The sequence below is a fragment of the Cebidichthys violaceus genome, unplaced genomic scaffold (assembly GCF_023349555.1).
Source record: "Cebidichthys violaceus isolate CVI_PGR_0920_01 unplaced genomic scaffold, fCebVio1.0.p SCAF_111, whole genome shotgun sequence".
NCBI lineage: Eukaryota > Metazoa > Chordata > Actinopteri > Perciformes > Stichaeidae > Cebidichthys > Cebidichthys violaceus.
Genome location: NW_027176276.1, coordinates 151,703 through 211,874, shown reverse-complemented (window position 1 = coordinate 211,874; position 60,172 = coordinate 151,703). Strand labels below are relative to the sequence as shown.

At 41.8% G+C, this 60,172-nt stretch overlaps 3 protein-coding genes and 3 gene segments (V, D, J or C); 5 read left to right on the top strand and 1 right to left on the bottom strand.

Moving 5' to 3' along the window:
* Positions 1–3,196: 3,196 nt before the first annotated feature.
* On the bottom strand, positions 3,197–30,246 carry LOC137868449 (zinc finger protein 91-like). Its single transcript, XM_068705235.1, is given in 8 exon segments — positions 3,197–4,980; positions 6,891–7,134; positions 12,679–12,911; positions 14,010–15,341; positions 20,403–20,600; positions 23,658–24,734; positions 28,383–29,156; positions 29,643–30,246. Coding segments are annotated over 7 exon segments (5,061 nt in total). The 5' UTR covers positions 29,089–29,156; positions 29,643–30,246; the 3' UTR covers positions 3,197–3,709.
* Positions 30,247–34,616: 4,370 nt separating this feature from the next.
* On the top strand, positions 34,617–35,982 carry LOC137868447 (Ig kappa-b4 chain C region-like). The segment is given in 2 exon segments: positions 34,617–34,672; positions 35,482–35,982. Coding segments are annotated over 2 exon segments (363 nt in total).
* Positions 35,983–39,610: 3,628 nt separating this feature from the next.
* On the top strand, positions 39,611–40,125 carry LOC137868446 (Ig kappa-b4 chain C region-like). The segment is given in 1 exon segment: positions 39,611–40,125. A coding segment is annotated over 1 exon segment (258 nt).
* A 2,131-nt stretch (positions 40,126–42,256) lies between these two features.
* Positions 42,257–44,259, top strand: LOC137868448 (Ig kappa-b4 chain C region-like; the record flags this gene model as incomplete). The annotated part of the segment is given in 2 exon segments: positions 42,257–42,335; positions 43,114–44,259. Coding segments are annotated over 2 exon segments (411 nt in total), but the record flags the coding sequence as incomplete, so codon positions are not given.
* A 1,750-nt stretch (positions 44,260–46,009) lies between these two features.
* Positions 46,010–48,871, top strand: LOC137868457 (zinc finger protein 436-like). The gene is made up of 2 exons (XM_068705245.1): positions 46,010–46,466; positions 46,747–48,871. Exons 1-2 carry the CDS (start codon positions 46,196–46,198, stop codon positions 47,574–47,576), a joined length of 1,101 nt encoding a protein of 366 aa, XP_068561346.1. The 5' UTR covers positions 46,010–46,195; the 3' UTR covers positions 47,577–48,871.
* Positions 48,872–49,101: 230 nt separating this feature from the next.
* LOC137868456 (gastrula zinc finger protein XlCGF57.1-like) lies at positions 49,102–52,195 on the top strand. Its single transcript, XM_068705244.1, has 2 exons — positions 49,102–49,516; positions 50,384–52,195. Exons 1-2 carry the CDS (start codon positions 49,288–49,290, stop codon positions 51,655–51,657), a joined length of 1,503 nt encoding a protein of 500 aa, XP_068561345.1. The 5' UTR covers positions 49,102–49,287; the 3' UTR covers positions 51,658–52,195.
* Positions 52,196–60,172: the final 7,977 nt, after the last annotated feature.

Sequence of the window (60,172 nt, the reverse complement as noted above, 5' to 3'; positions counted from 1 at the left end):
TCTCCAACCGCTACACGATCCTGTCGGATAATATTCCACCCAGCTCAAACTCCCGCCGCATCTGCATCTATTCCACCTGTGGTCAGCGTTGATTGGACTCGCCGCTCCGCCACCGGGAAGGACCGCCATATGTTGCTAAAGGAGGCTGTAATCAGATGCTCATCGGCGTGGACAGAGGTAACTCAACGTCCACTCGTCCTCTCCAATGTGGGGTCAAATGACACAACACACCGGGAGTCTGCCGTTTGATGTTGTAAAGTACTGTGGAAAGTCTGTTTTTATATCAGGGCCTATCCCCACACTTGGTCGTGGAGCTGAATGTTTTAGCAGAGTCCTCAGCCTCCATACCTGCCTCCAATCTGCCAGCAGGACTCACAGCATTGGTTTTATTAACAATTTGAACCTGTTCTGGGATCGTGCCTCTTGTTTCAAAGAGACGGGATCCGTCCAAACAAGAGGGGCAGCCACATGCTATCGGCTAACCTGCAGCATACACTGCAGCAGTTATTCACATGACTTCTAACATGTCACACAAACACCCAGCAGACGGACCCCTCTTCCTCTCCATCACAACCACAGCACACTGATGCACATGAGAGCTCCCCCTACAGCTCCTTCTTGGTAGCAAATGCAAAGTCAACTATTTCATCCTGTACTACTGCACCCCGTTCACCTCTCATAAACAGGACGGAGAAACCCATTCCTGTAACCATCATCACTTCCCATCACAGACGCCAAACCCCTCTGGTGCTAACCAGCACAATTTACTTACAGTTTATTGTTACGCAACAATCACCAAGCAGAATTCCTTCCATGTGTAACAAACTCAACAATAAACCGTTTCTGATTCAGATTTTATCTCGCTGAGGTTTTCCATGAGCTGCCTTCTTTCTCCCACATATTCCTGACAGTGTGCCACATGTTTCACTCTCGCCCATTGTCGTCCAATTTGCCTGTATTATGTTTTCCTGCTTTAAGTAGTGTACTTTACTTTTATACAAGTATAAAATGAATACCTACAATTGTATATGTGACGTTATCAAGGTAACGTGATGTCTCTTTCGTATTTACACCATTTCAAGCCCTCACAGCCTCTCACACTCAAAAATGTACCAGGTGAGTCCGTTAAGTTCCTGAGGGTTCAGGGTTTAAGGTCTTAGGAGGATCATTGGGATTGGTTCTATATCGACCGCTATAGATTTCATAATAATTGTCTTTCTTCTTCGTAGCAAGAAATAAATACATAAATTAAAACTAATAAATTATTGTTAAATTATTTTCATTACTTTTGTTGATTCTTAATTAGCTAGAATGACATTCCAACACTTGAAGTTACAGCGAAGAAGTCACCTGAAGATGTTTATTTCAATATTGCTGTCATTTTGTTCTCCAGTCTCTCTTTGTGCACTTTTTAAACCTTCAGTCTGAATCATACTTATGGCAATACAATAAAACATGGTCCAATATACACAGTGTTCACACCAGAATGTCCATTCAGGAGTCTCGTTGTAACACTCTCCTCTTTCTGATTTTGTCCTCAAAGCCTGTAATCCAAACTATTTTCTTTAAAAAAAAAATATAAAAATAAAGGTTGTTCTTTTGGAACTTTTGTCTTTTCCCACAATTAAAAAGTAAGCAACCAAATAAGCCAAACAACAGTGGAAAGAAAAAAAAACCTTATTACAAGTAAAAGTACTGCATTCAAAATCTTACATAAGCAAATTACAGAAGTATTAACAAAATATATGTTAATATATGGTATATAAGTCTCAGTGGAACGAATTCTGCACTGTGACACAAGTGGAAGTATTTATTTGGCATGACTAGAGCTAAGAGCTAAACTAACGAGCAATAAACAGCAAATAAATAACAGCTGCAGCTTAGTTACCAACACTGTGGCAAATATTGAAGTACAACATTGAACTGCAGTTATTACGGTGAAAACATTGGCTGAACTTTTCAACTGTTTGTGAGTCATCATGAAAACAATTAGAACGGATTACTTGAAGAGTTGTTACAATAGTTCTTCTCGTAAATCAAAGACAGAAAAGTCTGGAAACAAAAGATGAAATATTCACGTCCTAAAACAAAGTTCCAGCTCATCAAAACAAGGAACTTGAACTGAAATATTTGCTGAATATGCAAGATTCTCCTTCCATCAGACAAAATCACTATATCTCAAAAGAGATGAGGTCAGTAGAGGGTGATGTTGAATAAGAAAGAAGGGTGTAGACCAGGGGTCACTAATAGACGGGCCGCGGTCCTGACCCAGATGCCGTTGTATTTGGACCCTGGACCTATAACCGATAGATAATTGAGAATTATAAAATTTGGACGGAGCGCTTCTATTTAAACTGGCGCATCTTTTCCAGCCTTTACGGCACTTTGTTCAGCGGTGCAGGAAACACACCGACCAATGCGTTGTAAATCACATCACTTGATGCAGCTCAGCCAATCAAATATGGGTATTCTCACACGTTTCCTGACTCGAGTGAGATTTACACACGTCGAGGAGACGAGAAAAAAGAATAAAGAGTAGGAGAGCAAACGTACCCACTCACATCTGAAATGAAGACACAGAAAATAAACCTAAGAGCCCAATATATCAGAATCCTGACATTAATTCATGACCAACTATGATGTTAACAGAGAGGATAGAGCTGAAACAAGTGAAATGAGAAAAACATTTATGTATTTACATGTATTATTTATAATCCATCCAGTTAAATTTGAAAACTGAGAATAATAATTGTTAAAATATAATTGATGTGTACTTTCTTTATTTGATTTGACAGTTGTTGACGACACAGAGACGTTGTTACTACTACTTGGCTTCTTGAATATATATATATATATATATATATATATATATATATATATATATATATATATATATATATATATATATCTCTATCTATAGATATATATATATATATATATCTATAGATATATATATATATATATCTATAGATATATATATATATATATATATATCTATAGATAGATATATATATATATATCTATATATAGATATATATATATATATATATCTATAGATATATATATCTATATCTATATAGAGATATATATATATAGATATATATATATATATAGATATATATATATATATATATATAGAGATATATATAGATATATATAGAGATATATAGATATATATAGAGATATATATAGATAGAGAGAGAGAGAGAGAGAGAGAGAGAGAGCACTAAATAGCGCAAGTTAGATATTATTGTAATGTTCCGGACCTTTTGAAATTTTAATTGAATACCCCTGGTGTAGACAATTAACCACTATTATTTTTTACAATTCAGTCAAACTTCAGTAGTGGAACAAAATTGCAGTTTGTACAGTAGAACAAAATTAAAGAAGTAATGAATTTAAATGAGAGAAAAAATGTTACTTACGAGAAGGAAAGTTAAATATTTGCCTCAGTTTCATCACCAATGATAATTCAGCTCAAACCATAGTACTGTATAGGGGACAATAAATACTTTGAGCATTTAAAACAATATTGATTAATAAATACATGACATGAGAAAATGTAGAGACAAATAACGACAGGATTTAAATTGATGTGTAAATTCATCTTAGCTGAATAAATTGATTTTGGAGTCTGACAGTTTTTAAGCATGTCTCATGTATTTCTAGTACTCTCACCAATACACTTGAGTTTTGAAATACCAGAGAATCATTTATCGTAAACAGTTTCCCCCGTATGGGCAGTCATGTGATACTTCATGTTTGTCTTTCGTGCAAATGTTTTACCACAAACTGAACAACAAAATGGTTTCTCCCCTGTATGGATAGTCATGTGATATTCCAGGTTTCCCTTTCGTGAAAATGTTTTACCACAAATTGAACAAATAAATGGTTTCCCCCCTGTGTGGACAATAATGTGTTTTGTCAGGTTTCCCTTTAGTGAAAATGTTTTACCGCAAACTGAACAACTAAATGGTTTCTCCCCTGTGTGGACAGTCATGTGATTATTCAGGTAACTCTTGTGTGGTAATGTTTTACCACAAACTGGACAACTAAATGGTTTCTCCCCTGTGTGGACAGTCATGTGTCGTGTCAGGTTGCCCTTTAGTGAAAATGTTTTACCACACACTGAACAACTAAATGGTTTATCCGCTGTGTGGACAGTCATGTGATTTGTCAGGGTTCCCTTATGTGCAAATGTTTTACTACAAACTGAACAACTGAATGGTTTCTCCCCTGTGTGGACAGCCATGTGACAGTTCAGGTTTCTGTTTTGTGAAAATGTTTTCCTACAAACTGAACATTGAAATTGTTTCACTCGTGTTTTGGATTCAATGTGTTTGTCCAGATGTCTCTTGTTATCAAAGCTTCCAGCACATTCAGAGGAGCTGATTGATGTTTTTCCAGTATTACAGTCCATATCACTTACAGGTACCTCATTGTTTTGCAGAGGGTATAAATCTGACTGAGGTTTCTTAGTCTCCTCCCAATCTCTACTGTCATCAGTCTCACATTCAGAGGAAGGTGACGTCTCTTCAGCAGCTGGTTGTAGAGGGTTTAAATCTGACTGAGGTTCCTTAGTCTCCTCCCAATCTCTACTGTCATCAGTCTCGCATTCAGAGGATGGTGACATCTCATCAGCAGCTGGTTGTAGAGGGTTTAAATCTGACTGAGGTTCCTTAGTCTCCTCCCAATCTCTACTGTCATCAGTCTCACATTCAGAGGAAGGGGACGTCTCTTCAGCAGCTGGTTGTAAAGGACTATCTGGATCTGATCTAGCTTCCTCTCCATCAGTTTCTGTTTTCAAATGCTCTGCCTCTCTGTTCTCCTCAGCTTTTCTTTGATGAAGCTGTGAGTACTGAGCTTCCTTTTCATCATCTTCACTTTTCACAGGAGTGAATGACAACTTGATATCAGCCTCCTCCAGACCTTGAAGCTGCGCTCCCTCCTGACTGGTGCAGAGTTCAAGCTGCTGGACATCTGTGGAGAATAATGAAATACATTTATTTGTTTTAGTAATCTCATATTAATCTCTCGATTATTGTCATAGAAATTTCATACAAACACTTTTTAAATAATTATATAATAGTCCAAATGAGCTCCACCTCAATCAACGTCAACAGTCAAATCCTGTTTTTTTTATATCTCTGCTTCCTTTTTTCTGCGCTTTTCAGGTTTTTGTTTGTAAGGAGGTGAACAACGTAGGTCATAGTCCTAACTTCACTGGACGAACAACAGACTGCCTTGTTTTTTTGGCTCCTGAAGGAGAGCAGATAACTTCTTTGCCCCGTTCTCTCCCTGTTCACATCGACATTTTGCCAGTCATAAGGAAGAACAATTCTCTTAATTTCTGAGGAAATCTCTCTGCCACACAGAGTTTATTGCCACACAGCTTGGAGCTCCGGAGCCAAGTTTTAACCAAGAACCTCTAAGGACCATGTCGACCAATAAGGAGTCATCTCACAGTAAGAAGCTTTGTGTCTGGGCATGTTAGGTCATAGTGTGTTTATTACCTTGTTTTGTTTGTTTACCATTTTGTTATAACATGTTCTTGTGTGTGTTCATGGACCGCTGAGTTCCGTTAGTGCTGTGAAGAAACTACTGTTGTGTTCCATACTGCTGCAATAGTGTTGTGTTAGATCATCACTGCGAGTGAAGTTGGCAATTGTGACTTAATCAGTTTAAAAGACCAAAACCGCAGACACCAACACAAACACTTCAAGAAATCATGGTGTTCATGTGTTTCTTTTAATGACAGCAGTCAATATAGCAACTGAACAATTATTTGAACTGTACATTGAACTAAACATCAGAACATTTCTTTTTCAATTATCCACAATTTTGTCACTGCAGTGTATCTTTCTGGGCTTCTGGAAGAACATTTCCAAAGCCTCTTGATATTTATTTAGGGTGCATTACTTAGGCTCTTTTCTGTACTTGGACCCGGAGTGTTGTCATCTAAACCACATGGGAGCCTTTAAAAAACGCGTATATTGTTGTCTGCTTTTCAGCTGGCTGACGAGACATATTTTCTGACGTGTGCTCTCTGTCTGCTGGTGGGAGTGTGCTCACCTGTGTGTGTGTGTGTGAGCTCACCCATGTCTGTCTGTGTGTGTGTGTGTGTGTGTGTGTGTGTGTGTGTGTGTGTGTGTGTGTGTGTGTCTGTGTGTACGACAGAGAGCAGAAATGACTTGTAAACGTGCGACCAAGTAGAGACAGAAATGACATGCCGTCTGTAAATAAGTTAAATAAAATAAGACTATTTAGTTTGTTTGATAAAAGAACAAGGTGTAGACCTGTTCTATAGGAAAGGGAACCTTAAATGACTTCTGTTGTGATCTGGAGCTACATAGAAAATACAATTAAACCAAATTAACTCAACCTTCAAGGGGGGGCGGGGGGCCCCCAATATATAATGGTAGGGGAAACACTGTCATCCGACTTTGTCAAAGTAGTTTTTCGCTTAGTGCACTATGTCTCTGAGATGTAGTACAGTAAAAAGTACAATATGTACCTCTGAGAGGTAGTACAGTAAAAAGTACAATATGTACCTCTGAGAGGTAGTACAGTAAAAAGTACAATATGTACCTCTGAGAGGTAGTACAGTAAAAAGTACAATATGTACCTCTGAGAGGTAGTACAGTAAAAAGTACAATATGTACCTCTGAGATGTAGTATAGTAAAATGTACAATATGTACCTCTGAGGTGTAGTATAGTAAAATGTACAATATGTACCTCTGAGGTGTAGTGGAGATGAAGTATAACGCAGCAGAGTTTTGAAATACTTCAGTACAGTCCCTATAACTCCACTTCAGTACATGAGGTGAATACTTCCTTCCTCTCTGGTTTGTCAGCAGTTTAAAGTGATAATAAAACAGAGAGAACCAACCTGCTCTGTGTAACCGAAGCTGAGGGTTGAAAACAGCGTCCAGTAGTTTCCGTTGTCGCTCGTTCTCCTCTTTTGAACGACAAAGTTCCTCCTCGTACTCTGCTATCGTTCTTTCAAACACACCAAATATCTCTTCAGCAGCCGCAGTTAGTCGCTGGTTGACTAAACATCTCAGCATTTGGACTTTAGACATTTTCACTAAACCACTGCTCACTCTGACCTGCGCAGTGTTGCTCGGGTCCGTCTACTTCCTGCTAGCATGCTAACGTCATTAGCTTCCGTGAGACACCAGGAGACAATCCGGACGTTTTCAATGAAGCGAAACAACTCAGAGTCCACTCAGACAGGTTCACGTGGACTTTGTGGGTCGATGAAAAACACAGTTTAGTTTCTATCGAACAGAGACTCCGACTAGCGCTGTGTAGGTCCGTCTCCGTCTATTTCCTGCTAGCACGCTACGCTAGCTTCGTTTAGCATCTGTGGCTAACAGAGATGAGTCTGAGGTCAAACACATGCGGGCTCTGCTGGTTCACTCCGGTTGTACCTGATGAACTGTATGACTAAACGAGTAGGACTCACGGGGGAAACCGGTTTACAACCAGGAGGGAACAAACTCTTCAACCAAACTCTGAATAGCTTCGGTGAATGATTTTCGGTGCTACTTCTTCTTCTTCTTCTTCTTCTTCTTCTTCTTCTTCTTCTGAGTTTATTGGCGGACTACAAACACACGTTTAAGGTTCATGCTGCCACCTACTGTACGGGAGTGTTTAACAACATGACTTTATGACATACAGTTGTGGTCAAAAGTTTACATACACTTGTAAAGAACATAATGTCATGGCTCTCTTGAGTTTCCAGTTATTTCTACAACTCTGATTTTTCTCTGATAGAGTGATTGGAACAGATACTTCTTTGTCACAAAAAACATTCATGAAGTTTGGTTCTTTCATGACTTTATTATGGGTTAACAGAAAAAGTGATCAAATCTGCTGGGTCAAAAATATACATACAGCAACATGAATTAGCAATTTTGGTGACTTAGAAAGTTGTGTCAATGAAATGAGCTTCATAGCATGGCCTCTTAACTTCTTGTGAGTGATTATGAGTGACTACAGCTGGTGACTTCTCTGAGGCCATTTAAATAGGGCTCATTGGATACAAATGCCCACAAACGCTACAATGGGAAAGTCAAAGGAGCTCAGCATGGATCTGAAAAAGCGAATCATTGACTTGAACAAGTCAGGAAAGTCACTTGGAGCCATTTCAAAGCAGCTGCAGGTCCCAAGAGCAACAGTGCAAACTATTGTTTGTAAGTATAAAGTGCATGGCACTGTTTTGTCACTGCCACGATCAGGAAGAAAACGCAAGCTATCACCTGCTGCTGAGAGAAAATTGGTCAGGAGGGTGAAGAGTCAACCGAGAACCACCAAAAAGCAGATCTGCCAAGAATTAGAAGCTGCTGGAACACAGGTGTCAGTGTCCACAGTCAAGCGTGTTTTGCATCTCCATGGACTGAGAGGCTGCCGTGCAAGAAGGAAGCCCTCGCTCCAAAAGCGCCACCTTAAGGCTCGACTGAAGTTTGCTGCTGATCACGTGGACAAAGATAAGACCTTCTGGAGGAAAGTTCTGTGGTCAGACGAAACAAAAATCGAGCTGTTTGGCCACAATGCCCAGCAATATGTTTGGAGGAGAAAAGGTGAGGCCTTTAACCCCAAGAACACCATGCCTACCGTCAAGCACGGTGGTGGTAGTATTATGCTGTGGGGCTGTTTTGCTGCCAATGGAACTGGTGCTTTACAGAGAGTAAATGGGATAATGAAGAAGGAAGATTACCTTCAAATTCTTCAAGATAACCTAAAATCATCAGCCCGAAGGTTGGGTCTTGGGCGCAGTTGGGTGTTCCAACAGGACAATGACCCCAAACACACATCAAAAGTGGTAATGGAATGGCTAAATCAGGCTAGAATTAGGGTTTTAGAATGGCCTTCCCAAAGTCCTGACTTAAAATCCCATTGAGAACATGTGGACAATGCTGAAGAAGTCCATGTCAGAAAGCCATCAAATTTAACTGAACTGCACCAATTCTGTCAAGAGGAGTGGTCAAAGATTCAACGAGAAGCTTGCCAGAAGCTTGTGGATGGCTACCAAAAGCGCCTAATTGAAGTGAAAATGGCCAAGGGACATGTAACCAAATATTAGCACTGCTGTATGTATATTTTTGACCCAGCAGATTTGATCACTTTTTCTGTTAACCCATAATAAAGTCATGAAAGAACCAAACTTCATGAATGTTTTTTGTGACAAAGAAGTATCTGTTCCAATCACTCTATCAGAGAAAAATCAGAGTTGTAGAAATAACTGGAAACTCAAGAGAGCCATGACATTATGTTCTTTACAAGTGTATGTAAACTTTTGACCACAACTGTATGTCATTTAAACACAATCCTTGTATTATTATAAATACAAACATATTGTTAAAGTTACTTATTTTGAGTCTTGTGTTCTGAACAACTCAACAACTGTGCAGCCATGTCCACCTAAAGGATGTATTCTTCTATATCAGGGGTATTCAATTCAAATTCCAAAAGGTCCCGATTGAGAAAATCTCCTCGGGCAAAAGTCCGTAAAATTACAATAATATCTAACTTGGGCTATTTAGTATATTATATATTATAAGAAGCCTAGTAGTAGTAACAACGTCTCTGTGTCGTCAACAACTGTCAAAGAAATAAAGAAAGTACACATCAATTATAATTTAACAATTATTATTCTCAGTTTTCAAATTTAACTGGATGGATTATAAATAATACATAGAAATACATGAATACATGTTCTTCATTTCAAGTAAAATAAGGGCTTAAAGGGTTTAAAGAATAACTGACATGTGAAAAATGTGCATCTTAAAATAAAGTAAATTTTAGAAAAATTAATTTCACTGAATTGCTCTGCAGCTTTAAATTCAGTTAATTCAGGTGTGAAGTGAAGTAAATCAAAAAAGCCCCATTATTATATTTTTCTCATTTTCTAACAAGAGAAATGTGTGAGCATGGACTTTATCTGTGGTTATTAATAAACCACTTGTTTCAGCTCTATCCTCTCTGTTAACATTATAGTTGGTCAATGAATTCACATGTTAGGATTCTGATCATATTGGGCTCTTAGGTTTATTTTCTGTGTCTTCATTTAAGATGTGAGTGGGTACGTTTGATCTAAAGAGTTGTGCTTTGTCTCGTAGTAACACTTCACATTATTGCTTTTAATAATCGTCACGGTCTCTGAACATATGAGACACACTGGTTTTAAACTGTCCATGTGAAGAATGAACCTATAAGAGTCTGTTCATTGTTGGTTAAAGACTCTGGTCTCTCTGGTCTCTCTGAACACTCTTCTCTCTTTGGAGAACGTCATGTGAAACAACTTCTCTGACTCACGTTATTCTTCTACTCTTCGCTCTCTTTCCTCGTCTCTCCCTGTGTGTGTAAAATCACTCACTCGAGTCAGGAAACGTGTGAGAATACTCATATTTGATTGGCTGAGCTGCATCAAGTGATGTGATTTACAACGCATTGGTCGGTGTGTTTCCTGCACTGCTGAACAAGTGCTGTAAATGCTGGAAAAGCTGCGCTGGTTAAAATAGAAGTGCTCCGTCCAAATTTTATAATTCTCAATTATCTATCGGTTTTAGGTCCAGGGTCCAGATACAACGGCATCTGGGTACGGATCCAGACCGTGGTCCGCCTATAAGTGACCCCTGTTGTATATGCTATTTTTTCTTTAATCAATGTTACACAACCACCTCCTTGATTACCTGCTCGATCATGTATGACTGAGTTGTATCCTGCCATAACAAAATCTAGATGTGGTCTGAGCCATGTTTCTTGAATTTATACGTCTGGTTTATCATTTAAATCCTTTATGACCTTCTTAAATTCCTGTCCATTTGCTATCAAGCTTCTGGCATTCCACTGATAGATGTTAAGTACCATTACTAGTTTAATCATTAGACAAATCATAAGTGTAAAGGGTTCATCATTTCTTGTATTCTGTGCTTGAAACACCAAGGTACTCTTTTGCTGCTTCCACTATTGTTGTGATTCTCTCATTCCTGTCATCTAACCCAATGTAAACCACTTTACATATGAATGCTACAAAGTTTACTTTATCCACTAGCATGGTTCCGTCCTTTATCAAACACAACTATGACTTTTAAATCGTTATTTTTAGATTTCAGCTCTCTGCATTTGACTAGCACTCGCTCTCTCGACTGTTTCATCAGACTCTGCTTCTGAACTGCTTGAATTACTACCATGGCCAGTCGCGTATAGGTGGAACTCATTGACAGCCAATGAAATTGCAGCATTATTAACTCTGTCCAAGGTGTGGTAGTCCTTCGTACATGGGCTTCAGGGACTTCGCTGTCTCATACTGCACCATCACCCATGAAAGGATCATCCAGTTCTCATTCATGACCGCATACGATGACATGGTGCCAGATGAAAAGGTGATCTTCCTTGCAGTTCTAGAGGGAGGAGGCAACGATGGAGGAGGCCCTGTCCTTGGGTGGGAGTGTGTTGGTGCAGGAGGTCCGAAAGGTATGAAGGGGCGAGATTGTGAAGGGCTTTATATGTGATGAGAAGAATCTTGAACTGGATTCTTTGCTGTATGAGGTTTTGAAGGACTGGGGTGATGTGATCTCTGGTGTGGGAGTGGGAGAGCAGACGGGCAGCTGAGCTCTGGATGTATTGTAGTTTGTTGATGATTTTGGTGGATGAGCCGTACAGGATGCTGTTGCAGTAGTCCAGTCAAGAGGTGATGAGAATCGGGAGAGTGACTGGTCAGTTAGTGGGGGATTTACAGACAGAGGGTTGGGGTGGCGGGGCTGGAAGGGGCCAGTTAGTTGTAGATGGTCTCAATTTTTGCTTTGTAGAATGCCAGGAAGGAGTTGCATTTCTCTGCTGTTGAGGAGTGGGAGAGATTGTACATAGGTTTGAGGAGTTTGTTTATTGTGGAGAAGAGGACCTTGGGGTTAACGGAATCGGAGTGGACGATGCCAGAGTAGTAGGTGAAGCGTGCGGTATAGAGAACCAGTTTGTATTGCTGTATGTATTCCTTGTAAGCCAGAGTGTGTACTGTGAAACCATTTTTGGTGGATAATTTGTCAGTGAGACAGAATGACAGGGATGAGGGGCAGATGGACTTGATGTTACAGACAGTGATGGTGCGCGGGTGTTTGTATGTAATATCAAGGTTGTGGTCAGTGATGAATTCATTGATGATTGGGCTTTTGTTGCTTAGTGACCGGGTGTTGAACAGAGCAAGTTTCATGGAGTGTTTTGTGATTGGTTGTGAGGATTTGGGTAGGGTTCTATGGTTGGCTGGATTCACATGCTGTTTGTTATGATGATATAATAAGGGAGTGGGCGTGTGGCTAAAACTGAATAAAAATGTCAATTTGTGGAAAAAAGGTGAGCGGAGGAGCACACACACAATGCCACACAATGCTAACACATGTGCAATACCTCTGAAATTTGATGGCACTCTCCTGGTGTTGGTACTCGTGCAGCAGACAGTCAATCAGGTAGTGAGCAGACACAGAGATCCTGTTCCAGCCATCTGGATCACCGTACTCTCTGAAGGGAGCTGGCTTGGTTTCCTGTCTGATGAACTGAGTGATGGTTCTTTGGTCATACTTTCATGCCTCACCATCCATGATGTTTTGGCAGCTGAGGAGTTAGGCCAGGTGAGCAGGTTCAAATTTCAGGTGCATCATCTCCATGATCTGCTTTGCCATGTCGGTGGGTGAGTTGCCTGTCCGCCTGAGCTCGTCCATGTCCGATTTACAAATGGTCTTCTTGTAGGTCAGTATTGCTGGCAACAGGTTTGTGAACCTCTTTGGGAGTTTGTCCAGCCACACTGGGTTGTCAGCGTACCACCTCTTCCTGCACACTTTGCAGCACAGCCTGGATGACAACAGGTAGTACTGTCCACTGACACCAACAATCACACAAGGTATACCAACACCTGCAGAGGCAACTGGAGGCCGGGCACAACCTTCAATACATGGCAGTGTCATTGTTCCTCAGTCTAGCCATCAAGTTATCATTCTCTGGCTTCCATATGAAAAAGGGATGGAACTGAAAGTACTTTGGGGGAAGGAAGATCAGAGATACTGCCAATTAATTCTCGCTGGGGAGGGCAACGCAACCATGACACCATCTTCATGGGGTTGCGCACAGGAATGGAGCCTGGCCAGAGACCCATCGATACCAGCTCTGTCTTAATCCAGATCCTCTGCTGTTGTGAGTAGTATTTGGTTCTAAATGTGTATCTGGATCTGAGTTCCAAATACATTCTCATTTTATTTAAGTAAATAGTACAAATCTGTAAAAGTATAAGTAGCGTACTAGTGGCCATTTGTCAGAAAAATCTAAATGTAACATGACTCAAAGAGCCACTGACGCACCATAAATATGTGGTATATGCAGGATAAAGAGTACATTAACCATGAAATGTTTCTGGGTTTCTTATGATTTATTTCTGCAAAAACAGGCAAACGAAAGAACTGCAGTAGTTATGGTGAAAACATTGGCTGAAAGTTCCAGCTCATTAAAACAAGGAACTTGAACTGAAATCTTTGCTGAATATGCAAGATTCTCCTTCCATCAGACAAAATCACGATATCTCAAAGAGATGAGAAAGAAGGATGTAGACAATTAACCACTATTATTTTTTACAATTCAGTCAAACTACAGTTGTGGAACAAAATTGCAGTTTGTACAGTAGAACAAAATCATGGAAGTAATTAATTTAAACTGGAGAGAAAACATTGCTGAAGAGAAAGAAGGTTAAATATTTGCCTCAATTTCATCACCTATAATAATTCAGCTCAAACCATAGTACTGTATAGGGGACAAGAAATAATTTTAAAACATTTAAAATATGAATTAATAAATATTTGACAATACATAATACATGAAACTTGAGAAAATATCATAGAGACAAATACCAGCTGAATAAACAGAGTTTGGGGTCTGTTTCAGCCTGACAGTTTTACGAGTTTAAACATGTGTCATATATTTCTGATACTCTCACCAATACAATTAAGAGTTTTGAAATTACAGAGACGAGAGAATCTTTCATCTCAAACTGAACAACTAAATGGTTTCTACCCTCTGTGGAGAGTCATGTGTCGTGTCAGGGTTCCATTTAGTGTAAATGTTATACCACAAACTGAACAACTAAATGGTTTCTCCTGTGTGTGGAATGCCATGTGTTGTGCCAGGTTTCCCTTTTGTGCAAATGCTTTACCACAAACTGAACAACTAAATGGTTTCTCCCCTGTGTGGATAGTCATGTGTTTTGTCAGGTTTCCCTTGTCTGCAAATGTTTTACTACAAACAGAACAACTAAATGGTTTCTCCCCTGTGTGGACAGTCATGTGTTTTGTCAGGTTTCCACTTTGTGCAAATGTTTTAGTACAAACTGAACAACTAAATCGTTTCTCCCCTGTGTGGACAGTAGAGTGTTTTTTAAGAACACTATGGAATGCAAATGTTTTGCCACAAACTGAACATTGAAATGGATTCACTTGTGTTTTGGATTCAGTGTGTTTCTTCAGATGTCTCTTGTTGTCAAAGCTTCCAGCACATTCAGAGGAGCTGATTGATGTTTTTCCAGTATTACAGTCCATATCACTTACAGGTACCTCATTGTTTTGCAGAGGGTATAAATCTGACTGAGGTTTCTTAGTCTCCTCCCAATCTCTACTGTCATCAGTCTCACATTCAGAGGAAGGTGACGTCTCTTCAGCAGCTGGTTGTAGAGGGTTTAAATCTGACTGAGGTTCCTTAGTCTCCTCCCAATCTCTACTGTCATCAGTCTCACATTCAGAGGAGTGTGAAGTCTCATCAGCAGCTAGTTGTAAAGGACTATCTGGATCTGATCTGGATCTGGCTTCCTCTCCATCAGTTTCTGTTTTCAAATGCTCTGCCTCTCTGTTCTCCTCACTTTGTCTTTGACGAAGCTTTGAGGACTGAGCTTCCTCTTCATCCTCAAGCACATTTTTCAGATTGTTTGAACCTGATCGGCGGTCTCCGTTCTGTTTCCAGTCATCACTGTCATCAGTCTCGGGTTCAGAAGAATCTTCAGTCTCGTCATCAGTATCTGGATCTGATTTCCTGCCTGGTTCTTGTCCTCCACAGTCCTCTCCATCAGCTTCTGTTTCCATCTGTTCAGTTTGTCTTTGATGAAGCTGTGACGACTGAGCTTCCTCTCCATCTTCACTCTTCGCAGGAGTGAATGAGAACTTGATATCAGCCTCCTCCAGATCTTGTAGCTTCTCTCCGGTCCAGAGTTGGTCCTCTTTAATGTGTGGGGGCTCTGGGTCCTCCTGGTCCAGACTGGAGCTCCACTCCTGCTGCTCTTCTTTAACCACCAACAGCTGCTGGACATCTGTGGAATATAATGAAATACACACCTTAAAAAACTATATTACATGTTAACAACTAATCCACTGACATCGCTACTTTCTAATAATGTGGGGAGACATGTTGCACATTTTGTAGGACATATTTGGACCTCATTCAAACTTAAAACCGATGTGTTTTACCTGGCAGTGAGACAAAGTTTTTCTTTGGGGGAGTTGTTCTTGTTTCTATAACATTAGAGTAGGAGTCAGGTATAGCCTGTGCCATTTTGTACACCCTATTTGGTCACTGACGGTAATTGAGTCACATGGTGTTGGGGATAGCAATGGGGATATATGCTGTTCTGTAGTTTAGTTTGATGAATGGAAGGAGAGGGGGTGAGAGATGGAGTCTTCTTTTTTGCTGACCGCTATTGTCGCTATTATCACTTATCATTGTTTGATGCTGTTGATTCCCTTTGTACACCAATGAGAAATTATTTTGAACGGTTTTGACTCTCCTGGCTGTAAGACCTGTATGACTCCTCTTCAGCCTGAAGACGGCTATGACCTTTGGCCCTCTTGTCTGAGGGAGCATCTGAGGGAGGGCCTCTTGGAGAACCTGTGCACCTGTGCAGGAGTGTATCCATCTCCTGGTGGACCAGCTGAACTTCTAAACTCACCTGCATTTGATAAGTATCTTGTTCTTGCTTTTTAAACTGTACTTAGGGCTGCTTTAAAGTAACCTGCTTTGAACTGTCTCGATAGCTGTACTTAGGCCTGTCTCAGTGGCCTCAGTTGTGAAATGCTATCTGAGTTTCTGCTTGTTTGAAACGGCTTGTTTGATCAAGCCTGGTTCACTGATTGCAAAGGCGGAGCTTCCACTCCTGGCAGACAATGAGCAATCAGTAGATAGCTGTACTTAACCACTGCTGGAGGCGTCAGCTTTCAAGCGTCTGGCAAACAAAGGCAACAGGCCGACTTTTTCAAGCCCGACTTCGTCAAGCTAAGACTTCTCGAGCGTGTACTACCATGTGTTTGCATCCTATCTCTGTCCATTCCTCTGCCCGGCGGTCACGTAGACATTGGGCAGCTTTCAGGAGCCGTGACCCCACTAACCTCATCTATTCTACTCTCTCAGCTCGGGGCGAGTAAATGGTGGCGGGGGGGCTCTGGAACTGCCAGTCGGCAGTGCCGAAAGCTGAGTTCATCTCAGGTTACGCTTCCTTGCTCTCCCTTAACTTTCTTGCTCTAACTGAGACCTGGATCACACCAGAAAACACCACCACACCCTCAGCTCTGTCAGATGTGTCTCTTTCTCTCACACTCCCAGAGCTGTGAGGCGGGGTGGTGGTACTGGCCTGTTAATTTCCCCAAAATGGAAATACTCTCTTGTCTCTGTTCCTCAGTTCTCCCCGTCCTCTTTCGAATTTCATGCTGTTACTGTCACTTATCCAGTCAAGCTCACCATTGCTGTTGTGTATCGCCCACCAGGGCCTCTTGGTGAGTTCCTGGAGGAGCTCGACACATTAGTCTCGCACTTCCATGACGATGGCTCGGTGCTCATCCTGCTCGGTGACTTCAACATCCAGACCGATAAGCTTGAACCTCTTCTTTCATTCCTCTCCTCCTTTGACCTTTACCACTCTTCTTCTCCTCCTACCCACAAGGCCGGCAACCAGCTGGATCTTATCTTCACTCGGCACTGTTCTACTGCTAACCTCTCTGTCACTCCCGTCGAGCTCTCTGACCACTATTTCATGTCCTACTCCCTCTCCCTATCCTCTGCTCCATCACTTCCTCCACCTACCCACATGGTTTCTACCCGGAGTCATCTCCGCTCCCTCTCCCCTGCTGATCTTTCCTCTTCTGTCACCTCTGCTCTCCCTGACCCTGAATCCTTCTCTCTCCTATCCCCTGATACTGCTACTGATCTTCTCCTCTCCACCCTTACTTCTTCTTTGGACAAACTCTGTCCCTTCACCTCCAGGCCTGCACGCCCAACTCCACCTGCCCCGTGGCTGTCGGACTCAGTGCGTACTGATAGACGGAGCCTAAGAGAGGCTGAGCGTAAATGGAGAAACGGCAAACTCCTGGAGGACCTTCTTAACTTCCAAGCTCTTCTTTCCACTTTTTCCTCCTCTCTATCTACTGCTAAAGCTGCGTTCTTCCGCTCTAAAATCCTAACCTCTGCTTCCAATCCTAAAAAACTCTTTGAAACTTTCACTTCACTCCTCCAACCCCCACCCCCTCCTCCTACTTCCTCCCTTCTCCCTGATGATTTCGCCAACGTCTTTGACAAGAAGGTAAACGATATCAGATCCTCCTTCTCTCAGCCCCTCTCTCCCTGTCCAATCCTGCCCCCACAGCTCTCCCTCCCATCTCCACGCCCCATCTTACCCTTTCTGGCTCCTCTCTCCCCTAACAAGGCCCTCAACCTTGTTACATCTAACCGCCCCACCACGTGCTCCCTTGACCCGATCCCTTCCCCTCTTCTTCAGTCTATTGCGACTCAACTCCTTCCTTTCCTCACCCACCTCATCAACACATCTCTTGTTTCAGGATGCTTTCCCACGGCCTTCAAGATTGCCAGAGTCACCCCCCTTCTGAAGAAACCATCACTTGACCCCTCTGATGTCAAGAACTTCAGACCGGTTTCTCTTCTACCCTTTCTATCCAAAACACTTGAACGTGCTGTCTTTAACCAACTGTCTTCCTATCTCCACCAAAACAGCCTTTTGGACCCCCACCAATCCGGGTTCAAAGTGGGTCACTCGACAGAGACGGCCCTCCTTGCAGTAACAGTCGCTTCACGCCGCAAGAGCTAACTCTCTCTCCTCTGTCCTGATTCTCCTGGACTTGTCTGCGGCGTTTGACACTGTGAACCATCAAATCCTCCTCTCATCCCTCGAGGGGATGGGCGTCTCAGGCTCTGCACTCTCCCTGTTTGCATCCTACCTGACGGGTCGATCCTACCAGGTGACCTGGAGGGGGGCCGTGTCGGAACCACGCATGCTGACTACGGGGGTTCCACAAGGTTCAGTCCCGGGCCCCCTTCTCTTCTCGCTCTACACAACATCTCTGGGTTATGTTATTCGCTCGCATGACTTCTCCTACCATTGTTATGCCGATGACACCCAGCTGGTCTTGTCATTTCCCCCCGGTGACACCCAAGTGGAGACGCGCATCGCTGCGTGTTTGGCTGACATCTCGAAGTGGATGACGACACACCACCTCAAGCTCAACCTAGACAAAACCGAGCTACTGTTCCTCCCGGGGAAGGGTTGCCCGCACCGGGACCTGTCCATCACCATTGATGATACCGTGGTGACGCCAACTCGGACTGCGAGGAACCTGGGTGTGACCCTGGATGACCAACTGTCATTCTCGGCAAACATCTCATCCATCACACGCTCCTGCAGATTCCTGCTCTACAACATCAGGAGGATTCGTCCCTTCCTGACTGACGAGACGGCGCAGGTTCTCATCCAGGCTCTTGTCATCTCCCGCCTGGACTACTGAAACTCGCTACTCGCCGGAGCCCCGGCGTCGGCCATCAGACCTCTGGAGCTTGTCCAGAAAGCCGCAGCTCACCTGGTGTTCAATCGCCCCAAGTTCTCCCACACAACTTCCTTTCTCCGTTCTCTACACTGGCTCCCTGTAAGAGCTCATCCAGTTTAAGACTCTGGTGCTAGCCTACAGGGCAGTGAAAGGAACAGCTCCTTCCTATCTCCAGGCTATGGTCAAGCCTTACACCCCCGCCCGACCACTTCGCTCTGCTGCCTCGGGGCGATCGGTCGCCCCGTCGCTCAGAGGACCTGGCAACCAATCGACCCGGTCACGGCTGTTTTCTGTCCTGGCCCCACAGTGGTGGAATGAACTTCCCACTGATGTCAGGACAGCGGAGTCGCTGCCCATCTTTCGGCGCAGGCTGAAAACCCACCTCTTCAGGAAGTGCTACCCTGAGCCTTCCACTTAGCACTTATTGTTTTCATACTAGCTTGTTGCACTTATTGTATTCGTATTACTTATAGCACTAACTGTTTTTCTTGTTTCTGCCCTGTACTTTGGCTCTGAGTTATGCTCTGCTTCATGCTCTTAGATGCTTGTTTGGAAAAGGAAATGTACTTATGACTTCTGGTGACTAGTAGTTCTTTTGATTACCAATGTTGAATGCACTTATTGTAAGTCGCTTTGGATAAAAGCGTCTGCTAAATGACTGTAATGTAATGTAATGCATTAACTGCAGCATCATGCCTCCCGCGGTAAGGTCTGCTAGGCTGGCAGAGGTGGAACACCTGATGGGTGAGGTTCACCTCCTCCTGTCAGGGCAGTTGAATCCAGCCCAACCTACCCATTTCAAAGCAGCGAGAAAAAACGAACAAAGAATCGTAGCGCTAGTTAAAGGTAGGCAGCTGCCACTCATGGTATCACACCATGTGTGTGGGCTGGGACGAGGAGCTGATGATGAAGAGAATTATGTTAAACGTAATTTGTGTCCTGATTTTTTATTAAATTATAAATTTTGTTTTTGTCCTGTTTATATTTAAATGTTTGCATCCTCATTTCAATCATTCACTTGTCTTTTGCTTTAACAATGTAGCTTCTCAATCATATATATATATATATATATATATATATATATATATATATATATATATATATATATATATATATATATATATAATTGTTAAATTCATGCATCAGCTGGTGATTGACATGAGAAGAGTTTAACAAAACATCCAGCAGGTGGTGGTATACACTCAAATGGAAATTAAGGAGCTTTTATTTCATAACTTGGAGTTGTTGAAGCGTGATATCTTATTGTGAAGGACAGAACTACGATGTGTTGACAGCATTGATGGTCATTTTGGCGACTCTGAGACAAGTTAATATCCCCGAAAAACCAACAGCACCAAGTGTTTACAACGAGGACAGAAGTTGGTCCAAATATGTGGATATTATTGCAATGTTCGCTAAAAAAAACTGTCCGGACCAGGAAACAATTCTGTTAACTCCATTATGTAACATGAACAGATTTTAGATTTCAAAACGCTGCACGTTCTCATCTCATCTACGTTGAGTCTTAAAGTGTTTAATGAACCAACCTGCTCTGTGTAACCGAAGCTGAGGGTTGAAAACAGCGTCCAGTAGTTTCCGTTGTCGCTCGTTCTCCTCTTTTGAACGACAAAGTTCCTCCTCGTACTCTGCTATCGTTCTTTCAAACACACCAAATATCTCTTCAGCAGCCGCAGTTAGTCGCTGGTTGACTAAACATCTCAGCATTTGGACTTTAGACATGTTCACTTAATCACTACAACTATTCCTCCAGATAAACTGTCCAGTCTACTTCCTGCTAGCATGCTAACGTCATTAGCTTCCGTGGGACACCAGGACACAATCTGGACGTTTTCAATGAAGCGAAACAACTCAGAGTCCACTCAGACAGGTTCACGTGGACTTTGTGGGTCGATGAAAAACACAGTTTAGTTTCTATCGAACAGAGACTCCGACTAGCGCTGTGTAGGTCCGTCTCCGTCTATTTCCTGCTAGCACGCTACGCTAGCTTCGTTTAGCATCCGTGGCTAACAGAGATGAGTCTGAGGTCAAACACATGCGGGCTCTGCTGGTTCACTCCGGTTGTACCTGATGAACTGTATGACTAAACAAGTAGGACTCACGGGGGAAACCGGTTTACAACCAGGAGGGAACAAACTCTTCAACCAAACTCTGAATAGCTTCGGTAAATGATTTCCGGTGCTACTTCTTCTTCTTCTGGTTTTACGGTGGTTGGTTCCGGTACTACTTCTTCTTCGTTGGCGGTTTTACGGCAGTTGGAAGCCACAGCGTCGCACTACTATTCTTCAGGCCTTATTCTCCTCCAGTCGTCCTTAAGCTAAATAACCACTTCAGTTTCAATATATTCACAACACAGTTAAAATACAGTATTTAAAATATGTGTTGTCTAGTGTGAACACCTACCCTTAAAACTAACTAACCTCACCTTAAATACTAAACACCGTCTGTTGTTGAGCACATGTACAAATGTATACTTTAAACAGGTATTATGAAAGATATTACTTTTAGTGAGTTTCATAAGACTGTAGCTGTTTTATCATCATTTCTTGTCTTTTGTGTTGTCAAGCAGGTTTGAGATCCCAGAAGAGCTGCTCTGAAGTTAAAAGAATAAAAAACGGACTAAGAAGATCAGGCCAAAGCACACAGAGCATATACAGTGTGATTAAAATAAAATGTATAATAGTCGATTTTTGCATTCATGTGATGTGATTATAATAATGGGTCTGTTGGCAGTAAGTACTGGAAAGTTTGGTGATCATACTCGGTGTGTGTTTTGTAAACTGTTGTATGTGTCCTCATAAGAGCAGGACGGTCGAGTCAAAAAGAAGAAGTGATGCTGCATATGTCGGGACGTGGTAACAGGTCTCTCAGTCTCTCATGATGAGACAGTGTGCTACCATTGACCATATAACGAAGTTTATCCTTTCCGCTTCAGGTCTGTGTCTGTGAGAGGAAAAGAAATCGAGTAATGTAGCTCTGATTAACCAAATAAGGAAAGTATATCAAGTGATATCAAGTCAATACACTTATTGTAAGTCGCTTTGGATAAAAGTGTCTGCTGAATGACTGTAATGTAATGTATATCCTGTTAGATCATGATGTGTGTGTGTAAAGATGAATAGGCATGAGCAGCTAGGTGAGGAGTGTGGAAATGAGGATGGCTCAACGGGACAATAAACAGAGAGGGCTCAAAATGTCATGGAGTGAATTTGATGAGTCAAAGATGGGAGATGGGCACGTTGAAGCGTGCCCATCTCCCATCAAAAGATTGAGTGGGGATTTGACGCTGAACACCGTCCGGTACTCGGCTGAGACCACTGGACATTGTTCGAGAAAAGCATCAGAGGACTCCGTCTCTGTTCACGTCAAAGAGAACGCTGTTCGTGAGCAAGAATTGGCTGACGGAGATTTTCCTCTCCCCCTGTGTGAAACTGGATAATGAAGGACGCTACTCTGACTTTGTACGGAGCCCAGAGGACTCCTGAACAAACTTTGTTGTCCCTCGCAGGACAACAAAGTTCGTTGCTAGACGAGTTGAGGCCAGGCCAGCCCTCCACTCCCAAACCACAAAGGATTTATTACCTTTCCATCCAGCCTTGGCACAGTAGGAATTTAAAGTTAAGATCAGATCGTAATTAATTGAAGTAAAGTAGTATTATTTGTGTGAGCTGTTGCTATGCCCTTGGTAATTATCTTGCAATAAATATCTAAACTGCATTTAAAGTAAATATTTCTGAGAATTCATTCACCAAGTACTTATGGCTGTAAAAAGTTAAAGTATTACTGTGTGCATAACAATAGAGTTCTGAATGGTTGTCCTAGTTCCTAGTCCACTAAACCACCCCTTATAGCTTAATCCTAGCTATCTAAACCTATCCTGGCACCTTACCAAGAGCCTAGATCCATTAGAGGAAAGCTGCCATTAACTGACACGACTGATAGCTGCATTCGGCCAAGAAGGCCTCTCGGCCGTGTGCAGTTACCGGAGGAAGCAGGGTAGACGTCAGGAGGGACAGTAGTGAGCGAGCCAGGCGAGTTTCCTCAACCACCAGCTTTGTAACCTTTTTAGAGAGAGCTGGTTTACTAGTTAGCCCTGTATCGGGGCTTGAAACTCCCAGATCTATCAGTGTGTACATTTCCTGCATCATATAAGGACATATGCTCAACTGTCTTAGTGATAACAAGACTTGGAGCCACTGGTTTAATCATTAAACATTTATTGTGATTAAATGTAACACTATGATTTTAAGGTAAAATCTTGATATGAAAAATGACCAGTATAACTATAGATGTCATTTAAGTGGAGAACTTCATCCAAGTTAAACAGAGACCTCCACACCCAGTTCCTTTGATTTCAGTCCCTGGAATGAAGAGTCGGTTCCCTTTCACCAGACCAGTGAGTAGCCTACAAATATTCCAACTAGCTTTCTGCATTAACGTAATACACAGACTGTGAAGTTTCGTTAACGCTAACGTCAGACACACCTGAGAGATCCGCACTCTATTCAGTGTATTTATTATAGATAACACTCCAAAAGCTTGAAGAATAACTTGATATAGTTCAAGAATTATTTTAATCAATACATACATGACACATGCAAAATTACAAAATACTGCAGAGACAAATAACAGAATCTAAATTGTTGTGGAGCATCATCTTAGCTGGAAAAAGCTTATTTTGGAGTTGGTATCAGCCTGACAGATTTGAGCTGATCAGTGTTGAGTTTTTCCCTCAGTACTTCAACCTTGAAGAAAATTACAGCCTCGTTCATTTCTGCTGCTCTAACCAACACACTTGTGATTTTTTACATAACAGAGCCGAGTGAATCTTTTGTCGCAAAATGTACAACTAAGTGGTTTCTCCCCTGTGTGGACAGTCAAGTGTCGTTCCAGATCTCCCTTCTGTGTGAATTTTTTACTACAATATGAACAACTAAATGGTTTCTCCCCCGTGTGTACAGTCAAGTGTCGTGTCAGATGTCCCTTTTGAGCAAATTTTTTACCACAGACTAAACAATTAAATGGTTTCTCCCCTGTGTGAGTAGCCAAGTGTCGTCTCAGATTTTGCTTTAGTGTGAACGTTTTACTACAAACTGAACAACTAAATGGTTTCTCCCCAGAGTGGACAGTCAAATGTGTTCTCAGATTAAAATCGTGTGCAAATCTCTTACTACAAACTGAGCAACTAAATGGTTTCTCCCCTGTGTGGACAGTCAAGTGTCGTCTCAGAACACTTTGGCGAGCAAATCTTTTGCCACAAACTGAACAAAGAAATATTTTCACTCCTGTTTTGGACTCGGTGTGTTTCTTCAGATGTCTCTTGTTGTCAAAGCTTCCAGCACATTCAGAGGAGCTGATTGATGTTTTTCCAGTATTACAGTCCATATCACTTACAGGTACTTCATTGTTTGGCAGGGGGTTTAAATCTGACTGAGGTTCCTTAGTCTCCTCCCAATCTCTACTGTCATCAGTCTCAGGTTCAGAGTAATTTAAAGTTTCATGGGTAGCTGGTTCTAAAGGACTATCTGGATCTGATTTCCTGGCAAGTTCCGATCCTCCACAGTCCTCTCCATCAGATTCTGATTTCAAATGCTCAGCTTCTCTGTTCTCCCACTTCTCTCTTTCATAAAGCTGTGAGAACTGAGCATTCTCTTCATCATCCTCACTCTTCACAGGGACAGAAGTGAATGGGAAATTGATATCAGCCTCCTCCAGCCATTGAAGCTGCTCTCCCTCCTGACTGGTCCAGAGTTCCTCCTCTTCCTCTTTAATGTGTGGGGGCTCTGGGTCCTCCTGGTCCAGACTGGAGCTCCACTCCTGCTGCTCAGGGGGAACGACCTCTCTTCTCATCAGCTGGACATCTGTGGAGAATAATGCAAAAAACATACAGACATCTTAGAAAAACTTTAGTTTAATGTTAACGCATATTCATTAATTAAAAGTTAATTCAAAAGCTCAATTAAAATGAGCTCCACCAACAACAACTGTCAAATTCTTATTTTGCATTAATGCATGAGTAATAGTAATCTCACAACCTAATGGTTAATAGTATATAACAGTCAGAGAGCAAAGACCGGTAGAGTCACGTCCTTTGGCCAGGAGCAAAGTTTAGTCCACTGCTCCGCTGGCCCCTCCTCGGAACCAACAGCAGGCTGTCGGTGGTCCAGGCCAAATTGCTGGGCCTGCTGGAGGGAAGAGAGACACGGGAAAACCAACACCTGGGATGGCAGGGAGCAGACTGTCGGACCCTGCTCCAGTAAAGATGTTTTCTAAAGGGGGTCTGGGGCTTGAAAACACCCCTTCCTCTACCCATGCTTCTCCAGCCCACAATAACCCTCCTTCTCACGAGCATGATCGTTTTCACCTCCCCTTTCCTGGAAGTTGTCGCGACTAGATAACCCTCCCAGCACAAGGCAGCTCCTCACCACAATCCGATATGCTCTCTGGCCCTGTAGCGAAATCCTTTCGAACTTCAGCACTGAGTCGTCCCTTACATGCTGCCTCTTCAATCTAGTTTGTTGAAACCCGTGTTGCAACTGGATCAGCTAAACAACCTCCTGTGGTTAAGACCTTCAACCTGCAGCTTCCTTACCTGAGGGCTTCATATCCTTCAGCTCCAACTATACCAGCTGGTGTCCTTCCCTTACCTCACTTCCAAGTCACTGGTGCGGCGCCATTTTGACAACACTCTCCCGCTCCCGCTGGTGTTCTCCCTCCTCAACCCCAACAAGCTGCCACTAGGGTCCATCCTCTCCCTCCACAATATCATGCTTGGTATCACAGGAAACTAGAAATTCTGAGGTTTTTAATGCTCCTGAACTCACCTTGCACTGAATCACATAGCGACTGCTGTCAACAGGGAACTGAAGCAGTCAAACTTATTTAGTACTTAGTATTTCACCAAGGACTACGTTATTTTCACCCAAAACTGGAGATACCTCAGAGCACTGTGGGCCTTTGCAATCTCCATGTATCTGCCTGTATAGCATGGAGCTCTTTGATCATATGAATACTGATCAATATTTATTGTGTTTATTAATATTTTAACGTACACAACTTCACGTCTAAGGTCATGGTTCTCTGCTGGAAAACGATGGATTTCACCCCCTGGGTTGGAAGTGAGTCACTGCCACAATCAACGGAGTTCAAGTATCTCAGGGTCTTGTTCACAAATCAGGGAAAAATGGAGCGAAAATGGACATACGGTTCAGTTCGGATTCAGCAGTAATTCAAGCATTGTACTGGACTGCTGTGGTAAAGAGGGAGCTGAGCCGGAAGGCAAACTGAACCGGCTAGCGTCTATGAGTGGCAGATCTTTCTCTTTGGTACCACTCACAGTGCTTGAAGTGCCATATATAACTTACAGCTCCATTTGAAAAGTTTACAGCCAAGTAACAAGAACATTTATCAGACCTCCTTCAATCCTTCTGTATATAACCTTCCCTCTGCTAATGAGGCGAAGAATCTTATACAGCATACGCTCCCTTCTGGCCATAAGTGGGTTTAAGATCTGACATTGGGTTAGCAACAGTCCTACGGTTGATCAACATCTGCCCCCAGATGGACGGTCTGCCTCCTCCCTTTCATCACCCCGGTTGAAAGTTCTGGTGCAACAGCTAAGGATGAGGGAGCAGAAGGGTGACGGCCCCAATCCTTCATTCAAACATTAAGTCAGCCTGGAAACCCCAACCCTAACCCTTGGAAGAGTAGCTCCTGGACCTGGATAAGAATAGAATCCCTGTGGTAGCATGTATTCTGCGATTCCTCAGAAAAGGCACACAGTTTATTTGAGTACGGTGAATGAGCACGACAGTCTAACCTGGCCTTTGTTATGGCCCGCTTTTGAGTAGAACCCAAATGCCACCCCATAGTACCTTGCCTTCAGTTATGTGCTGCCCTTACCAGAACACAGCTGCCCAAACTGCTGCAAACTGCAAAATCTTTGTCACTATCCGGATAACACAGACCTTGCAGCTTACTAACCCTGTGGATTAGAAGTATGTTTCATCTGCCTTGAACTCAGCAGATGAGCTTTCCAGAGGCAAGAGGCTGCTCAAGCTAGTAGCTCCCAGTCGCTGGGCCAGAGGGCCTTCTATCCAAGTGAAGATGGCACCACAGTTAAGTTCTGGCGAACCATTTCTGGACTCAAATCCTACGTCCCTAATCTTCAGCCAAAGAAATTGTTCATGGACACCCCCAACCACAGTCATTATTGTCATCGACCTACAGCTGCCATGAACCCTTTGGCCCAAAGAAAGGGTCCAATGTCTCCTACCTGGTTCGGATGGGAAAGTTTTCGTGGCAGAGGTCGGTATTAAAGGGGGAGGACCTATAGGCGCCCCGTTTGTAAGCTGAATGCCTTACATGCCATCCTGGAGGAGGACGCTTTGCCACTCCAAGATGCTTCTCACAGACATCAAATATGAAAATCATATTTGAGGGGCGGCTGTTGTGAAGAGCAGGTCTGGAGGCAGAGCTGTCTGAGGAGGAACTGGAAGGGGATTGATTTGATCAGCTTCATATGGGATTGAGTTCATTTGTGACCTTTTGCACTTACCAGCAGCAGAACCCTGGGCTCTCTACTGGTAACAAATATTTCTCTAGTATTTATTATTCATATTTTTGGGTTGGATAAAATCAGCATTGGCTGTGGCAGCCTCATCTGCCCTACCACCTGTTGTCCACAAGAAATCCCAAATGAACTGGATTCTTGTGTTACCAATATTAGAAAAAAGAAGGCTCCATGTGCTATACATACATATACATACATATACATATATATACACACACACACATATATATATATATATATATATATATATATATATATATATATATATTCTACAACCCTTTACTTACAGCCTCTCCTCTCTGCTCTGCAGCCTCCAGTTCAGTCAAAGTTTAAGAGAATTTTTGTCATGTGACTCTCAGGCGAGTCAATCATGGCTTCCTAGCTGGGCTGAAAGATGCAGAATCATTTTTTTTTTTACCGGATCTGATTAGAGTTAACGGTTTATTTAGGGCGGAATTTTAAATTACACATGTTGTTGATGAAATATCACAATTTTAAGCGTAGTTTTAGTTTATTTTTCTTATTGAAGCGTTCGTCACACATGATGTGTTCAAGGACCATTGGAAAGATAAAAATCTGATGATGGCAGTTTTTACAGCTTCTTACGGTGATAAATGGTGTAATTTTGGCAAATATTTAAAGAAAACACGCTTTTCCATCCCGCCGGTGGGTTTTGGAGTTCAGAGGGTTAATCCCAGTATAACATACAGTCCTTATTGGGGAATATTCCACGAGCACACTGAGAAAAATACTGCTGCATTAATGTGTAATCTTGCAACTTACTGCTGTGGTTTCCTTTATGTACTGTTGGCTAGTTTAATCTACAGCGTTGCTGTCCTGTGAGAAACGCGTATCTTTAACAAGTCAAATATACAATAGTATCCTCTGACACGAGTGGATTAGAAGTGCTGAGTTGCATAAAATGAACAATACTCACGTAAAGATCGAGTACCTCCGCACTGTGCCATGGCTTGTATGTGAAAGGTTCGACCGTGTCCTGCAGCCTCGGCCTTCTGTCGTGCTCTGCGCCGCGCCATCGCTTGTCTGTGCAAAACCCGACGACGTTCTGCAGCCTCCGGTGTTTGTTGCGCTCTGTGCCGAGCCATGGCTTGTCTGTGCGAAGCTCGACGACGCTCCGCGGCCTCTGGCGATTCCTGTGCTCTGTGCCGAGCCATCGCCCGTCTGTGCGAGGCTCGACGACGCTCCGCGGCCTCTGGTGATTCTCGTGCCCTGTGCTCCACCACGGCTCGTCTGTGCAAAGCTCGACCGAGTTCTGCCGCCTCTGCCTTTTGTTGTGCTCTGCGCTGTGCCATGGCTATTCTGTGCGAGTCTTTGCGGCGCTTTGCAGCTTCCGGCGTCTCATTTGCTAGCTGTTGGCGTTTCTTTATTATATAAAGTGCCCGTCGATACTTGGTCTGCTGTTGTGTTTCTGTCGTGCGAGATACCTTCCTTCTCTCCGACTCCCTTTTTCTGCGACACTCCGTTTGTTGTAGTGTTTCTGTCATGCGAGTTACTTTCTTTCTCTCTGCGTCCTTTTTTCTGCGACACTCGCTTTGTTGTAGTGTTTCTGCCATGCGAGCTCTTTTCTTTCTCTCCGCATCCTTTTTTCTGCGCTTATCAGGGTTTGATTTGTAGCGCGGCATAGTGACAGCACAACCACGAAGCCGAGACCGTCAAATGTGCAAGAAGGACCTCTGGCAAGTCACCGAATCTGTAGAGGAATGGTGATATGGTGGTTATTGTTTATATGTCGATCACAATAGATAACAATGCAATGCATTCACAAAAGCAAATGCAGGAGCTACATAAATGGACTGTAGTGAATATAAACAAATCAATTTTGCATGCAGAAACACTTCAAATGGTGACTACTGTCACTGTGTAATGCACGTAGCATGAAAGTTGAGCAACATGCACGATGTTTACTGAAACGTTGCGTGATGTGGGAAATCGTGATTAAAATTTTTGTGCAGGGGTTCAATTAATTTTTTGGGGACTAAAACAACGGTAATGTTATCGCTACATATTTAAACAAAGTAGAAATAGTGTCAAGCAACAATATAGAAGTTTTGACCACAACGATGGAGGAAAATAAAATACGAACGTTGTTCCATAAATGCACTTAGTTACATTACATCAGTGCGGTTGTTGTTTGTGGTATCAGTACTTGTATTTAAGTAAATTATACAGAGTGAACCTGCTCTTTGTATCTTCAACAGTTCCTCCTCGTACTCTGCTGTCGTTCTTTCAAACACACCAAATATCTCTTCAGCAGCCGCAGTTAGTCGCTGGTTGAACTTTGAAACTTCTCCTTCAGACGATCAGACGGTTTGCTCACTCTGACCCGCGCTGTGTTGCTAGGTTACGTTCGCGTCCGTCTACTTCCTGCTAGCATGCTAACGTCATTAGCTTCCGTGGGACACCAGGAGACAATCCGGACGTTTTCAATGAAGCGACACAACTCAGAGTCCACTCAGACAGGTTCACGTGGACTTTGTGGGTCGATGAAAAACACAGTTTAGTTTCTATCGAACAGAGACTCCGACTAGCGCTGTGTAGGTCCGTCTCCGTCTACTTCCTGCTAGCACGCTACGCTAGCTTCGTTTAGCATCCGTGGCTAACAGAGATGAGTTTGAGGTTAAAAAACGCCCAGAAAATGTGCACATAAGTCCTCTTAAACGAGCGTATTCACACTGTGATTGTATATGATGAACTACGTGATGCAGTAGTGGGACTGACGGGTACAACCCTCTTCAGACGGACTCCGCTTTGCTAATTTTAGCCTGGTTAGCCTCAGTCAGTAAAACTACTTCCGGTACCTCCTTCTTCTTCTTCTTCTTCTTCTTCTTCTTCTTCTTCTTCTTCTTCTTCGGGGTTTTACGGCAGTTTTCACTCACTATTTTGCAGTGCTGCCACCTTCAGGTTTTATTCTGCCCCAGTATTCACATTCTCTCATTCTTAAAGCCGCTTTTCCAGTAAAGTTGTCCATAAAACCCTCAAACAACGACTTCAGTCTCCACACTCTAATATACTTGTATGTAAGTGTGATGTCTTGTCTTTCCTGTGTACATCTACTGATATAAGCATATTATAATACAATTATTATAATAATGCTTAATATTTAATATTAAAAATAATACAAAATTACGTCCCTGAAAGACACATATAAAATACAAAACTAAACTAAAAACAAAGAAATCAGAAGAGTAAAAAATAAAGTTAATTTCAGTTGAAGATGTGAATATATTTTCAGTTTACTGTTTGTGAGCCATCGTCAAAAGTATTTTGAACAGATTACTTGAGCAGTTGATTGGCCTGTCTGCGTTCGAGGGGCAGAACTTAGTGAAGGATCAATTAACATCAATTTGTATTCAAATTTGAGTCCTGCCTTAGTTACAGCAATAAATTGCGGTTCAGTGTCTACAGTAAAGTAAAAATAAGGAAGTAATGACTTCAAACTGGAGAGAAAACTTTTCTTAAATACTTGCTTCAGTTTCATCACCGCTGATCAAGCCACAGTGCTGTATAAAGGGCACAAAACTATTTTAGACAATTTATTTAAAATGTAAAGACATACAAATACCGACAGAACTCAACAGTCGTGCAGCTTCATCTTCGCTGAAAAGGCTTATTTTGGAGTCTGTATCAACCTCAGCCAAGTCTCGCTGGCAGTACTTCAACCCTGCTGGAAAAAAAATGCCTCAACAAGCGACTCGGCAGCTTCATTTGTTTCTGTTGGTCTCAACAACACACGAACGAGCTGAGACAATATTTTATCGCAAACACTGCAACTAAATGGTTTCTCTCCGGTGAGGGCGGTCATGTGTCGTATCTCCCTTACGTGGGAATCTTTACCACAAACTGAACAACTAAATGGTTTCGATCTAAATGTAGAATTTACTTTGTTTATATTGTATAGAAACGTTTCCTTTATTTCACTGTTCCACTGCTTTATTCCAAACTGTAAGCTCAACCTCCGACTTGTTTAATGACTTATAGCTTCTAGATCGATAGCATCTTTCTGACAGAGGAACAGTTCACGAATCAACTGCTCATGTTTCAGTCAATTAAATTATATACAAACATTGTATATGTTTGTAGTTTATAGTGAATCCTTTATCGCCATAGATTGTCACCACATAGGGGGAACCAGCCACGGTCCTGCCAAATGGTTAGATTACATAATTAAAAAAATTATTTCTCGGTCAAGTTTTTTTCATGACTTAATGTACTCAAGAATTCACACACATATATACATAGAAAAGGTTGAGAACCCTCAGCTACACTATTATCAGTGATATGCATATTCATTATTTGGTGTAAGAAAAACAACATTTGTGAGGAACATGTTAATAAAAGTAAAAAACTTTATTGATTCAGCAAATGCACAAACTGTGAAAACAGAGTACCCTCTGAACCCCCAAAACTCTTCTTTAAAGAACATTAAACTCTGAGCTCCTCCACACAACTAGGAAGCCATGATTGACTCACCTGAGACCAACAGTGACAGACACAACATGCTTTTTATCATCTTCTATTATGCATGTCATCATAACTGTGTTATTCTGCACTAAAGACATGTTCTAGTTCTCATTACTTTTATCATGATGGTTCTGTTTCCATAGAGGAGCAGGACTTTTATTTTAAAGAGAAAAATGGACAGAGATTCAGGGAACCTCAGTCCAGCAAAAAAAACAAGCTTCCACAAGAAACACAAGAGATGTCACACAGGAGAGAAACCATTTAGTGTCATGGTTTGTGGTTAAAACTTCACGCAGAGTGTTAACTGCACCACCCAACAGTTCACACAGGAGAGAAGCTGTTCTCTCAGTTTGTAACTCAAGGTTCAGCCAGAAGGGGGCGCCTTATCAACACATGACAATACAGACTATGGAGAAAATGTCACTTGCTCTGTCAACATATGACTAATAATTGGTCATATGAGATGTCTTTCAGGAGAAAACCCTGCTCAGTTTGTACCAAACGACAGAGTGGGGATGTTGCGTCATAAGAATCCACACAAAGGAGAAACCTGATAACTGCTCAGTGTTTGAGAGATTTACACACTCAAACGGTCACAATGTAGATGACCACTCAGCTGCTTAACTCATAACAGATGATTTAATCTTGAAACAATGTTCGTAAACTGGGGAGAAAACGCACGACTGCACAGTTTACGGTAAAGGATTTAATCAATTTAGAGCCAAGAACAGACACACGAGGATCCACATTATTGAAAAAAGGAGGCTTCTAAAGTCAAACTGTGAGAGAATTTTTGAATCAACACTCAAACACAAATGTGAAAGTTGTGTGTGTGTGTCCTATTTGAGATTATGGCTTCTGGCCTTTAGGAATTCTGTTAACATGAAAACCGTCAGACATAAAAGTGAGATGATTTTCCAGTGGGACACACTGAACACAGGCTCACTATATAGATTTGTTTTGTGACAGATTTGTTTTTTCCCCACGAGTCTGGGATGAGAGACAAAGTTCTTTGTTTGCTATGTAATGTTTCACCACAGCAACGGTATGTGGTATAGAATGCACAATGCAGGTATTTTAGGGTTTGGGCTTGTTTACAATGAACACAAATCACAAAATATTCATATATGGGCATGTCACAGTATAAAAAATGTGTTATAAAGCATCTATTAACTGTTTATGGCTACAACTTAGCTAAAGTAAAGTAAAGAAATATACACTTGCAATGTACTTAAATCAAATACATATATATCATAGTATTGTATAGTGTGAGGAATCATTTATTTATTGTTTAAATTACTGCTCATAAATGCTTAAGACGGGAGATAAAATCAAGTGTTAGGAAACGTTTAGGTGGTTTAAGTGGGAGGAGGATTGTTTGAATGTTAGAAGGTGTGTGTGTGTGTGTGTGTGTGTGTGTGTGTGTGTGTGTGTGTGTGTGTGTGTGTGTTCAGTGAAGAGTATCAGTCTCTTCAGTAGCTTCCAGCTGCAGCAGTCAGTTCAGTTTCTGTTCCGTTTGACTGAGGGAGGTTTTTGTACGACGCTTTTTCACTGTGTGAACACAGCTTGACTGTTGATAGAGTGATAACTCTGACAATAGTAAACTGCTGCATCTTCACTCTGAACTCCACTGATGGTCAGAGTGAAGTCAACTCCATTTCCTGCTCCACTTCCAGTGAATCTGGAGGAGACTCCAGTAAATCTGGCTGATGTTCTTTCGATCAGAAGTTTAGGAGCTTCTCCAGCTTTCTGATGGTACCAGGCCAGGTAGTACTGTGAACCAGACCAGAGAGCTACCTTTGGACTGGCTTTGCAGTCAATAGAAACACTTTGACCCAGCTGCACTGATTTGGCCGCTGGCTGAGTCAAGACAACGTTTTGTCCAACAGACCCTGAGGAGAGAGAAGAAACCCTGAGACATGAGACGATGAGCTGAACCTCAGCTACACTCACATGATTGTCACATGACAGTGAAATGATTGTCCTCACCCTGAGTGAAGCAGAGGAGAGTCCAGATGAGGACGGAGGTCAAAGTCATGTTTTTGATGAGGAGGATTTCTGTGTCTTCTGTTGTGATGAAGGACAGCTGTCAGTCATCCAGTGTTCAACTCTCAGGACTATAAAGTCTCCCAGAGCACTGGAGCATGCTGCTGCTGATGCAAAGTGGCTCTCTATGGAAATGATCCCTCTGATGATGCTGTTGATCAATGGATCAATCACTTTATCAGAGTATTGATCAGGAATGTGTCAGTGCTCATTTATAAGAGTTTAAGTTTGATGGAAACTTTTTCTTCTGGAATGTTTTTGTAAAAACCCTTAATCACTACGACACAAATCAACATCACTGTGGTACAAATTTAAACAAAATTATTGTATTTATTAAAAATAAACATGAGTTTATGATAATTATTTACATTTGGCAGGATTTGTTGGAGTGTTTTTCTTTATGAATATCTTGATCAATCATCAATGTGTTTCACTGAAAGACAAGTTAATATTGCTCATAGATGTTTAACATTTCACAAATATATTGTTAAATATATATGTAAAAGTTCTGAATCAGTTTAAAACATGTTAACCAGTTATAACATGAACTGGGTAAATTGTGAATGTGTTTGTTGAGTTTGTTTGTGTCAAAGTCAGAGAGCCGTGTCTCTCTATGGTGAGAGGTTTTTGTACGGAGGCTCAATGACTTTGTATCACTGTGGTACATGTTCGGTGGAGGAACCAGACTGGATGTTGGAAGTAAGTTTTTACACATTAATACTAAACTAATTATTGTAAAGTAATGTTTTAAATGTAGTTTTTGGATGTTTGAGGCTGATGAATATAACTTGTTGTAATCATACACTTTCAGGATTCATGTTTTTTTCTCCACCTTTATCATGGAGACTAACTCAGAGCAGCTTTACGAAACATTGATTTACTTATTCCTCTCCAACTGAAACTTAAATAGCTTGAAATGACAAAAAAAGATAAATGTATTTCACATTTTTATGCTATTTCTACCTCAATTAAAACTATTTTAAAACAAATTCAGAATGATTCAAATGGAATTGAACAAATTGAAGATAAAGATAAGTATTTGAAAATGTGCAAAACCTCATCATTGTGTCAAATATTGTGACAGAATTTTAAAAATCATTTGAACAGTTTTTAATGATGACTGACATCCACATGAAGAACATTTGATTGTAGTCAGTTCATCTTCAGTACTTGTAAATGTTTCCACCAAATATTTTAAATTATTGTTTAGTTAATGTTTCTGATGATAAAGTTTTAATATTTGGCCTCATATTGATGTTTTATCTCCAGTGTAGTTTGATATATTTCAGGTCATTCTGTATGATGATTCTCTCTGTGCTGATATGCATGAGAGGCTTAAAGGGAAGTGAAACAATGTGTGAGTGAGTGACTGGTGGAGCAGAAAGAACATCTGACAGAAACTCCTTAAAGGAGGAAATCAATTCTCTCACAGTAAAGGTGTCCAAGTGTCTGGTGTTTGATTGACAGCTGTGTGGTCCCTGTCCTCTAAGCTGATTGGTGTCTCCTAGGTGATGTCCGTCCCACCCTGACGGTGCTGCCCCCCTCCAGTGAGGAGCTGCAGCAGGGGAAAGCCACGCTCATGTGCCTGGCCAACAAGGGTTTCCCTTCAGACTGGAGTCTGGCCTGGAAGGTGGACGACAGCACCAGCAGCAGCAGCTGGGAGGAGAGCAGGAGCCCCGGGGTGCTGGAGAAGGATGGCCGCTACAGCTGGAGCAGCACCCTGAGGCTCCCTGCAGACCAGTGGAGGAAGGTGGGCTCTGTGACCTGTGAGGCCACCCAGGGCTCCCAGACTCCGCTCTCAGAGACACTGAGGAGAGACCAGTGTTCCCAGTCCTGACCTGACTCACTGGGACTCTGCTGCTGGTTTCACTCTGCTACCGCTCTCACTCTGCACTCTGTCACTGTCTCTGTCTTTTGTCTGACACGGTTCAATCACAACATATATCAGCTTGTTGCAATGTTTCAATATTATTTCAGTGTTTCCAGATAATAAAGACGTGTTCATCCAATCAGCTGTTTTCATGTTTGTTATCATCAAAGTGTCTCAATGATTTTCTCTTAAGAGAAACTGTTTTAAATCCTGAGGAAGAACTGAGCTGATGAAAATGTTTAAATTTCTCCATGATGACTGTAGAAAGACAGTTCAAGATGACAAGATGAAGGTCTTTATATGTTTTATATTCAAAGAGTTTATGAACTCATTATTATTTGATTAATACAAACAGTGATGGTAGTAGAAGTCCATCATTTGTTGTTACAATAGATATGAACGCCTTCATAACTATAAAAGTGATGGTATCACCTGTAATATTGTTAGTTCTTTACGTATTTCCCAGGATTTATTAACGCTTTGAATACAACTACAAAAATACAAAAAATATTTTCTAAAACTGAAATAATAAGTCGTGTATCATCAGCATGAAGATAAAAAAACCTGCAACTTTAAACCGGGAACTAATTAAATTTTGCTTGTGCTAAAGAAACACAAGCATATGTAAAAGAGATGACATTAGGACAGAAGTAAAATGTTACTGATTTACATACTCCATGAATCTCTTTTTGTTTCATCATTAATTACATTTGTGTAAAATGACTAAAATATATTATAGACCTGGTGTTCTTTTTGGTGAACATCCATCTGTAAATTGACTGATTTTTGAATGTCTAGGGAAACATTAAAGATAATAATGGAAACAAAAAGAATTTTCTTTCCAGGACTCTTTCAAATGTAAACAATGTTCACATTAATTTCAGTGAGTATCATCCAGTGCCTTTGTGGAAGAATCATGGGATCACTGGTTACTGTGCTGAGAGGTTTTATTAAAGTCAGTGTTTTAAAGTCTGGGTTAACAAAAGGTGGTAAACACCTGCTGCTACAGTATTTCTATGTACTGACATTAAATACATCTTTCAGATTAAAAAAACTTTTAAAACATTTCTCATGAATCTCAGGTTGTTTCTGTTGATGATGAAAAACGTGTAAAGTCCATCATTATGCAGATGATACATTTGTCTACTATACAGCTGCTTCTTTGACCGATGATGTTGGATTTTTAAGAGTATTTTAATCTTCATTCAGGTTATTTCAAACTAAGTATAATTGGAAGGTTGTGTGTTTCTTCAGCTCAGATTGTAACCACAAATATTGAGGTGATGGAAAACATTTTTGTACAAATGTTGCTCTAAACTTCCAGCTGAAGAGAAACCTGACACTGATTTATTATGGTGATGCTTCATATATACTTCTTCTGGTAAGTATTTGTTTTCCTTCTCACATATTGTCATATACATGTGGACATCTTTTGTTTAGAGCTAGCAGTTTGCCTCACACCCATAGATAATGCTGATGAGTCTGCAGGCGTCACGTTTGGAGGGAAAAATGCTGTTTGTGTCGTAAACTGGAAATATATTTTACAAAGACAATGACACAGGATTCTTTAATAGTCAATGGTTATGTTAGTGTTTGTTACTCTTTAAAACATTGTGTGTGTGTGTGTGTGTGTGTGTGTGTGTGTGTGTGTGTGTGTGTGTGTTCAGTGAAGAGTATCAGTCTCTTCAGTAGCTTCCAGCTGCAGCAGTCAGTTCAGTTTCTGTTCCGTTTGACTGAGGGAGGTTTTTGTACGACGCTTTTTCACTGTGTGAACACAGCTTGACTGTTGATAGAGTGATAACTCTGACAATAGTAAACTGCTGCATCTTCACTCTGAACTCCACTGATGGTCAGAGTGAAGTCAACTCCATTTCCTGCTCCACTTCCAGTGAATCTGGAGGAGACTCCAGTAAATCTGGCTGATGTTCTTTCGATCAGAGGTTTAGGAGCTTCTCCAGCTTTCTGATGGTACCAGGCCAGGTAGTACTGTGAACCAGACCAGAGAGCTACCTTTGGACTGGCTTTGCAGTCAATAGAAACACTTTGACCCAGCTGCACTGATTTGGCCGCTGGCTGAGTCAAGACAACGTTTTGTCCAACAGACCCTGAGGAGAGAGAAGAAACCCTGAGACATGAGACGGTGAGCTGAACCTCAGCTACACTCACATGATTGTCACATGACAGTGAAATGATTGTCCTCACCCTGAGTGAAGCAGAGGAGAGTCCAGATGAGGACGAAGGTCAAAGTCATGTTTTTGATGAGGAGGATTTCTGTGTCTTCTGTTGTGATGAAGGACAGCTGTCAGTCATCCAGTGTTCAACTCTCAAGACTATAAAGTCTCCCAGAGCACTGGAGCATGCTGCTGCTGATGCAAAGTGGCTCTCTATGGAAATGATCCCTCTGATGATGCTGTTGATCAATGGATCAATCACTTTATCAGAGTATTGATCAGGAATGTGTCAGTGCTCATTTATAAGAGTCTTTGGTTTAAGTTTGATGGAAACTTTTTCTTCTGGAATGTTTTTGTAAAATCCCCTTAATCACTACGACACAAATCAACATCACTGTGGTACAAATTTAAACAAAATTATTGTATTTATTAAAAATAAACATGAGTTTATGATAATTATTTACATTTGGCAGGATTTGTTGGAGTGTTTTTCTTTATGAATATCTTGATCAATCATCAATGTGTTTCACTGAAAGACAAGTTAATATTGCTCATAGATGTTTAACATTTCACAAACATTTTGTTAAATACATATGTATCATTTCTGAATCAGTTTAAAACATGTTAACCAGTTATAACATAAACTGGGTAAATTGTGAATGTGTTTGTTGAGTTTGTTTGTGTCAAAGTCAGAAAGCCGTGTCTCTCTATGGTGAGAGGTTTTTGTACGGAGGCTCAATGACTTTGTATCACTGTGGTTGACTTTTGGTGGAGGAACCAGACTGGATGTTGGAAGTAAGTTTTTGCACAATAATACTAAATTAATTATTTTGTAGTAATGTTTTAAATGTAGTTTTTGGATGTTTGAGGCAGATGAATATATTTTGTTTTAATCGTACACTTTCAGGATTAATGTTTTTTTCTCCACCTTTATCATGGAGACTAACTCAGAGCAACTTTACTAAACATTGATTTACTCATTCCTCTCCAACTGAAACTTAAACAGCTTGAAATGACAAAACAAGAAAAATGTATTTAATGTATTTTATTTTATTTCAACCTCAATTAAAACTGTTTTAAAATAAATTCAGAATCAGAATGATTCAAATGGAATTGAACAAATTGAGGATTAAGATAAGTATTTGAAAATGTGCAAAACCTCGTCATTGTGTCAAATATTGTGACAGAATTTGAAATCTTTTGAACAGTTTTTAATTATGACTGACATCCACATGAAGAACGTTTGATTGTAGTCAGTTATTTTTGCTGTACTTGTAAATGTTTCCACCAAATATTTTAAAGTATTGTTTAGTTAATGTTTCTGATGATAAAGTTTTAATATTTGGCCACATATTGATGTTTTACCTCCAGTGTAGTTTGATATATTTCAGGTCGTTCTGTATGATGATTCTCTCTGTGCTGATATGCATGAGAGGCTTAAAGGGAAGTGAAACAATGTGTGAGTGAGTGACTGGTGGAGCAGAAAGAACATCTGACAGAAACTCCTTAAAGGAGGAAATCAACTCTCTCTCAGTAAAGGTGTCCAAGTGTCTGGTGTTTGATTGACAGCTGTGTGGTCCCTGTCCTCTAAGCTGATTGGTGTCTCCTAGGTGATGTCCGTCCCACCCTGACGGTGCTGCCCCCCTCCAGTGAGGAGCTGCAGCAGGGGAAGGCCACGCTCATGTGCCTGGCCAACAAGGGTTTCCCTTCAGACTGGAGTCTGGCCTGGAAGGTGGACGACAGCACCAGCAGCAGCAGCTGGGAGGAGAGCAGGAGCCCCGGGGTGCTGGAGAAGGATGGCCACTACAGCTGGAGCAGCACCCTGAGGCTCCCTGCAGACCAGTGGAGGAAGGTGGTCTCTGTGACCTGTGAGGCCACCCAGGGCTCCCAGACTCCGCTCTCAGAGACACTGAGGAGAGACCAGTGTTCCCAGTCCTGACCTGACTCACTGGGACTCTGCTGCTGGTTTCACTCTGCTACCGCTCTCACTCTGCACTCTGTCACTGTCTCTGTCTTTTGTCTGACACGGTTCAATCACAATATATACCAGCTTGTTGCAATGTTTCAATATTATTTCAGTGTTTCCAGATAATAAAGACGTGTTCATCCAATCAGCTGTTTTCATGTTTGTTATCATCAAAGTGTCTCAATGATTTTCTCTTAAGAGAAACTGTTTTAAATCCTGAGGAAGAACTGAGCTGATGAAAATGTTTAAATTTCTCCATGATGACTGTAGAAAGACAGTTCAAGATGACAAGATGAAGGTCTTTATATGTTTTATATTGCAAGACTTCATGAACTCATTATTATTTGATTAATACAAACAGTGATGGTAGTAGAAGTCCATCATTTGTTGTCACAGTAGATATGAACGCCTTCATAACTATAAAAGTGATGGTATCACATGTAATATTGTTAGTTCTTTACGTATTTCCCAGGATTTATTAACGCTTTGAATACAACTACAAAAATACGAAAAATATTTTCTAAAACTGAAATAATAAGTCGTGTATCATCAGCATGAAGATAAAAAAACCTGCAAATCTTCATTCAGGTTATTTCAAACTAAGTATAATTGGAAGGTTGTGTGTTTATTCAGCTCATGCTCTCAGATTGTAACCACAAATATTGAGGTGATGGAAAACATTTTGTACAAATGTTGCTCTAAAGTTCAAGCTGAAGAGTAACCTGACACTGATTTGTTATGGTGATGCTTCATATATACTTCTTCTGGTAAGTATTTGTTTTCCTTCTCACATATTGTCATATACATGTGGACATCTTTTGTTTAGAGCTAGCAGTTTGCCTCACACCCATAGATAATGCTGATCAGTCTGCAGACGTCACGTTTAGAGGGAAAAATGCTATTTGTGTCGTAAACTGGAAATATATTTTACAAAGACGATGACACAGGATTCTTTAATAGTCAATGGTTATGTTAGTGTTTGTTACTCTTTAAAACATTGTGTGTGTGTGTGTGTGTGTGTGTGTGTGTGTGTGTGTGTGTGTGTGTGTCCTCAGTGAAGTGTATCAGTCTCTGCAGTAGCTTCCATCTGCAGCAGTCAGTTCAGTTTCTGTTCCGTTTGACTGAGGGAGGTTTTTGTACGACGGTTTTTCACTGTGTGAACACATGCTGACTGTTGATGTAATGATAACTTTGACAATAATAAACTGCTGTATCTTCAGTCTGGACTCCACTGATGGTCAGAGTGAAGTCAGAGTTTGATCCACTGCCTGTAAAACGATCTGAAATCCCTGATATTCTCTCATTAGTGTATCGAATGAGTAATTTCGGACTCTCTCCATATTTCTGTTGGTACCAGCTTAAACAATAAGCACTGCTACAGCCTTGGACCTGCTGACTGACTCTACAGCTGATGGAGACGGAGCCTCCCAGAGCAGAGCTCACTGCTCCAGGCTGAGTCACTGTGACCTGGCCTCTGGACTCTAAGGACACGGAGACAAAAACATAAAGCAGTGTCACGGTTTTGTCGGCTTCATTTCAGAGGGACGGATGTTCATAGAGGAGATTGATTCTCTGGACTTTACCTGTGAAGCAGCAGCAGAGGAGAGTCCAGATGAGGACGGAGGTCAAAGTCATGTTTTTGATGAGGAGGATTTCTGTGTCTTCTGTTGTGATGAAGGACAGCTGTCAGTCATCCAGTGTTCAACTCTCAGGACTATAAAGTCTCCCAGAGCACTGGAGCATGCTGCTGCTGATGCAAAGTGGCTCTCTATGGAAATGATCCCTCTGATGATGCTGTTGATCAATGGCTCAATCACTGTATCAGAGTATTGATCAGGAATGTGTCAGTGCTCATTTATAAGAGTCTTTGGTTTGAGTTTGATGAAAACTTTTTCTTCTGGAATGTTTTGTTAATCCCCCTAATTCACTACGACACAAATCAACATCACTGTGGGACAAATTTAAACAAAAATATTGTTTTAATTTACATAGAATACAATAAACATTAAATTTATGATAAGTATTTACATTTCAACGGAATAATTGTCTTTCTTTAGGAATATCTTGATCAATCATGAATTCGTTTTACGTAAAGACAAATTAAAATTGCTCATAGATGTTTAACATTAAACAAATAAATTGTTAAATACATATGTATCATTTGTGAAACCATTTAAAAGTAATTTATCCAGTTATTACATAAATTGGGTAAACTCTGAATGTGTTTGTTGAGTTTGTTTGTGTCAAAGTCAGAGAACCTTGTCTCTCTACAGTGAAAGGTTTTTGTACGGCGGCTCAATGACTTTGTATCACTGTGGTACACGTTCGGTGGAGGAACCAGACTGAACGTTAACCGTAAGTACAATTGACTCCCTTAATAACCTACATTATACATGTATTCTATTTGAATGTCATAGCTGTAGAGCTTACTATTATATTTTCTCTGATATTTAAAATGTAATGTATTTGTAACAATTCTTGAAGTCTTCAGTGTCGATAACTCGATGAAAATCCACTCCAATGAATTATCTTGTTGCACAAAGCTTTTAACTTTAAGTTCATTCATTATCAGGATTTCACTATAACTACTCTTTATTACTTTTCATGAAGATAATATTTTAAAGTAAAAGTTTTGATATTACGGTTAAAGAATTACTTTTATTTATTTATTTTTTGTTCAGTGTTTAACGTGGTTATGATTCCATTTTTCTCCCAGACTGATGATTATAAAGCTATTAAACAAGTCGTATGAGTTTTGAAAAATATTAATTATGTGTCAGTAATGAAGCCTGACTGTTCAGTGATGATTCCGGTTTACATGAAGAGAACAAACACATTTCATCATGTATGAGGTTTTGGATTAAAACAATAAAAGCTTCACAATCTTCATATTTACTGTCATATTTTGAACTATGAAACTCATAAAGTTTAGTAAAAGAAGGTCAGTTTCAATGTTTTATCTTCAGTACTGAAACCTGTCTGTTGTCATGGTTCAGCAGTGGTGCCTGTCTGTTGTCATAGTTAATGAGCTCAGAGAGGGAAGTGAAACGTTTCAGATCAGTTTGATCCAATCTGAGGAAGACCAACAGAAGTAGTAGCCTCATATGAACTTCATGAATCTCTCTCTCTGCAGTGGGTCGAGTTGTCCCCACCCTGACGGTGCTGCCCCCCTCCAGTGAGGAGCTGCAGCAGGGGAAGGCCACGCTCATGTGCCTGGCCAACAAGGGCTTCCCTTCAGACTGGAGTCTGGCCTGGAAGGTGGACGACAGCACCAGCAGCAGCAGCTGGGAGGAGAGCAGGAGCCCCGGGGTGCTGGAGAAGGATGGCCGCTACAGCTGGAGCAGCACCCTGAGGCTCCCTGCAGACCAGTGGAGGAAGGTGGGCTCTGTGACCTGTGAGGCCACCCAGGGCTCCCAGACTCCGCTCTCAGAGACACTGAGGAGAGACCAGTGTTCCCAGTCCTGACCTGACTCACTGGGACTCTGCTGCTGGTTTCACTCTGCTACCGCTCTCACTCTGCACTCTGTCACTGTCTCTGTCTTTTGTCTGACACGGTTCAATCACAATATTTACCAGCTTGTTGCAATGTTTCAATATTATTTCAGTGTTTCCAGATAATAAAGACGTGTTCATCCAATCAGCTGTTTTCATGTTTGTTATCATCAAAGTGTCTCAATGATTTTCTCTTAAGAGAAACTGTTTTAAATCCTGAGGAAGAACTGAGCTGATAAAAATGTTTTAATTTCTCCATGATGACTGTAGAAAGACAGTTCAAGATGACAAGATGAAGGTCTTTATATGCTTTATATTCAAAGACTTTATGAACTCATCCTCATTATTATTTGATTAGTACAAACAGTGATGGTAGTAGAAGTCCATAATTTGTTGTCACAATAGATTTTAACGCCTTCTATTTCTGCTTTAGTCATTATACATTTATTTGTAATAATAAACCTTTGGAACAAAACTCACTATAGGAACATTTCAATGGTAAATTATGTCATATTACTGAAATGGTTTAATGGTAACAGCTGTAATATTGTAATTGTTTATGGTGTTTTCAAGAAACGTGTAGTATATTTTGAATATAATCATAAAAGCCTTAAACTTTTTTTTCTAAATCTGAAATAAAAATCAGCATATCATCAACATAGTGAGAAATAAGTGTTACCTTATTGTCTTGTTATTGTAAGTGTCAAGATGACAAAAGGACGGAAGTAAAATTCTACTGATTTACATAAACCATAAATCATTTTTTGGTTTTGTTGTTGTCTTTGATACAAAACACCCCATATGACAAAAATATATTTCAAATATGATTTTGTGACATTTTGTAACTCATGTAAAATGTGTGTGTTCGAGTTTTTCCGAAAGATTTTAAATAAATAAATAACATTACAGTTTCACTGTTTTTGTATTAGCATACTCTGTGGATTAAACTTATCAATGGATGAAATCATACACCAGCAGAGATCAGCTTTGATGCTCAGCAGATTGTTTCAAAACAACTGATGTCTTAAGAATATAATATAGGTTTTTGTGCGACGTTGTTTCACTGTCCACTGACGGTCAGAGTGAAGTCAGACCTCTCCAGGTTTCTGAAGGTACCACTGCAGCCAGCTGATACTAACACTGGTTTGACATCTGATGGAGACAGTCCGACCTGGAACAACAGACTGAGGTCCAGGAGACTGAGTCAGGATGGTTTGACCTTATGAACCTGGAAAACAAATGAGCAGAAAGGTATTGAGACCAAATCCAGGTTGTAGAAATTCAAACTGAACAGTCTCATTTCTTTAAAATAGAGAACAGATGGAAGAAGGTAAACGATGCAGTTCTCAGTGTGCATTAAGAAAAGTTATCTTTAGTTCTGAAACCTGTCTGTTGCCATGCTTCAGCAGTTATGCCTTTCTGAAGTGAAACCAGTTTCATTCGATCAAGACCAACGGAACCAACAGGGGGGAGTTAATTTTCTCTTTGCTTTAATCAGATTCAATCTCTGTCCGTCCAAAATGTGTCTCGCCATCTGCAGACATTTAGACGACAATTATTTGTATTCTTTATAAAAATGATTGTCTTAAAAATGATCTTTTCCTCCTCTAAAGGTTAACAAAAATAGCTCAGTAGTGCTATTGTTGTCAGTCCATTTAATTTCATTTGTATAGCCCAATATCACAAGTTACAAATTTGCCTCGGAGGACTTTTCAATCTGTACAACATACAACATCCTCATATCCGAAAAAGAAAACTCTCCCCCCCAAAAACCCCTATGTTCATTTTGATCATGAACATTATCACTGCCAATATAAGATGTTTTAGTTAATTCTGTGTTAGTATCATAAGTTATTCTGTAAATTGTGAATCATTCAAAAGGTCAAAAAATCAGTTAATTCAACGTGTGAAATAAAAGAAACAATTTGTCTCTTTAAAGCTGAGGGGACATTTCAGGTTGTTGACATTGACTTTACTTTACTATCAGGGGTTGAACACGAGACGTCTGTCAAAGAGGAGATTCTTATCAGTCTTTACCAGTAATACTAGAGTTCTACTCTGTTCTATAATCATTGGCGGGTTATGAGACACAGACATGAAAAAGGATCCACCACCTCTACATAAGAGCAAGATACACAGACCTTATAGGTTTTTTTAGCCTTTTTTGTTGTTGTTTTAGTTTCTCTTTAAAGTTATTTTGGTCGTTCTGTAGTTTTTTTGTCTGTTGTTGTTTATATAAATAGTAATATATAGGAATAGTTATAGTAAATAGTAATAGAACAAAATAAAAACATTTAATCTTAATCTGTTTTGTCTTCTTTCACTTTCCACCATCTCCTTATATATTAATTCATTGTTTTGATGTATGATTTTATTTCATTCCATCATTTTTGTTTATACAGTGGGTAAAATATGAATATTTCTCTCACCTCTTGTCACCTTTTTAAAATATAAAATAGGTAACTTTTGTCCTCCCGGAACCATTGATGACCAGACACTGTTTCTTCACGACATCCATGTCGGCCGGAACTGCCGGATTGTTTACTTTTCTGACGCAGTCGGTCAGTGTTAGACAGAAACTAATCAACTACGGGGCATTTCATCGGTTTTGTTTCGGTGTTTTAACCGTAAGCGTCCTTCACCTTCAACCACAATATTCGGAAGTATTTTGTGTTTTTGGAGGAAAAGACGCTTCATTTTCATCAGCGAGAGTGAAAGCGAACATGTCCGCCCACCGACGGACGTTCCCCTCGCCTTCCTCTCCGTTCCCTCCCGGAGCCGCGGAGGGTTTCGCGGCTGTGGACCGTGAGAGCAGCCCGCCGCCAGACATGGAGACCCTGAGGCTGTTCGTTAACGAGCGGCTGGCGGCGGCGGTGGACGACATCCTGGGGGAGCTCGGGAAGACTGTGGCCCGGTACCGGGAGCAGATAGACCGCCAGCGGCGACAGCTGGACGGCCTGAGGTCCGAGGAGGGCGAGCGGAACCAGACGGCAGGTCGGTTCCCTCTGAACATTAACATTTGTAATGCTTCTTTTTATTTTTTACATTTCTAGATAAAAAAGAACAGTCGCTAAATATACGACCTCCAAAAAACAAAGCAAATGATAAGAATAATAGCAGAAATAATAGTACTAATAGTTTAGTACGTATACACACACATACGTGTATATATATATATATATATATATATATATATATATATATATATATATATATATATATATATATATATATATATATACACGTCTTGTTTTTGTCTCCTGCCCCCCGTCAGACTGTCTGCGGACTTCCTCCTGGATAAAACCTGAGGATCAGATTCTGAGTGTCCAGCTGGACCAGACTGACGTCGGCGCCTCGCCTGCTCAGATTAAAACAGAAGTTGGCAGCGAGGACTGTGCAGCTTCAGAACCAAGCGAGGACTTTGATCCAGCTGGTGGTTCGGAAGCAGCGAGCAACGGCCGCCTTCTCGCCGAGTCCTCTGAGACCGAAGACAGTGGAGACTACTGGAGAGAGACCGCAGGACTTTGGAAACCAGAGGAGGCGGAAGCAGAAGGACAAAGTTCATCTCAGAGCAGGACTGATCTGTCGCAGGACCATCAGCCTCCGCCGGAGTTCAGCTGTAAAGTTTGTGGCGAGTCCTTCCAGAGGATTACTCGTCTACTCACCCACGCATCGGCACATTTGAGAGACTGCGGCCTGTGCGGGAAACGTCTGGAGCAAACGGAGAACCTGAAGCTTCACCTCAGAGTTCACAAGGAGTCGTCGTTCTGCTGCGGCGTCTGCGGTCAGAGCTTCACCCTGCGGGGGAACCTGAGGACGCACATGAGGATCCACTCGGGCGAGCGGCCGTACGGCTGCACCGTCTGCGGCAAGAGCTTCGGCAGGAGGGCGACGCTGGTGCGGCACGTGCGCAGCCACACGGGCGAGAAGCCGTTCACCTGCATGTACTGCGGGCGGGGCTTCGTGGAGAAGGGCAACCTGACGGTGCACCTGCGGACGCACACCGGCGAGAGGCCGTACTGGTGCTCCAACTGCGACAGACGCTTCAGCCAGCTGTCCTGCTTCTACAAACACCCCTGTCAGAGGAGAGGCCTGACCACGTGAAAACCATGACGGGGACTCTGTGGCATCTCAACACTAATGTCCTTCATGAGCTGTGAGGACTGATGATGAGTTTCACTGGTAAAAACCCTCTTATTCCGAACTTAAAGTGATTGTGAGGAACTTTTATCTGGTTCTGAACCAGTCTCAGTTTAGTCCTGGTCCTCTATCAGACCTCCATCAGTACAGAGACGTCACGTCAGCAGCAGCGTCTCCTCCTCCTCCTCCTCCTCCTCCTCCTCCTCCTCCAGGAGCAGAGCTTCTTGTCTCTACTGGAGACCCAGGACGTATTGCTGGAGCCGCTGGAGGGAAGGGAGGCAGCGGGAGAACCAGAACCAGGACTGAAAGGGTCAGACTGTCAGACCCTACTGCAGTAGAATGAGAGGTTTTCTAAAGGGAGTCTGGTGCTCAGAGACACTACAGCTTTAGTCCACAGGGACCAACAGAACCAGAAGTGGTTTATTGCCAAGTACATTACACATACAAGGTTTTCTTGTGTTTTGTTAAAACAAGTATGTTATTAAATTGTCATGTGTGTTAAGGAGAGATGTTCAAAGGTGTGGAACAGTAAGAAATTGTCCTGGGGATGTAAGTGAGTCAGTGGGGGTCCTGGGCTTTATTGATGAGCCTGACTGCAGACGGGAAGAACCTGTTTGTGTGGCGTGAGGCCTTGGTCCTGATGGACCGCAGCCTCCTGCCAGAGGGAAGGGACTTGAAGAGTTTGTGTCCAGGGTGAGAGGGGTCAGCTGCAATCTTTCTTGCTTGCCTCAGAGTCCTGGAGGCGGACAAGTCGTGGTGGAACGGCAGACTGTAGCCAATCACTCTCAGCAGAGCGAATGATACGCTGCAGTCTGAACTTGTTCTTGGCCGTGGCTGCAGCGTACCAGATGGTGATGGAGGAGTCAAAGTCCTGACATTTAAAGCCCCCCTAAAATAGGCCTAACGGCACTCCTGGTTTATACATTGACTTCCTCAAGAATGTGTTTATTGTTAGAATTTCTCACACGCTTTTTACTTTAACCACCAGGTGTCCCTGTTGTTCCTCTTGTATATTGTTTTTCATGGTTTTGTTCAAATGTGTTGTTATGATTTAGGTTAGATGTTTTACTTGGTTATTTCTGTAGCCCTTGACTAGTAATGTTCATCTTGAACCAAGTACATACTGTGATGTCAAGTTGTTGTTTCTGTGCGTATTTGAATAGAAGTACTGAAACCACACAGTTCAGTTTTGTATTGCTGAGGGAGCAGAGGTGCAGAAAATGATCAGACGGAAATAATTGGTGATATTTTGTCTTCTACAGAAACAAATAAATGTTAGAAAACAATCACTTGAGTCGTCTCTTTCCATAACCTACACACAACTGTTACATATGGAAAAGATGGAAGGTAACTGAAGATTGGAATAACAATTTACTATTTCTTATTGTAGTATTTATTATTCTAGTTCTTTTATTTTGAAGGTAACATATCACGCATCAGCGGAACCGGATGTTCCTCCATTAGCAACATGGCGCCAAACGTTGTTAGCAACAGCAGCGTCTCTTTGTTGCGGTGATAAAGTATCAGTTATCTCCATCAGTACTGGTCCATCAGAGTCTCTGTATGTCTGGATCAACATGTCTGAATGGACTTTTAGCTATTCACCTTTTTTCCTGGATGTTTTTCCTCTGACTCATCTCCCGGTAGCCTACAAAGCTATTGAAGTTAGCTTAGCATGCTAGCTGGAAACGGACCAGTGTCACATGTGAAAATGTCTAAAGTCCAAATGCTGAGATGTTTAGTCAACCAGCGACTAACTGCGGCTGCTGAAGAGATATTTGGTGTGTTTGAAAGAACGATAGCAGAGTACGAGGAGGAACTTTGTCGTTCAAAAGAGGAGAACGAGCGACAACGGAAACTACTGGACGCTGTTTTCAACCCTCAGCTTCGGTTACACAGAGCAGGTTGGTTCTCTTCACTCTTCCATCACTGTTTACTCTGACATCAGTCCAATGTGGGTCAACTTTGAGGACCCCTGTCTCCTCCTGCGGTCAACGCAGCAGACACTTAAACGTTAGTGCACCTACAGTATATACTGAAATTCACAGTAAACTCATTCAAACGGCACAGGTCGGGAGCGAGCGAAGGACTTTGCAAAGTTAGCGGAAAGATTAACGTGATACATTATCCGGTTTTCAAAATAAGATGTCAATTAAGCGGGAAAGATTAATGTGAGACAACATCTGGTTTTGAAAATAAGACGTCAACTAAGCGTATATACAAATTGCATATGTGGAAATTAGATTAAATGAATCATATTCACATTCAGTATAAAACATGTTACCTATGTCTCGTGAGTTAAAGGGAAAATACAACTAAATTGTGTGTTAAGTGTTTTTATTCTTTGATTTGAGGGTTGCTGGAAAGATAATTAAATGAATAATATCTGACTGACTGTTAAGAACATTTCTGACCACATCCAAACAAAAATCAAACATCTTAACTTTACCAATTAAGATAATTGCCATACAGGTCTTACAGCCGGGAGAGTAAAAAACGTTCAAAATAATTTCTCATTGGTGTACAAAGGTAATCAACAGCGTCAAACAATGATAATAGTGATACTAGCGGTCAGCAAAAAAGAAGACTCCCTCTCTCACCCCCTCTCCTTCCATTCATTCAGTTTTTAGTTTGAATGAGGTCTGAATATGTTTGACAAAATGTGCAACATGTCTCCTCACATTATAAGAAAGGAGTGATATCAGTGGATTAGTTGTTAACATGAAATTACAGTTTTCTAAGGTGTGTATGTATTTCATTATTTTCCACAGACGTCCAGCAGCTGTTGGTGGTTAAAGAAGAGCAGCAGGAGTGGAGCTCCAGTTTGGACCAGGAGGACCCAGAGCCTCCACACATTAAAGAGGAACAGGAGGACCCAGAGCCTCCACACATTAAAGAGGAACAGGAGGAACTCTGCACCAGTCAGGAGGGAGAGCAGCTTCAAGGTCTGGAGGAGGCTGATATCAAGTTCTCATTCACTTCTGTGAAGAGTGAAGATGATGAAGAGGAAGTTCAGTCCTCACAGCTTCATCAAAGACTAACTGAACAGATGGAAACAGAAGCTGGTGGAGAGGACTGTGGAGGACCAGAACCAGACAAGAACTATGATCCAGATAGACATGCAGAACCAGATACTGATGAGAAGACTGGAGACTGTTCTGAACCTGAGACTGAACACAGTGATGATTGGAAGGAGACCAGAGAACCTCAGTCAGGTTTAAACTCTGTGAATAATGATGAAGTTCCTGTCAGTGATTCAAGATGTAGTGCTGGTGAGAAACTATTTAGATGCTCTGAGTGTGAGAAAACATTTGGCAAGAGTCGAAATCTGAAGAAACACATGAAAATCCACACAGAAGAGAAACTTTTCAGCTGCTCAGTCTGTCAGAAATGTTTTACACAGAGTGGACATTTACAGAGGCACATTAGAATCCACACAGGAGAGAAACCTTTCAGCTGCTCAGTTTGCAAGAACTCTTTTGCACGTAAACATACTTTACAGAGTCACATTAGAATCCACACAGGAGAGAAACCTTACAGCTGCTCGGTTTGTAAGAAATCTTTTCCACTTAAACGTGTTTTTCAGGAACACATGAGAATCCACACAGGAGAGAAACCTTACAGCTGCCCAGTTTGCAAAAAGTATTTTGCATGTAAACAAAATTTACAGAGACACATGAGATTCCACACTGGAGAAAAACCTTACAGCTGCTCAGTTTGCAAGAAATCTTTTGCACATAATCAAACTTTACAGGAACACATGAGAATACACACAGGAGAGAAACCTTACAGCTGCTCAGTTTGCAAGAAATCTTTTTCACGTAAACGTGTTTTTCAGGAACACATGAGAGTCCACACAGGAGAAAAACCTTACAGCTGCTCAGTTTGCAAAAAGTCTTTTGCATGTAAACAAAATTTACAGAGACACATGACACTCCACACAGGAGAAGAACCTTACAGCTGCTCAGTTTGTGACAATACATTTCGGCACAAGTCAGCTCTGAAGTTACACATGATTTCTCATACAAGAGACAACTGGCTTTAGTGATTCTGTTTGTAAACAAAAGGTAAATCTGACACACCTCATGACACATAACGCAGGGGAAGAACTATGGTGCTTTTTCCTATCTTTATTCAAAAGCATGTTTTAATTTGAGAGTGTTGCTTATTGGTTCCACGTTAAGATTTTGAATTGTTTCCCTCAAAACTTTGTTCTCACACACAATCAGCCCCCGCTTGCAATTAGTGACACAATAAACCTTGATCTTTCTGAGAGATCCATGCTTTGTTTAAGGTGACGCCTCCTCTACGCAGGGAGCTTGGTACTGTCTTTAGTTTGATTTGTAAAAAAAAAAGAAGAAATATCTGGACTGATGTTTCACTCAGGCGTGCTGGACAGGAAGAACAAGAAACAAGTGTTAACTGAAAGAAACATTTAAATATTGTAAGAGTGCGTTGATCTTGAGGTAGAATTAGCCTTTGACATTTTTGTCTTTTCTTTTGACTTTTTGAGTAATCCATTTTTGTAACCTTTAATCTACTTTTCATTGTAAGAAACCAATTAAACTGGTTTATATTTTGTACACTCCAACCAAAGTCCAGTCTCGCTTATCTCTGAAGCTGCCCTCGTAGTCTCCTAAAGGTAAGAGAGCTCTCCCCCTGGAATATGCTGACAGTAGCTAATGATAAGCTACACATTTGAATAACACACCTGCTACAAGTTAAGGTTAAAATGGTGTTCAATCTTATGTGATTTACTAACTTGGTTGGCTCAGATTGTTGATGATGATCTGCTGGTTTAATACACCTTTTGCATGTAATTACAGGACTTAGACATTAGCTGTTGTGTTTATAGTGAAGCAATAGGGGTCAGATTGGCATCTAAATTCAGGGTGATAGGGTCAGAGTCCTGAAGCTGTCCTTCATAACCGATCGAGGTTCCCGACACGTGGGGTTCCTCCTCCAGTGGCTGCCCTTTAAACGGTCCATCCTGGAGTACCTCCAGTTCTCCTCCACCTAATGCGCACACACACAAATCTGTTGATATCCGGCTGTCGAGGAGGTCGACTTCTTGGCCTTAAATAAGAACTACGACGGTGGCTAGTGTTTTAAGTTATCCTGGCTTCGCCCCCCTAAGCAGGCTAAGGCGGTTCTGCTTGTAAATTTTGGGGGGTACATTCGTAGGCCAGAGGTTACAGAACAAGCCGTCTTCCAGTAACTTACCCACACTGGGAGGGGGTATAGGTTACGCTATGAGTTCAGGAGGTCAGTGAAGGTTTCACGACCTATGAAGCTGTAGAATGTCAATCATTCTAGCTACCTATGGGGGTGGGTGACACAAGTGATGTATTCATTTTAGTCAGTGGGGCTCCTGGGCTTTGTTAATGAGCAAAACTGCAGATGGAAAGAAACGTTTTTTGTGGTGTTTTTTCCTTACAGAGAGAAGGGACTCAAAGAGTTTGTGTCCAGGGTGAGAGGTGTTGGCTCCACTCTTTCTGGCTCGCCTCAGGGTCCTGGAGGCAAACAAGTCATGGAGGAACGGCAGATTGCAGCCAATCACTCTCTCGGCAGAGCAAATGATACGCTTCAGTCTGAACTTGTCCTTGGCAGTGGCTGCAGTGTAGCAGAAGGTGATGGAGGAAGTGAGGATGCACTCAATGATGGCCGTGTAGAAGTGCACCGTCATTGTCTTTGGCAGGGTGACCTTCTTCAGCTGCCTCAGGAAGTGCATCCTCTGCTCAGCCTTCTTTGTGATATAGCTGGTGTATAGCTCTCAATTGAGGTCCTGGGTCATAATGGAGCCCAAGAAGCTGAAGGACTCCACAGCGGCGACCAGGGAGTCACACAGGGTGATAGGGGCATTGCTGCATTCTTCCAGAAATCCAAATTCATCTCTACTGTCTTTAGAGCGTTGAGCTCAAAGTAGTTTAGTCTGCACCAGGTCACCAGATGGTTGATCTCCCACCTGTAGGCGGCCTGTGAATTTTTTATTTTTTTATTTTATGCAGCAGAGTTATTCACACTCCTTAACAGTATTTTGGCGTTAATGCCTTGTAAGGCTAATAGACACCTGCCATTTCACAGTATAGAAGAACACCCACAAAGTTTGTTTTCATGCTAATTGAGCATGGTGAAATGCAAGTATGACACCGACTACATGATATATGGATTTTCTTACATTGAGGACAAAAGAGGACAAAAACCTCAGTGTATTTTGTGCAGCGATGTTCTGGCACAAGATAGCATGAAGCCGTCAAAACTGAAGCGGCATTTGTTGATCAATCCACAGCGGATGAACTGAAACCTTTACCTCTGTCAAATGACACTGAGGTGAATGAAGACATGTCGGATGACATCAAACAACCTACTACAGCTCAATATAAGGCAAGTGGTCATTTTGCATTACAAATGGACGAATCTACAGACATCACAAACAAATCAGTTTTACTGGTTTACGTGAAACATGTGGGACGGGGACTGACAGGAACAAGAGAGCTCCTACTACAGGCATGTCCAAAGTCCGGCCCGCGGTCAGATTTCATACGGCCCGCAGCTTCGGTCTTATAATGTGTTAGTTATGGCTCGCTAGCTCTGTCAGAATAAATAAATCATACAAATGTAAAGATGTAATTCCTCCTTTCACCACACTGTGGCAGCACCGTTCTAATGCTATCTGGCTCTGCATCCGTGCCGCGAACCCTTCTCGAATCATTTCTGCCATGGCGACCGCAAAAAAAAGAGAAAAGTTGACAGTGAGGGCCGCCGCTTTCAGGAGCGGTGGGAATTACAATACTGAAAATCGAGGCAATTGTGTTTGTCTAATTTGTAAAGAGGCGGTTGCCTTGTTTAAGGATTTCAACGTAAAGAGACACTACGAGACCAAACATGCTACAACCTACGACAAGCTAACAGGGAGTGACCGCGCTGAAAAAGTGAAGCAACTCCAAGCTGCTCTGGCATCACAACAGCGCTTCTTCACGCGGGCCTCTGAGTCAAAGGAAAACATAACAAAAGCCAGCTACGAAGTGGCCATGTTAATAGCTAAACATGGCAAACCTTTTACTGAAGGTGCGTTCATCAAAGACTGTGTCATGAAAATGGTGGAGAACATTTGCCCCGAGAAGAAGCAAGAATTTATGAATGTTTGCCTGGCACGCAACACTGTGGCACGGAGAGTTGAGGACATATCGTCAGATATTCAGAGACAACTGGAGGACAGGGGAGGGGCTTTTGATTATTTCTCATTAGCCTGCGATGAAAGCACCGATGCATCTGACACTGCACAACTACTTATTTTTTTAAGAGGAGTTGATGACAACATGAACGTGACAGAGGAGCTGCTTGACCTCAAAAGCCTTAAAGGGCAAACCAGAGGAACAGATTTATTCGTTTCTGTTTGTGAAGCTGTTGATGATATGAAACTACCGTGGAGCAAAGTTTCTGGGATCATTACCGATGGTGCGCCTGCCATGGCTGGTGAGCGAAGTGGATTGTCCACATTGATCTGCAATAAAGTCAGCGAAGAAGCAGGTAACGCTATCAAACTTCACTGTATCATTCACCAGCAGGCTCTCTGCGGCAAACATCTCAAATTTGACGATGTTATGAAACCAGTGGCAAAGGCAATCAATTCTATTCGCTCTAAAGCTCTAACCCACCGACAGTTTCAGCAGTTCTTGCGTGACATCCAGGCTGAATACGGTGACGTAATATATCACAACGATGTGAGGTGGCTAAGTCGGGGGTACGCACTGCAGCGATTTTTCTCTCTCAAAGAGGAAATTGGACATTTTTTGGGTGAGAAGGGACAATCAATGGAAGAACTGTCCGATCCTGTATGGCTGGCAAATCTGGCTTTTTTGGTTGACATAAAGCATCTGAATGCGCTGAATGTTAATCTTCAAGGAAAAGATGCAGTGGTGAGCCAGCTATACGCTCACATCAAGGCCTTTGGAACCAAACTGCAACTTTTCCAAAGACATTTGTCCCAAACAGAGCCCTGCACTTCCCAGCTTTGAAAGAGGTCATTGACAGTTTCCCACAGGACAACATCTGTGCGCAAATGAAGAGTTACGCAACAGCTATCGCATCTCTTTCTGTGGAATTTAACAAACGCTTTCGGGACTTTGCAGTTATTGAAAAGGACATGTTGCTGTTCTCTTCTCCCTTCTCCGTGGACCATAATGATGCTCCTCCACGGCTGCAGCTGGAGCTCATTGAGCTGCAGTGTGACGATGAGTGCCGCGGAAAACACCAGCAGTGTTCTCTTGTTGACTTTTACCGGCAGCTGGACAAAAGCAGGTTTCCAGAAATGCGATCATTCGCTAAGAAAATGCTGAGCTTATTCGGCTCCACATATTTGTGTGAGCAAACATTCTCAGTCATGAACTTTAACAAGAACCGATTGAGGTCAAGGATGAGTGACTCCCGCTTGCGTGACATTTTACGCATCTCAACCACTGCTCTCAAGCCAGACCTGGTCTCTTTACTGAAATCTAGATCTCAGTATCACTCTTCCCATTAGTGTCAGCAAGTTATCTGTTCCTTGATCAATCTGAAATTGAGTGTTTTGAACGGTAACATCTGTCACTATGTCACTAACAGTGAAAAGCCTAAAGCACACTAATGCACTTGGACTTATGGCACTTATGTTATTAAACTCTTGAATAAGCTATGTGTTATAACTGTTGATGTTATGTACCTGTAGATGTGACACAAACTATTGCTTTCTGAAAGATCTTGTAAAAGACAAAGGCAAAATTCACTTGTTTTAAAGTTTAATGATAACAGACCACTTTGCATTACTTATAACTCCTGTTTAAAATGTTCATGAGGCAAAGATATCTAACTCATGGAAATTGAAGGTATTCTATACAGTTTGTTCAATGTTATCTGACTGAATGAAAGGCAGAATTGTGTTTTTAGAGTTGTTCACGTCTGCCTGAGCGGCTTATATTTGGTTACATTGTCATTTGAAAAATAAAGGTAATTGTGACAATGAAAATTGTTTCATAACAGTGTGTATTTTCATGTAACTTTTGTGGTTAAAAAAATGTCAGAAGGAACTATTGGCCCCTGGGCGTCTTCACTTTATCAAATTTGGCCCTCTTTGCAAAAAGTTTGGACACCCCTGTCCTACAACTACGACTGCAGAGGACATGTTCAGCTCAGGTTCAAACTGCACCATCTTTTCATTAAATTAATTTGAGAAGTTGAAAATTTGGATCGCGGCTTGTCATTAAGGGGTGATGGTGGGTCCCGCAGCGAGACCAGTTGAGAACCACTGGTCTACAGACCTGTTGGCTGTGTTGACAAACTGCAGGGGGTCCAGGAGTGGTTCGATGAGGGTTTTGATGTGGGACAATCATGAGATGCGAGCTCTTACAGGTAGCCAGTGTAGAGAACGGAGAAAGGAAGTTGTGTGGGAGAACTTGGTGCGATTGAACACCAGGCGAGCTGCGGCTTTCTGGACAAGCTCCAGAGGTCTGATGGCCGACGCCGGGGCTCCGGCGAGTAGAGAGTTGCAGTAGTCCAGGTGGGAGATTATCTTACCTACATGAGATGTTAATGCTATGGGTCTATCATTTATTGGGTTTGATGAGTCTTTGCCTGGTTTCCTGATTGGGATAATCACAGCTTCTTTCCAAGAACTAGATAGTCTCCCCACTTCCCAAACCTTATTAAAAAAAATTAAAGATTTCTTCATTGCTATACTACCTAAATGCTTAAGCATTATATAACAAATTTCATCCTTTCCTGGCGATGTAAGTCCTCCTCTTTCTATTGCTCTTTTCACCTCTTCTAAAGTAAATGGAGCATCATTTGAACTATTAGTATTGTCTCTTTTTCCAAGGATATCAGGATGAGCTGCTTGCATCCTTTCCCTTCCTCTCTTACCTTCTGCTGTCAGGTTGGCAGAGCTGTGTATTTCTGTTAATGCTTTTGCTATCATGGCAGACTTGGTGCATATAGCGCATTTTATCAAAATAATACTTCACCATTGTCTTCTTAAGTTAGTGGTTCTGAACTTGGAAATTAAAGCTTCAAAACAATGTATCAACACAGGTCCAACCATGGCCATAAACAGGGTTTTTAGACAAATAGAGAGGTCCAAAAATGAAGCTTTCTAGGTCTGTCAGGGGTTTTGTCCCAACCCCTTCAGAACATTTCTGATTTCCTTGATCTAAATATGTGCATTTTAAGATGTTTGGAGAGTAACATTTTTGATGACGATAACTTTAAAACCATGTCAGTGGGCAGTCATATAAATAATCTGTAAAAAAGAAAACGTGAATCAGGTTAAATGTTGCAGTGCATGATCCACACCACAATCTGAAAATACAGAAGAGGCTAAAATGATCACAACACATCTGCAAAATGAATGTTTACAGTGTTTCATTAAAATGTTCAAGTTGAAGCAAAGTCACACACATAATAATGCGGTGACAGAGTCGATTCACGTCGCGAGAGCTAACTCTCTCTCCTCTGTCCTGATTCTCCTGGACTTGTCTGCGGCGTTTGAAACTGTGAACCATCAAATCCTCCTCTCCACCCTCGAGGGGATGGGCGTCTCAGGCTCTGCACTCTCCCTGTTTGCATCCTACCTGACGGGTCGATCCTACCAGGTGACCTGGAGGGGGGCCGTGTCGGAACCACGGATGCTGACTACGGGGGTTCCGCAAGGGTCAGTCCTGGGCCTCCTTCTCTTCTCGCTCTACACAACATCTCTGGGTTCTGTTATTCGCTCGCATGACTTCTCCTACCATTGTTATGCCGATGACACCCAGCTGATGACACCCAGCTGGTCTTGTCATTTCCCCCCGGTGACACCCAAGTGGAGACACGCATCGCTGCGTGTTTGGCTGACATCTCGAAGTGGATGACGACACACCACCTCAAGCTCAACCTAGACAAAACTGAGCTACTGTTCCTCCCGGGGAAGGGTTGCCCGCACCGGGACCTGTCCATCACCATTGATGATACCGTGGTGACGCCAACTCGGACTGCGAGGAACCTGGGTGTGACCCTGGATGACCAACTGTCATTCTCGGCAAACATTTCATCCGTTACACGCTCCTGCAGATTCCTGCTCTACAACATCAGGAGGATTCGTCCCTTCCTGACTGACGAGACGGAGCAGGTTCTCATCCAGGCTCTTGTCATCTCCCGCCTGGACTACTGCAACTCTCTACTCGCCGGAGCCCCGGCGTCGGCCATCAGACCTCTGGAGCTTGTCCAGAAAGCCGCAGCTCGCCTGGTGTTCAATCGCCCCAAGTTCTCCCACACAACTTCCTTCCTCCTTTCTCTACACTGGCTCCCTGTAAGAGCTCATCCAGTCTAAGACTCTGGTGCTAGAATACAGGGCAGTGAAAGGAACAGCTCCTTCCTATCTCCAGACCATGGTCAAGCCCTGCACCCCCGCCCGACCACTTCGCTCTGCTGCCTCGGGGCGATCGGTTGCCTCGTCGCTCAGAGGTCCTGGCGGCCGATCGACCCGGTCACGGCTGTTTTCTGTCCTGGCCCCACAGTGGTGGAATGAACTCCCCACTGATGTCAGGACAGCGGAGTCGCTGCCCATCTTTCATCAGGATGAAGACTCACCTCTTCAGGAAGTGCTACCCTGAGCCTTCCACTCACCACTTATTGTATTCATACAAGCTTGTTGCACTTATTGTATTCGTATTACTTATAGCACTAACTGTTTCTCTTGTTTCTGTACTTTGGCTCTGAGTTATGCTCTGCTTCAGGCTCTTAGATGCTTGTTTGGAAAAGGAAATGTACTTATGACTTCTGGTGACTAGTAGTTCTTTTGATTATCAATGTTGATGCACTTATTGTAAGTAATACAATCCACGCTTTGGATAAAAGCGTCTGCTAAATGACTGTAATGTAATGTAATGTAATAATGGAAAGAATGATTACAGATAGATTAACATTTTATATGGAGTCCAGGGGAATGATAACACCTCATCAAAGTGGTTTTCGGAAAGGTAGAGGAGCTATGGACCCAATTATGTGTTTAGGAACAGAAATCAAGAAGGCCCAGGAGGATAAGGAGTCAGTGATGGCTGTGTTTTTTGATGTAGAAAAAGCATATGATATGGTTTGGAGGGAGGGGTTATTGATTAAATTAAATATGATAGGAATAGGTGGCAGAACATATAATTGCATTTAAGATTTTTTGAGTAACAGAATTGGGACAGCACTATCTAGAAGATACCTGGTAGAGAATGGTACACCACAGGGTGTCATCAGTCCGATTCTGTTCTCCATCATGATAAATTATGTTTTCCTTCAAGTTCAAGGTGATATTGGGAGATCCCTATTTGCTGATGATGGAGCACTGTGGAAGAGGGGGAAGAACATAAACCATATTAAAGGGAAAGTATAAGAGGCTGTGAATGTGGTAGAAAGATGGTCTTTTTCATGGGGATTCAAATTTTCTGTGGGAAAAACTAAAACAATCATGTTTACCAGAAAGAGAGGAGTGGATGTTCAGATAAAGATGTACGGACAAAAGATTGAACAAGTGAACATTTTTAGGTTTCTTGGGGTGTGGT

Excerpts from the sequence above, each read along its gene's own strand:
- LOC137868456 (XM_068705244.1), top strand. The coding sequence starts at position 49,288 with ATGCTAGCTGGAAACGGACCAGTGTCACATGTGAAAATGTCTAAAGTC. Across the intron at positions 49,517-50,383 it reads GCTTCGGTTACACAGAGCAG|ACGTCCAGCAGCTGTTGGTG; the intron begins GTTGGTTCTCTT and ends TATTTTCCACAG.
- LOC137868457 (XM_068705245.1), top strand. The coding sequence starts at position 46,196 with ATGTCCGCCCACCGACGGACGTTCCCCTCGCCTTCCTCTCCGTTCCCT. Across the intron at positions 46,467-46,746 it reads CGAGCGGAACCAGACGGCAG|ACTGTCTGCGGACTTCCTCC; the intron begins GTCGGTTCCCTC and ends GCCCCCCGTCAG.